The sequence below is a fragment of the Lactuca virosa genome, chromosome 6, assembly GCF_052849685.1.
Source record: "Lactuca virosa cultivar CGN04683 chromosome 6, Lactuca_virosa_CGN04683_v6, whole genome shotgun sequence".
In the NCBI taxonomy this organism is placed as follows: domain Eukaryota; kingdom Viridiplantae; phylum Streptophyta; class Magnoliopsida; order Asterales; family Asteraceae; genus Lactuca; species Lactuca virosa.
The window spans coordinates 182,642,133-182,714,221 of record NC_136431.1 but is presented as its reverse complement, the minus strand read 5'-3'; the positions used below and the strand labels follow the sequence as shown (position 1 = coordinate 182,714,221).

Here is a 72,089-nt window from a genome sequence, read left to right as displayed (position 1 = left end):
GCACACGACTTGAGGTTTATAACCTATCGTGTTGAAATTTTTGTGCCTATTCAAGTTGGCTTTGCATAGGAGTTCTGAGAGTTCTCAATTGGTTGCACAACTACTTGGAAGCAATGGCAGGCACCTGAGCTGCCAAATGGCAAGAATTTAAGATTGCACAAGTTTAATCAATATGAGTTTGGATTTGTCACTAACCTTGTCTTGTGATTATGGTTTTGACAAAATCACATGGATAAGAACACATACACTATTAAATCTAAGTGTCATAAGGTTTCTCTCTGATTCATGAAAATGATGGTGAGGAAACACTTTCACTAAGTAGATTTTAGCTAGATAGAAATTGTGATATTTTCATTCTCAAAGTCGTTAGTGGAGTGTGTGTGGTTTACCGGCACACTAACATGGACTTGTGAGAAGTGGCAAAGGTCTAAACAATTGAGACTATGATTACGGCATCCCTTTTCATAGTTCTAAAATTGTTTAGACACACATGTGAGCTATCTAAGAGAGGTGTATGATTTTGATAAAGTTTTATCAAAACAATCTAGTATCAGAAATCTGAACTTTGGTAAGAAAGTCAGCTGATTTCTGAGTACATGTCAAAGCTAGTGGGAGCATAAGTGTTATGCTAATAATCATCATGTTAGTGGGAGCATGATAATTATGACAAAGGTTGCAAGTTAGCAATGTTAATTATAGAAAACAAAAGTTTCAATTCGTGAGGTTGCAGGGGTTGAAAAAGTTGTTTTGCTATAATTAAGGGAGAGGAAATTATACTTCATTTCAATTCTAAAAGCTTAGATTGAGATTTTAATCGTATTTAATCAAGGATATATATATGAATTTCATGTTGGAATGGCTCAACATAAGGAAATTCTATATATGGGTCCATTATTTGCGTTCTAAAATTCGATTATGATTACGGCATCCCTTTTCATAATCTGAATTTTGAGAACTTGGCAAATTGAAATGGAAATATTATAGCAAAAGACTGGTTTAGTCTTTATGTGAGACATCATGAATCGTGTCCCATATGCTTCGGATATAGGATCGATTACATGTGCTATATTCATCCTTTCTAAAATTTTCCAAATGCCTGGGGCATTATGAAGGGAAAAGGTCTAGAATTGGATATGACTAAAATGATTAAGCAATTATCGAGGACAATCTAAGGTTTACCAAAGATTGGTTGCTCAAGGACAGTTGGAAGTATAATGTTAATTCTGGAAGGACCATATTGACATAATCTGTAAGGAGGCAACTCTTGTTCAGAAGTGATAGTCAAAATGGAATATGGAAATGTTTCAAAGTTAGAAATTATTCAATCTGTGTAAGATTAGGAAACTTAATGAAAGAAGGATGTTTCCAAGGAGCTGATCTCCTTTGGAATGCTCTGTAATGATTGTTGTCAAGTCTTTCTGACTTCGTGCATAATCATTAAGAGGATCAATGCATATAAGTTTAGAATCTAACAGATTTCAGTAAATGGCATGAATTTGGAATTCTTGCATTTGCAGTAAGGATTTGGGACTGTGAAAAGAGGATCACTGGAGTGATGTTCAATTAATCTATTTTACAAAGTAAAGATCATAGACAAACATAGTATGCATACTTGGTGTATGGCATGACTAGTGTTTAGAAAACATAGTGTACACGCTTGGAGCATGGGACAACTATTGTTTTAAATTCAAGTATAAAGTTGATAAAACCGAAACAATGAATAATGAGTAATCAGTATGGTGATAAATAAAAGTGTTTATTTATATTCATAGGGTTTGATACCATATTTGATTCATTTATTCTTGTATTTCACTTTGCATGTTTTGACTTCCAGAATAACTAAGTCGCTCTTCCTGAATGATTAAGTTATTCAAACCATCCATAGTCGGTCATATGTTGGAAGTAGATATGAATCAAGACTGTCATGGGTTGGTTTGTAGAGGTCCAAGTTGGTGGACAAAGTGGTGCTACAACACTCATGAGTGCTCATAAGTTATGAGTATTGGATTCAACCCGCGCTCATTTGAATCACTTCATGGATATTATCACGAGTGATCATGAGACGATAATATCTTATATTCTTCAAACCTAGAGATATGAGTTGTTATTATGAGTTGGTTATACATTGATTGCACGAAAACGCATTGGTAACTCGATGTTATAAAACGTGCCTTTGTGTATGATTCAACAAGTAGTAGAACAAGCCATATGAGTCGAAGTTTATCCATTCCTTTTACCTTCGGGATAAAAGCGATATCTGTGGGCCCCTCGATGATTTAAAGATGATACATGTGAGTGCTTGGCCAAGCCAGGACTGATTTGATTTGTTCAATCAGTCAGTCATCATGAATCGGAAATCGGGAAACAACAAATGGACAGAGAGAATGATTGATAATCCATGTCTCAGTCCATATGATATCTAGAATGGAGGAATATATGATCCCTTATCTAATGGACAAGTCATTGATAAAGGTCAGAGTTCATCGACAAGGTCAGAGTTCGACAGAAGCTTTTGAGAGCTACGATTGCTGATCGGTTCCTGAAGTCATACGCAATAATAGTTTTAGACTTATCCAAGTGGGAGATTGTTGGATTAATGTCTAAGTCCATAACTATAATTGGTAAGACTTGACCCGACCCGGCATGGTCCATTTGGGTTGCATGGCATCATGCATTTGGATAGACTATAATGAGAGAAATAACACTTAAGGTTGGTTAATATATTATAAGTTCTAATATATTAATAAGGTTATTTAATTAAGATTGATCAAGAATTAATTTGGAATTAATTAAGTGATCAAAAGGAGACTAATTAAATATATGGGTTGATTGTGTAAATCATTCATTCTTATATATGTGGGCTTGTGATCCAAGCTTCCTTATGTTGGACTAAGTCCATGGGGTGACCCATGGATACTCCATGGAGGTTAAAATCCATGGAGCATAAGGAATGGGTAAAGTTATGAGTTACATGGTGTAACCCTAATAGCCACCATATAAAAGAATCCCATGGCTCAAGAAATCGTGCACTAATGTGTGAGTGTGAGGGCTAGACGATTTCAAGGAGTGTTCAAGTTTCTCTCAAGTTATTCCAAGTGTATTTGGTGTTGTGTGAACCATTTGAGGTGTCACACTTGGGGCACTAGGCACTCAAGCTTCATGAAGACATTCTACATCAAAGAGGTATGTATTCTATCTTGTTATATTTATTATTTTGTATGCTAGATTAGGATAATACCTTGGATGTTCATAATTGTATGTATAATAGAGAAAACATAGATCCAAGGTATTTAGGGTTGCATGCACACTTAGGAGTGTTAGAATGCTCATAACCCAACAGAAACAACTCGTGTTTATAATTGTTGATGGAGCATATATGGTTAACCGTCACATCAATGGGAGATTACAAATTGATTGAGGGCGTTTGAGTGGGTTTGCATGGTTATTCACATCTTAATTGTGATCATCGGCATCCCAGTCACAATTAGTAAGAGCATAATCTGAGATTAAACATGTCATTTATGTTTCAATGAAAATTTCAAGAGATCTAGGAGTTTCATGTGATTGAAACTGATGAAATACTTCACCTACCTAAAATAGTTTCATTATGACTACGACATCCCTCTTCGTGTTACGAAATGAAATTATGGACCCTAGCCTTAATTTAAATTTTGGGTTAATAATTAAGGATTAAAATCAACTAACTTGAATTCTCTATTTTCCCACATTTTAGATTTCTTATGAAGATAGAAATGGTATTCCTCGTTCGTTTGGAAATGTTTTTCCTTATTCTTCTGGAGATGGTCTCCCACATTCAAGTCAAGGTGAAAATGTCTAGCCTACTTTTGGTAATTGTGGAATTGGACATCGTCCTTCTTCAAAATTTTGACCTCCTCCTCCTATGACTCTCCCAATACGTTTTCCTCAAGTTGAAAGATATGAGACTACTCAAGCCCTATTGGCATGTAAACACCAAGATGGAGACTCTGTGTGTGCGCATGTTTTGAAAATGAAATCGTACATTGACAAACTAGGAAGAATGGGTGTCATATTCCTGAAGGTGCAAGCCTATGATTTTCTTCTTCTGTCACTTTCAAAGTTATATGGTCAGTCGTTGAGAACTTTTATATGAGGAATCTTATTGTGACCCTAATTAACTGACCCACATGTTGATAGCTGTTGAAGCATAAATGCTTAAAAGTGCAACAGAAGCATTAATTCTTGATAGATCTAATCCTAAGAGTTCCATGGACATTAACAATGGTAATATTGGCGATCCTGGAAAAGGTTTCTCTTCCCGATGGAAAGGGATCAACCAACATGAAACCATTTGATCGTATGGTAAAGGGAAAGGCTCATTCTAGGATCGTTCCATATGTTAACCCCAATGAGTTCATCTGTTTCTACTGTCAAATGAAGGGACATTGGAAGCGAAGTTGCCCCAAATACCTGAAGGATCTTAAAGATGGTAAAGTTAAGTCATGTGACTCTACTTCAGGTACATCCATTATCTAACTTCGTTTCCTTAATTAGTTCCTTTTCATACACTCTTAATACATAATGTGATGATCATATTTTGATGGTATTGCAGAATCTAAAAGAAAGAAGGAAGCTTAAGTAAAGTGAGCTGAATCTGATCGTGAGAAATGGACTTTAGTCGAATAGTTTGATGGTCATGATTTGGAGCTACTAAGGAGTTAGGATAATTTTAATAGATTTCTATTACTTTTAGAAGATGTCTAGAAACATTGTTTTCATTTTATGAATTGTAAGGACAAGTTCCAATTTTCGTTTTATTTCAATAAAAGTGAAGTTTTGGTTTATAAAGTTGCCTTATTTTATCTTTCCTTGCAATCACATTAACGAGTGTTTCTAACAATAACAATATTAATTGTGGATTTGATTCTTATGAGATCACGTTTGTAGTAGTCTTATATTTGACCAAGTGAAAAGAAATCTCATCACCAAGTTTCAATTAGACAAAAATTGGAGTCATACAATTCGAATTGCAGGATTTATGAGACTCTTGTTCATTGCAAAATTATAACTAAATCATTGTTCACATGTTTATATGAGGCAAGTGAAGGATTGATGGATCTAGTACATGTTGATATAGATTCTATAGATCCACCACAAGGGACGATAGCTTTATTCGTCATGATTTATTGATGCTTCAGTGAATATGACTGTTTTTATAAGATTAAACAGAATTCAGATATTTTTAAAAGGTTCAAATGTAACAACCCGAAAACCAAATAAAATATTTCATATTTAAAATAGGAATTACAATCATAATTTATTTCCAAAAATCCATTACATCAAGTCATGTCAAAAGATCAAAGTATCGATATCAATAAATGCGGAAAATGCTGGAGAGTGAATGTTGCGCCATCAAGCCGGGCCCTTCCCCTTAGTACCAGAAGTACCTGAAACCACCCAAATAAACTTTAAGCAAAAGCTTAGTGAGTTTCCCAAAATATCACATAACAAACAACCAAAGAATATCATGCAACATACATATAATTGACATGGGCTACCCCCATGGTCTTTACCTGGAATGCCATGGGCTACCCCCATGGTTTGATATCCAAGTGCCATGGGCTTACCTGGAATGCCATGGGCTACCCCCATGGTCTTTACCTAGAGTCCGCGTTGTGGACAGAAACCCTAATTCTTTGGGCATGTGCCCTATTTAAGGGTCCTTATGTGACATGTGTTTCAGGTACCAGCGAGGATCGCGGGAAGGCGCCGGTATGATTTGTACACACTGGCAGAGGACTATGTTTTGAGATTCTGTTAGGTGCAATTTGTGCACCTTTTTGCACACCTTTTAGTCCCATTTCATGCATTTATTTAGCATAATTGTTCTTCCTTTTTCTTGCATTTCATCATATTCATGTTAGTCTCTAGAACAACCTTATTTGCACACTTTCATGTCTTTTTCAGGTAAACCAGAGCTTGGAATGTGCTTTGGGAGGTGCCGGGAAGCATTGGTGAAGATTTCGGGATGATCGGGCGAAGAACGAAAAAGTTGGAAAAATCAAGGTTGGATTCGGAGTCAGAGGGGTACACATGCCGTGTTGGATTTACACTGCAAAATCAACACGGTCCGTGTTGACCAAAATGGGAGCTGTTGACCATGCTGAACACGGGCCGTGTCAGTTTAGTGCAAATCAACACGGGCCGTGTTCGACCCAAAAACCAACTTTTGGCAGTTTTCCTATCTTTCATATTATCGGTTGAGGGCCATTTTGAGATAAACACAACATATCAGAGCATATTTTGAGTAGGGAATTCGAAGGTTATTGCAAGGGACTGATCAATAATCATTTGGAAACATTATTTCTAGCATTTTCTAAGTTGTAATCACACATTTATCCATCTTTTGTTCTTGTGATTTGTTCTTAGTCATGTGTGGCTGAGAAACCCTAGTTTCTAGTTCTTGTTAAAAACATGTTGATTGCTTGACTTGAAGCATATGATTTGATGTTTGATTTGTGATTCTATTCTAGTGATTATGTTCTTGTTTAAACTAGAATCCTTAAATTTGATTTGTGTTTGATTGGCCACCTTCATGAATTGAATTTTTGTGTAGTTAATTAACTTTTAGGGCACCTAATCATTCTATAAAGTTAATGGTTGGTAACAAACAATAAGTTTTCTTATTGTAGAACATTTATCACATGTTTTCACACTTCCGAGCGTATGAGAAGAAATGAACATTGTTGGGAAGCTTGTACAAAACTTAATGTAGTTTTTCAATACAATCTAAGAGCGTGTTTAGGTTGAATTAGTAAAGTTAGGTCTAGTCAAAGAGCGTGTTTTGGTTAGATAATTTGGCAAGCGAGAGGTATTAGAGCGTGTTAATATCTTTCAGTACCAACTTAAAATAGTAATCACAAATTACATCAAGTCATAATCAGGTTAAATGACAACATTGAGAACTAGAACTGGAAGCACTTTTACAACTTGTTTACAAATCTATTTCATTTTCTGCATGTTTCAAAGTTGATTGTTATTTTCATTATTTGACTTTTGCAAACAAATCCCCCTTTGTAACCAAAGTACCTTGCGCAAAGAGGTATAAACTTTTATCCCGTGTCTTTGTGGTTCGACCCTGCTTGACTTGTACTACCCTTTTAGTGCATTAAAGCAGTGTATTGGGAGTCTGTTGTACCCCTTTATTTGTTGGGTTTGACACGCCTAACAAATTGGCGCCGTTGCCGGGGACACGGTGTTACTTATTGTTTATGCCTAGATCTTTCCGTACAGGTACGCCATTGCCAATTGACTCGGAGATAGAGAAGACTGCAAAGAGGTTAAGGAAGGAAGCCAAGCTTCGTAAGAAGCAATCGGGCTCCGGGACTTCTTCATCATCTAACCCTCCAGTCATCAACATTTGGGAGGACATACCCCTCTCAAGTGTATCTGCATCCGAAACAGAAAGTCTCTCACTCTCACCACAACCATCCTCACCCAAAGTTACCACTCCACCATCTTCACCCACTTATAACATCCCAAACACTACACCCACAGAAACTTTAACAACTACTCGCACAATGGGAGATAACCATGGAGGAAATCCACCTCCAAACCCACCACCCGAACAAACCCTTCGTCAATGGTCGAGACAAGAGGTTACACAACAACCTCTTTGCATCACCTATCCGGCAGCCACAAACCTTGAACTAAAATCCAGACTTATCAACCTCCTCCCAACCTTTAGAGGCTTAGAAAACGAGGATCCCCACAAGTTTCTCACAGAGTTCCACGTTATGTGTGTTGGCATGAAACCACACAATGTCACAGAGGACCAAATCAAGCATAGGCATTCACATTTGCAGTGCAAGATGCAGCAAAAGATTGGCTCTATGACCTCCCACCGGGGACGGTTACTACTTGGGTAGATCTTGCACGACTCTTTTTGGACAAATACTTCCCGGAGATGAAAGTTTCAGCCCTACGGAGGGAAATCATTGGAATCAAGCAACACAAAAGAGAAACTTTTCACACATATTGGGAGAGATTCAAGAAACTATGTGCCCGTTCTCCTAAACATGGAATTACCGAGTATCAACTTCTCCAATATTTCATTGAAGGCATGACTCCAATGGAGAGAAGGCTTCTTAATGCCTCCAGTGGTGGGTATTTACCCGACAAGACTCCAACCGAAATCCGCAACTTAATCAAGAACATGGCTGAAGATTCTAAGCATTCAATTCATGATGAAGAATGGTACACGGATGCACCCTGAGGTGTAAAGGAAGTCCAAACTCCTCAAATTGAAGCTCAATTGTCCGAGCTTACAAAAGTGGTCATGATGCTAGCTAAATACAAGGGTGTGCAGCCCACACCCCGCCCTTGTGGTATTTGCACTCAAGTGGGGCACCCAACCGACATGTGCCCTCAACTTCAAGATGAGGATTATAAAGAAGGAAAAGCCATGGGAGGCTTTTCTGGGTCAAATCAAAAGGGATATGAGCAGCCACGGGGTGATCAAAGATGGAACAACAATCAAGGTTGGGGAGGATATCAACATGGAAGTTATCAACCAAGTCAACCACATCAATACCAACAAAGACCACCTTTTTCACCACAGAACTTCCAGCCAAGGCAGCCACAACACCCTCCTCAACAAGTGGATTCATCAAATATGTTCTTAGAGGACATAGTGAAAAGTTTGGCAACTAGTACACAAACTTTCCAACAAGAGACAAAAGCAAGTATAAAGAACTTAGAGCAACAAGTTTCACAGCTTGCTATTTCTGTAAGCAAACTAGAATCTCAAGGAAAGTTGCCCGCCCAAACTGAAACGAACCCAAGGCACAACGTGTGTGCCATCACTTTGAGAGGCGGAAAGAGCTACGATGGACCAAAAGTGTCGGTTGATCAAGAAGAAAAAGAAATAGTGGTCGAAAAGACAACAAAAGAAGAAAAGAAGGAAGATAAAACAACCGCAAAGAAGCCCTTCGTCACTGAGCCTAAAGCCACACCTGCTCCGTTCCCCGAACGATTAAAGAGCACGAAGAAAGAACGGGAGGAGAGTGAGATTATGCAAATGTTCCAGAAAGTTCACATTAACATCCCCCTTTTAGATGCTATTACACAGATTCCTAGATATGCTAAGTTTCTTAAGGAACTTTGCACATCTAAAAAAAAGCTTAAAGGAAATCAAACTGTAAAAGTAGGGGAAAACATTTTAGCCGTGTTACAAAAACGGCTACCAAAAAAATGCAAGGACCCAGGTGTTTTCACGGTTCCATGTAAAATGGGTAACCTTTTTGTACCACGCGCCATGCTAGACCTTGGAGCATCAATTAATGTCTTACCCTATTCAAGCTATAAGGCAATGGGAATTGGACCTTTATCAAAAACCGGAGTTATTATTCAACTTGCCGACCGGTCTTTGGTACACCCAAAAGTTGTATTGGAGGACGTGTTAGTGCAAGTTGATGAACTTGTATTTCCTGCTGACTTTTATGTTTTGGATATGGGTGATGACAACACCCTACAATCGAGCTCCATGCTTTTGGGTAGACCTTTTCTTAAAACTTCTAAAACAAAAATTGATGTCTACAACGGAACTTTAAGTATGGAATTTGATGGTGAAGTTATCAACTTCAATGTTCATGAAGCAAAAAAGGTTCCTTCTGATGTTCAATCTGTTAATTTTGTGAATATGATCCAGCCATTGGCTGAAAAGAGCTTAAACTCGACTAACCATGATTTTATGGAGTTAGTCTTTTCACAAAAATTAGATAGGGACAAAGCCAAAGAACTTGCAAAGGAGTGCGGTATAAATTCAAATAAACTATTGAAGAAGGAAAAGAAGGAGTTGATAACCCTACTACCAAAGCCAAATTTCTTCCACCGGTGGAACAAGCACAAGATTCGGGAGCAAAAACTCCACCGGACCCTTTAAAGAATATACATGTCAAAAAGGAGAGCACTCAACCAGTCATCAACTCAAATAAACTGTTAAAGAAGGAAAAGAAGGAGTTGATAACCCTGCTGAATAAATACCAAAAAAGGACTGAGTGGACAATCTCCGATATTAAGGGTTTAAGGCCTTTTTGGTTTGAGCGTAAAAAGAAAGCCAAAGGAAGGTTGAATGTTCCATTGAAGGAGGTGGCGAGAAGGTTGATGTGTTGGAGAGGTCCACATACTTAGAACGAAGCATATCAAGGGGCCAAGTCGAGCCAACGACTTAAAACAAGGGCGGCTAACCGGGAGGCAACCCGGGGGTATTTTTGTCTTTTTCTTCAAAACATTTTCGTTTCTTTGAAGTTTTTAGTTTTTAATGTTCCAAATGTGTTGCAACATGTTTTTATACCTAGAAAATGAATCTCGGGCTCCAAAAATATTTCACGGATAGCTTGGGGAAGATGAAGAGGAGGTTCTCACCACAATTGCAAGCCTCCAAGAACGATTTGGTAAATTCTTTCCATATCTTTAATCGTTCATATTTTGCTAAAAAATTCAATTGGTGTGCATTTGTGACTATTTTGTACTCTTATCCGACCCGACTACCATCCCCCACCACCTTCCAATGATTGGATAGGTTGTTCCGCCCTCTCCAAGTGATGGCACACACGTTGTGCTTTGGAGTTCGATGGTGAGGTGATCAACTTTAATATCTTTGAAGCTATGTGTTATCCTAGCGATATTCATTCTTTAAACTTCATAGATGTTATTGATTCATGTACTAATGATTGTTTTGAGTTGTCAAGCCAAGATGTGCTAACCACCATCTTGAGCAAGCATTTTGATGAAGCAGGGATCAATAATCTGGCTGATAAGTATATGTTGGAGGATGAGTTGATTGAAGCAATCAACTCCTTGGAAAAAGGACAACCTTTGAGAGTTGAACCACCCCGCATGAAGCTCAAAAATCTCGATCCGAAACTCCTTCCATCCATACACCCACCGAGGCTTGATTTGAAGACTCTTCCTGACCATCTCAAGTATGTCTATCTTGGAGAGGAAGAGACATTACCGGTGATAATTTCAACCAAGCTAGCAAAGGAAGAAGAAAAAGAGTTGGTTGGAATTTTGAAAAAGTACAAGGAGGCTATTGGTTGGACCATTGCGGACATAAAGGGGTTGAGTCGATCATTATGCATGCATAAAATATTGATGGAAGAAGACTTTAAGCCAACCCGTGAAGCCCAAAGGAGATTGAATCCACCTATGATGGAGGTGGTTAAAAAAGAGATCATGAAGCTCTTGGATGCAGGTGTAATCCACCCCATTTCTGATAGTAAGTGGGTAAGTCCCGTGCAAGTTGTCCCGAAAAAAGCCGGAGTCACCGTTGTCAAAAACTCTGAGGGAGAATTGGTACCCACCCGTGTGCAAAACGGGTGGAGAGTTTGTATCGATTATAGGAAGTTGAATGCTTCCACCCGCAAAGACCACTTCCCTTTGCCATTCATCGATCAGATGTTAGAACGATTGGCCGGGAAATCCCACTATTGCTGCGTTGATGGTTTTTCTGATTTTCACCAAATTCCGGTTGCCCCGGAAGACCAAGAGAAAACCACATTCACATGTCCCTTCGGCACCTTTACGTATAGACGCATGCCCTTCGGCTTGTGCAATGCACCCGCGACCTTCCAAAGATGTATGGTGAGTATATTTTCAGAATATGTCGAAAATATCTTAGAGGTTTTCATGGACGATTTTACTGTTTATGGAAATTCTTTTAATGAATGTTTGCAAAATCTCACCAAAATCTTACAAAGGTGCATTGACACGAACTTAGTCCTTAGTTATGAAAAATGTCATTTTATGGTTGACAAGGGCTTGATACTTAGACATGTGGTGTCACAAAAAGGTTTAGAAGTTGACAAGGCCAAAATAGATGTTATTAAGAGCTTACCATACCTGAAAAATGTTCGGGAAGTGCGTTCTTTTCTTGGCCATGCAGGTTTTTATCGGCGGTTTATAAAGGATTTTTCCAAGATCACGGTGCCGATGTGTCAACTTCTACAAGAGGAGGCCGATTTTAAGTTTGGTGATGCATTGAAGGAGGTGGCGAGAAGGTTGAATGTGTTGGAGAGGTCCACATACTTAGAACGAAGCATATTAAGGGGCCAAGTTGAGCCAACGACTTAAAACAAGGGCGGCTAACCGGGAGGCAACCCGGGGGTATTTTTTTCTTTTCCTTCAAAACATTTTCGTTTCTTTGAAGTTTTTAGTTTTTAATGTTCCAAATGTGTTGCAACATGTTTTTATTCCTAGAAAAGGAATCTCGGGCTCCAAAAATATTTCACGGATAGCTTGGGGAAGATGAAGAGGAGGTTCTCACCACAATTGCAAGGCTCCAAGAACGATTTGGTAAATTCTTTCCATATCTTTAATCGTTCATATTTTGCTTAAAAATTCAATTGGTGTGCATTTGTGACTATTTTGGACTCTTACCCGACCCGACTACCATCCCCCACCCCCTTCCAATGATTAGATAGGTTGTTCCGCCCTCTCCAAGCATCAGGGACGATGCTTATATTCAAGCTTGGGGAGGGGTAGAGTTGTACATTAGGATCACCTCCATGCATTAAATTTTCAAAAAAAAATCAAAAATTAAAAAAAAAAAGATTTTTTCGTTTATGTTCTTAGTTTCCATTTTTTTCTTCCTAGTTTCTTTAAAAAAAACAAAAATAAAACATCTCCATGCATTTTCATTTTCATGCATTTCATTAAAAAAAGATTTAATACGAGATGAGAGAATCTTTACATACGATAGCTCCATGAAGTGGGAAAACGAGAAATCAAATGAAAAACAAAATACCCAAAGCGACCGGATAGTTACCGGAAGTGTAGAATCAGCTGTCATAACTAGGGGACCCAAACACCGTAATTCGAGACCCTAGCCTTAGATAATAAAAAAATGGCATACCGAAACGTTTTTGTGGGCGGTAATAACAGCTTTAGGATGATTTGCTTCTGAATGTTTAAAAAGAATCTTTATCGGCAACTCTGGACCCACAGAACACGGACCTATTTGTTGACACGCGTTACCCTCGCGGTAACAAAGAGCTTAAGTATCAGATCCACACAGTCAAGAAGGAAGAAAGGGTACAACTGTCATATTCAGTACCCAAATTAGAATTTCAAGTACTTAATCGAAGAAACTTTCAGAAATTCAAAAGTTGATTGAAGAATTCAAAGCTCAAAATGAAGATACAAATCCAAGTTCAATCAAAATCAAAAGCCATCTCAAAGTCAAATCTGGCGAATGAAGAACTGTGTGATATGATACTTGTGGCTCTCGAAAAAGTGAAAGTATAGGAACTGGGCCCCTTCGGGTGGGCTCACTGTTTCAGCGAAAGTTGATTCGCCGTGACGGGTTCTTAAGGATGCGTCGATTCTGATTCTTGACCATCTAGTCTTAAGGACATGAGATCCCGAACTGTGTTATTTTCGCTCGCAAAAGCTAACTAAGGTATGAAGTTTAAATAAAACTATAGTTGGATTATTGGATTACACCGTTTCGTGGTCTTCCTCACTTTGGGAGTCTGTGATATGTGGAAGGTAGAAGGATGGTCGCCTAGGTATTAATGATTGGAGCCCCATTGATGTAAAGTCTGATCATATATGTCCATATTTATATAAATAAATAAAAAGATTACTTGTGTTCTTAAATTTTTCTTTGGTTCATTTTTGTTCCTTAAGTATCTTTTGTACATATGTTTCTTTTTCATGGTTTTCATTGCATGCATTCATTCTTAGCTTTTAGGATCTTTTTGTCCCCATTCGTTCTATGTTTCTTTTTGCCATCTAGAAATCGTCCTGTTTGTCTGGTTCTTGCTCTTTCTTGAGGACAAGAAAGGTCTAAGCTTGGGGAGATTTGTTAGGTGTAATTTGTGCACCTTTTTGCACACCTTTTAGTCCCATTTCATGCATCTATTTAGCATAATTGTTCTTCATTTTTCTTGCATTTCATCATATTCATGTTAGTCTCTAGAACAACCTTATTTGCACACTTTCATGTCTTTTTCAGGTAAACCGGAGCTTGGAATGCGCTTTGGGAGGTGCCGGGAAGCATTGGTGAAGATTTCGGGATGATCGGGCGAAGAACGAAAAAGATGGAAAAATCAAGTTTGGATTCGGAGTCAGAGGGGTACACGGGCCGTGTTGGATTTACACTGCAAAATCAACACGGGCCGTGTTGACCAAAATGGGAGTTGTTGACCATGCTGAACACGGGCTGTGTCAGTTCAGTGTAAATCAACACAGGCCGTGTTGGCTGCTGAACACGGGCCGTGTCAGTTTAGCCTATTTTAACACGGGCCGTGTTCAACCCAAAAACCAACTTTTGGCAGTTTTTCCTATCTTTCATATTACGGGTTGAGGGCCATTTTGAGATAGACACAACATATCAGAGCATATTTTGAGAAGGGAATTCGAAGGTTATTGCAAGGGACTGATCAATAATCATTTAGAAACACTATTTCTAGCATTTTGTAAGTTGTAATCACACATTTTTCCATCTTTTGTTCTTGTGATTTGTTCTTAGTCATGTGTGGCTAAGAAACCCTAGTTTCTAGTTCTTGTTCAAAACATGTTGATTGCTTGACTTGAAGCATATGATTTGATGTTTTATTTGTGATTCTATTCTAGTGATTATGTTCTTGTTTAAACTAGAATCCTTAAATTTGATTTGTGTTTGATTGGCCACTTTCATGAATTGAATTTTTGTGTAGTTAATTAACTTTTAGGGCACTTAATCGTTCTATCAAGTTAATGGTTGGTAACAAACAATAAGCTTTATTATTGTAGAACATTTATCACATGTTTTCACACTTCCGAGCGTATGAGAAGAAATGAACATTGTTGGGAAGCTTGTACAAAACTTAATGCAGTTTTTCAATACAATCTAAGAGCGTGTTTAGGTTGAATTAGTAAAGCTAGGTCTAGTCAAAGAGCGTGTTTTGGTTAGATAATTTGGCAAGCGAGAGGTATTAGAGCGTGTTAATATCTTTCAGTACCAACTTAGAATAGTAATCACAAATTACATCAAGTCATAATCAGGTTAAATGACAACATTGAGAACTAGAACTGGAAGCACTTTTACAACTTGTTTACAAATCTATTTCATTTTCTGCATGTTTCAAAGTTGATTGTTATTTTCATTATTTGACTTTTGCAAACAAATCCCCCTTTGTAACCAAAGTACCTTGCGCAAAGAGGTATAGACTTTTATTCCGTGTCTCTGTGGTTCGACCCTGCTTGCCTTGTACTACCCTTTTAGTGCATTAAAGCAGTGTATTGGGAGTCTGTTGTACCCCTTTATTTGTTGAGTTTGACACGCCTAACAGATTCTGGGATATGTTTTATTGTAATGACATTTGATACACATGAGAGTTTGAGAATATTATATGAGTTTTATTATGTTTGAAAAATGAAAAATTGTTTTAAAATTTACGTCTTTACAAGTTGGGATCAGAGCCTTGGTTTGAGGGATTCGCATGCATCTTCGGGCGTATCTGAACTCAAACTGAGGATTTGAGAAAATTTTTCATAAAGGAAACAATTTTTCTAAAGGAGTAAAAGAGTTTTGAGAAAAGCAGAACGGAGCAATGTGTACGATCAGCCAGCGCCCGAACGGTGATTTCCCAAAATACCCTTACATTATGTGTTATGAGATATTATGTGATATGCTATGCATGCTAGAGTAGGCTAGGTATTCATATCTAGGACTAGAGTGGTCTGATTTGTGATGCCTTAGCCTAGGAAATTACTGCTACTATGAGTTACTTCGAGAGTGAGTAGGTAGCAGCGAGGAGCTTGTGGGTGGTCTACTAGAGGGTAGCCTGTGTTCAGCGAGATATAGTGTACTTGTGATCTGGGATCCTAGGAGGAGGACTTAGGGTGAATACCGATGCGTTGTGGAAGGTAGTATAGGGCCCGTACTACTGGAAACACCGGATCAGTGAGCAGTCCAAGTAAGAATCCTTAGGGTACTAAAGAACGAGTAGGGTTGAGTTATCGAGTGCGAGTATACTCGAGCGAGTCTCTGATTTCTCTTGTGTTGTGTTTCAGAGACATTATGGTGGGTACACGCCACACTCCAGAGAGCAGCGGTGTTAGAGATGATGAGATTCGCAGGATGATTCATGATGAGGTGGCGGCAGCCATTCGAGCTGAGATACTAGAGATGTTCGGGTCTATCAAGACCACGCTGATTGAGACATTTGACGAGCGGTATGCTGCTCTTACTGATGCTGCTGTTGCTGCGGCCACCGCAGCCGTTGCCGCCGCTAGGCCACAGGTGGGTGACTCGTTGCTGTACCGGGATTTGAGCAACACGAAGCCACCAGAGTTTGATGGGACTCAGGATCCGATAGCCGCGATGAGATGGATCTCTGACGTTGAGGGATGCTTCTACACATGTTCTTGTCCGGAGCATCTGAGAGTACGGTTCGTGTTGAACCAGCCTCGCTTGGGAGAGAAGGACTGGTTGATGTTTGTGACGGCAGAATTCAGTAATGCAGAGATTACAATGGTGACCTGGGAGAGGTTCACCACCATGTTCCAAGATGAGTATGTTCCCCCGGTGGAGAGGGAACGGTTGGCGCAGAAGTTCTTGTCCCTCAAGTAGGGGACAAAGTCCGTGACTGTGATTACACGGATGTTTCATGAGAGGGCGTTGTTTTGCCCTGAGCACGTGTCTACCGAGCAGGCACGTATGAGCCGATATCTGAGCATACTGAGGAGGGACATTCGTGAGTTCGTGGCGAACTCGACATACCGGACATTTGCCGAGCTCCAGGCGAATGCCCGGAAGAGGGAGATTGAGCTGTAGACTCAGGCCAGGGAGGAGGCCGAGTCTCAGAGGAGGGATAGGCTGCCGGTACAGTCTCAGCTGGTAGCCAAGCAGGCAAAGCCCGCTGATTCGAGATCTGGAGTTCCGAAGGGCCACACTTGCGGGAAATGCGGCAAGAGCCATGAGGGGGTGTGCAGAGTGGGTGTGTGCTACAAGTGTGGCAAGGAGGGACATTTCGCGAGGGATTGACCCAAGGGGTTTGCAGTTTGCTTTCACTGCAACCAGACTGGTCATCGGAAGGCCGAGTGCCCACAGCTACTTCAGGGATCAGCACATGGATCTACACCTGCTGCTAGAGCTACCGAGGTCCGGCCAGCGAAGGCCGAGGCACTGAAGGCTCGCGGGAGAGCCTTTCAGTTGACAGCAGAAGAGATATTGTGCTTATACTGTGGTATGCATAGGTACTTTTCTTGTGAGTTCTGTACCTGCTTTGGTGTTATTTGACTCGGGTGCGAGTCGATCTTTCGTGTCATTAGCGTTTAGCCAGCACATCAGTATCCGACGAGAGGCGTTGATTCGACCTCTACGAGTTTCTATAGCTGACGAGCGAGCGGTTTATGCTACTGATGTGATTCGAGGATGTGTACTCAAGATTTTCGGTGTTGAGTTCCCGATAGAACTGGTACCGATTGCGATGGGGGATGTCTGTGTCATTGTGGGCATGGACTGGTTGAGCCGATTTGGAGCTGTTATAGACTGTAAGCGACAGTTGGTGACCATACGAGACCCTAGTGGGGGAGTACTTACGGTGTATGTCGAGGGTACCAGATCTGGGTCAACATTTTGTTCGGCTGCCAGAGCGAGACAGAGTCTACAGCAGGGCTGTAGAGGGATTGTAGCATACACGAGTTGCCGCAGAGAGGCCGAGTTCTGTCTGCGAGGTACCGATAGTGCGAGAGTTTCCGGATGTTTTCCCCGAGGAGTTGCTGGGTGTGCCTCGCGAGAGGCAGGTGGAGTTCCGCATCGATTTGGTTCCGGGGGCAGCGCCTATTGCCAAGGCACCCTATCGCCTTGCACCACCGGAGATGCAGGAGTTATCCTTGCAGCTTCAGGAGCTGTTGGGGAAGGGATTCATCCGACCGAGTAGCTCGCCGTGGGGAGCTCTGATCCTTTTTGTAAAGAAAAAGGATGGTTCATACCGGATGTGCATTGATTACCGGGAGTTGAACAGATTAACGGTCAATAACCGTTATCCATTACCGAGGATCGACGATCTGTTTGACCAGTTGCAGGGTGCGTCTTAGTTTTCCAAGATAAACTTGAGGTCTGGATACCAACAGGTGAGGGTGCGTAATGAGGATATCCAGAAGACGACGTTTAGGACTCGTTATGGGCATTACGAGTTCATGGTGATGCCTTTTGGGCTCACCAATGCACCAGCGGCGTTCATGGACCTCATGAACCGAGTATGCCGGCCGATGTTGGATCGATAGGTGATTGTGTTCATCAATGATATTCTAGTGTATTCGAGATCCAGAGAGCAGCATGAGGAGCACCTGAGGGAGATCCTTAGAGTATTGAGATCGAAGAGGCTTTATGCCAAATTCTCCAAGTGTGATTTCTGGTTACGAGAGGTCCAGTTCTTGGGACATCTCGTTAATTAGAATGGGATATTGGTCGATCCGGCCAAGATTGAGGCTATGATGAGTTGGGAGGTGCCGAGATCCCCCACCGAGATCAGGAGTTTTCTGGGGTTGGCCGGCTACTATCGGAGATTTATCCGAGATTTCTCCAAGATTGTCGTTCCCCTCACTAGATTGACCCGGAAGGGTGTTGCTTTTATTTGGGATCCCGAGCAGCAGACCTCGTTTGAGACTCTTTGCCTTTTTGGCTATTTTATTGCAATTATTGAGCAAAAGATACTTAATTATGTTTAAATTATATTTTCAGCCTAAAAGACATGCTCGGAAGCAAAAGGAAGCGGGAAATGCAACCGGAAGCTCGGGAATTGAAGAAAGAAGAAAAAGAGTAAAAAACATGAAGAACTCTACGAGTTGGACACCTATTCGACGAGTAGGCACCAACCTTCGCGAAGCAATAAAAGTCCTTGCAGTACACGGGTTCTTAATGAAGGACTCGACGAGTCGGTTACTAGACTCGACGAGTCGCCCCTCTTTTCAGAAATCTATAAATAGGACATTATAGCCCGAAACTAAAAGCTTCTCTGGAACCCTTGGGGATTAAGTTACGATTGAAAGTATTGCTGGAGCTCTGGAACTCGTGAATCGACTTTAGCATCCAATTTTGAGGAGATCAAAAGGCACAATCTTATTCTCTTTTCTTAATCTAGTGTTTTTACCATGTTTAGATCATTAGGTTCAATTTATGAGACGTTTTCTGCTATGAATATGAGCTAAAAACTTGTTTCTTCTGTTTAGGGTAGACAACTTTATGACTATGGTTTGATTTTGTGGTCAGATTAATTTAGATTGGTGAATTTTGTTTAATTAAGCTTGTTAAAGATCCTCATGTGTTGCCAATAACTATTTTCTGTTAATTATCAAGTGAATTAAGTTGCATGAACATCTCTTGATTGCTTGTCTCATATAATTTATGTGTAAACAATGTTATATGCCTAGGAATAGTGAACATGAAACTAGGGATTAATTAGAAAATTGGTAAATCAATGTGTGAGCTTGTGTGACGAAGCATCATACAAGAAGTTAATTGAATTAGCAATTTAATTAGCTAACTACAAGTCTTACTAAACCCAAATCAATAAACTAGGAAATTCATTAGTTTAACCAACTGGCCACTGTTTGAATTGATTTGTTTTCTAAGGATTAGTAATAGTGAACATGAACCTAATCACATTAATCCGTAGCCAAAGATGAATTAATCCATTGCATGTGTCATAAAATCAACCATAGGAATAAGTTAGTTGAAGCTGAACAGCAGTCTCCTTTAATATTGAATTTAGTTGATTTTTACTTGTTTTACCTGTTAATTGCTTTGTTTAAGTGTTAGATAAGTGTTTAAGTTTCTAGTCTTTCAAAACTAGATAAAACCCCTTTTCTTTTAATTAATTGTTTTTTAGATAATTTAGTAGTTAGTTTATTTACCGTTCCCTGTTTTCGATACCCTGCTTGCTTAATTATACCACAAGTTGACAAGTACATTGCCTTTTGTGTGTCTAAATTATATTTAAAAAGTAGGACTAAAACTAGTGAAATAAACACACATCAAGTTTTTGGCGCTGTTGCCGGGGAACGGTTCTAAAATAAATTTTAATTGCTAGTATTATCGATCCTTTGTGTGAGATATATCTTGCACAAAGTTACTATTTTAGTAAATTAGTTATTAGGATTGAGTTTTGGTTTTTCTGATTTTAGGATTTTAATTCTAATTTTTTTTCTGTTGGCCTTTGACTCGTCGAGTACAGTCGTAGCTACTCGACGAGTCCATCGCAGTTTTCCATTTCCGTTTTTAGTTTTGTTTTGTTCTTTTTACGCGTATTTGTTCTGTTTCTTGCAGTGTTTTTATGACCCGAGGATCAGGCACACCCTTGATCCCGCCACTCGAAAACCCAGAATCAACTTTGAGGAAAGACAAGGAGTAGACCGTTGAAGAGACTAAGCCGCCAAAGAAATCACCTTTCAAGGACCTTAAATCAGTCTTTGGAAAGAAGAAAAGCAAGAAAGTGGGCTTGTCTAGCAGCCAAAAGAGCGAAGAAAGCCAGATAGAAGGCTTTGGATATAACCCCAATCCAAACGAAACCGAATACGGATCAGAAGCAGAAACCGAAGCAGGAAGCGACATAGAAGGCGAAATCAGAAACACCATGGCTAACATCGATGAAATCCCCATGGGAGAATGGAAGAAAAGGATGTGTGACGATACCGGCCCATGACTCGTGCAACCCGTGATTCCAGCAACTGCTAACTTTGAGCTGAAGGGTCACATACTCATCCAACTCAGGGACATCCCATTATGTGGGAAGGAACACGAAGACGCATACAAGCATCTTGATGAGGTCAACGACATAGCCGACTACTTTAACACCCCTAATGTGCCTTGGGAGACTGTTCTGCTGCGTATGCTACCAGTCACATTTAAGGGAGCTACGAAAGATTGTCTGAAATCACTCCCTCCAGGATCCATCACCACTTGGGTTAAGATGCGAGAAGAATTTATTGATCAATTTTGCCCTCCCTCAAAAATAGCAAAGTTAAAGAAAGCCATTGCAAATTTTGAGCAACAACCAGGAAAGTCACTCTATGAGGCGTGGGAAAGATACAAAAGCTTATTGAGGAACTGCCTACCCAATGATCTAACTAGGCATCAAGAAGTCTCCATTTTCTATTATGGAGTGAATGTGACAACTAGGCAGCTCCTTGACTCGCAAGGACGACTCACGAAGAAAGCACCCGCGACTATAAAAGAAACTAATTGAAGAATTCTCTAATCACTCTAGAGAATATCATAACCCAAGGAATGACCCAAGTCGAGGGGTGGTGAACTCTATTTCCGATGACATGGCGGCAATGATGGCAAAATTAGAGAACATGGATCGAAGAATGACTAAGATGGACCAATCCATCCATGCCATTAGAGTGGGATGTGATAACTATAGAGGGCCTCACCTTACTAAAGACTGTGATCTTAATGAGAACGGAAACCGGAAAGCCCAAGTGTGCTATTTAAGTGGTGATAGATATGATGATGATTGGCGAAAACCCAAGAAAGAATGGCAACCTTATGATGAGTACAAGAAGGCGAAGGAGGAAAATTATAAGAAAAAAGCAAGAGGTTTTTATCAAAAGGAGGAGTTGGTGCAAGAAAAGAAATCAGATTTGGAAGATATGCTTACAAGGTTCGTAGCCGCATCCGAGAAAAGGCATAACGATACTGATGCTGCAATAAAAGATCAAAAAAATATGTTGAGAGAGCACCAAATTATGATGAAAGATCAACAAGCTCTTCTTAGGAATCAGCAAGCCTCCATTCTCAACATTGAGAAGCAGCTAGGCCAACTTGCACAACAAGTGAACGAAAGACAACCGGGTGGACTTCCTAGTATTACTGAAAAATCCGAAAGGCGTACATATTAAAATCGTGACAACTAGGAGTGGGAAGATAATTACTCCTCTGGCACCTATTCAGAAAGAAGATCCTAAATCGGTGCAAGAGGAAAAGTTAGAAAACCAGAAATCGAAAGAACCCGACTCAAATCGCCGAGTTGCAGACATGGACTCGACGAGTTACCTCAACTATATGAAGACCTCTCCGGCCTTCAGAAATCCAATCCTAGACACTTGCAAGGTTGGGAATTCGATTATTGTAATCCCTCTTATCTCTCCTTAATTTTATAGGGTTTAGACTTTTGGGTGTGATTCTTTAGAGGCACTCTACTTCGGGTGCTAGATCTTCCAAGAGCAACAAGCAGTTCGAGATCTAAAAGTGGTCAAGAGCAAATTCGGTTTTTCTTAAGGGCCAGTAATCCTATCCCTCTTGTAGCATTAATCTTGTAGTTTTGAAAGTAGGTTTCTATAACAGTAAAACCTGAATCTAGGGTGCATGTACATTTAGGGTTATTATTAATCATTTCTGTTGCTAGAAATTTGTATATAGATGCATAGAAAACCCCTCAAATAGTTGAGACACACATTTATTTGGGGTATGACTACCCTATTATGCAAATCATATTTTTTTGGATTAAGGTATCTAAGCACATAACTAAATTGGTATATACTTCTAATTAAAAGCAAAGTCCTTTTTGGATTGCCCTCATAACTAGAAATAGTTAGAAATGCTATTAGGAGAGAGAGAAAATAATTTGTTAATATATTATGTGGATAATATATTAATTATAAATAGGTAATTGATTTGTTAATTTATTATGTGATTGATGAATTAATATGAGATCAATAAAAAATTGATTTTTTAATTTATATGGTTAATAAATTAATGAGAAATAAATAAGAATTAATTAATTATTAATCAGAATTAATCTAGAATTAATTCAAGATTAATTTGAATTAATTAAAGGTGCAATGGGTGAATTATAATTGTTCAATAGTTGAACAAAATAAGTAATTCTAGAACCATCTATGGTATGGAAGGTTTTGGAGGAGGTTCTAGGGTTTATGGAAGCCTCTTGGTTGCAGATGAGGAAATGATTTGAATTGAGATTAAATCTATTATTTAATTAATTTAAATTTGGATTCATCTGTGAGTTACCAAAACTATAAATAAGACTCATTGGATTGCATTTTTCGTTCATAACATTCCCAATAAGCATGTGAACGAAATTTCCTTCTCATTCCTTTATCTCCTCTTCACGCTAGGGTTTCTAGGGTTTCGGTGGAGCCATTAGAGGCATCATACTTTTGGTGCTTGCTTTCTGATAACAAAAGGAAAGGATTCAAGGATATTATTTGCTATAATAATATCAAGGTATGTAACCTTAACTTATGAATTTGATTATAACTTAGGGTTTTTATAGTTCATAGTATGTTGCTAATAATTGTAAAGACATATATCTTTGGGCTGCATGTACCCTTAAGTGTTAAGAGAATTTCCGCAAGTATATAGTTTTGTAACCTTAAAATTCCATCAGTGGTATGAGAGCCAATGGTCTAACAATTGATTGTGCATGAGATAAATCAAATCAAACAAAAAAAATTGAAAAGGGCGCACCATTTTTTTGCTCGTTTTTCCTGCCTTATCTGATTAGTAGGCTATTTTTAGTCATTATTTGGTCCTGGTTCTATTAAAATTCGATTTTTACTTGCCTTATATGATTAAAAACCCTAATTTAATAGTTAAGGAGATAAACATGGAAACATAATTTTTGGTTATAAGATAATTGAATGAATTATCCTCATAGATTTTAATATTTAATTTAATTAATTTAATTAATAGTTTAACTAAAAGATAAAGATAAATCATTAATTGGTTTAAAAGATTAATTAATTAATAGTTAATTTAAAATTAATTTTAAACCTTGAAGTTTTTAAAATGTTTAAAATACACCTTATACATATGTATAAGAACTTTAATATTATATGTATAACGAAAGCCAATCGAATCAATAGTAGGCCTCATTCACGAAGCTACATTATAAGAGAGGTATAAGGAAATGACGTATAAAATGAACGTTGAATGTGTATCCTTTCCACCCACCGCTTCTTTGTGTGGTGGAGGGTCATTAGCCGAATGGGTTCGACAGGACATAATCACATTAAAAGTATACTGTTATAAAGTACTAGAACATTCTTTTAAAATCTCACTCTAGTTACTTAAGGAAAATATGAAATTGTACGCTAATCCATGAAAACACACATCGTTTCTTTATGAGTCGTTAGTGAAGCACGCATGGTTAATCGACACACTAATGTAGGACTATAAAGATGGAATGATGAAACAACTCGTGTTTATAATTGTTGATGGAGCATATATGATTAATCGTCACATCAATGGGAGATTATAAATTGATTGAGGGCGTTTGAGTGGGTTTCCATGGTTATTCACATCTTAATTGTGATCATCGGCATCCCAGTCACAATTAGTAAGAGCATAATCTGAGATTAAACATGTCATTTATGTTTCAATGAAAATTTCAAGAGATCTAGAAGTTTCATGTGATTGAAACTGATGAAATGCTTCACCTACCTAAAATAGTTTTGTTATGACTACGACATCCTACCACAAGGGACGATAGCTTTATTCGTCATGATTTACTGATGCTTCAGTGAATATGACTGTTTTTATAAGATTAAACAGAATTCAGATATTTTTAAAAGGTTCAAATGTAACAACCCGAAAACCAAATAAAATATTTCATATTTAAAATAGGAATTACAATCATAATTTATTTCCAAAAATCCATTACATCAAGTCATGTCAAAAGATCAGAGTATCGATATCAATAAATGCGGAAAATGCTGGAGAGTGAATGTTGCGCCATCAAGCCGGGCCCTTCCCCTTAGTACCAGAAGTACCTGAAACCACCCAAATAAACTTTAAGCAAAAGCTTAGTGAGTTTCCCAAAATATCACATAACAAACAACCAAAGAATATCATGCAACATACATATAATTGACATGGGCTACCCCCATGGTCTTTACCTGGAATGCCATGGGCTACCTCCATGGTTTGATATTCAAGTGCCATGGGCTTACCTGGAATGCCATGGGCTACCCCCATGGTCTTTACCTAGAAGGCCATCGGCTACCCCCATGGTCTGATATCCAAGTGCCATGGGCTACCCTTATGGTCTTCATACAAGCAAGCACATAACAACTGTCAATCCACATGTTAGATGATGGGCCGACATTGGTTCATTCGACCCATCGATATAGTGAGAAGACTCACCTCAGACTGCTGATAAATAATAACTGCTCGGCTACCGGTCTGGAAATCTCAGACTGAATAAATATAAATTACCCTAATTAGAAATATGACATAACCCCACTCATGGGCCCAAAACCTTTATGTCCAAACCCCTCAAACAAGGCCCAAAGCCTTTCTCTTAATCGGCTCAAAATTTTTAGTCCAAAACAATAATGGGCCATAAGGCCCAAAAAAGGCCCAACAATGCCACTTAAGGTCCATAATAGAAAATTGAGCTCACCAATCCTAATAGGCCAATGCCCAACACTAGATAAGACCCACGAGTCACAAAGCCCAAAACACACCCCCATCAGCCCAGAGAACGTACGTGCAGCGTACCACATCGGTACACTTAGCGTACCTGGACTTAAGGCAGTACGCGCAACATACGACCTAGGATGTAACATACGGATTTCCAGGTATCAAAATTTAAGTATTTATTTTGAGTTAAGAAGAAGGGACTCGACGAGTTGACGCCTAAACTCGTCGAGTAGGATCGCGACTGATGGCTCGGATTAATGAATGGACTCGACGAGTCGGCGAGTCGACTCGACGAGTCCGCGTTGTGGACATAAACCCTAATTCTTTGGGCATGTGCCCTATTTAAGGGTCCTTATGGCCCTCATTGTGGCCACACACCCACTTGAGAAACCGTAACGAACCAGAGAGCATAAAGAGTGAGGGAAGGAGCTAATTACATCACCTTTAGTGCATTCTTGCAAGAAGGAAGGAGGGAATTCAAGCTAGGCTGATTGAGGAGCTCAGACCTTCTATTACTTCATCAAAGGTTGTTCTTTGAGGTATGAATCCATGCCTATTTTCGTGTATTTAGTAGATCTCATGAATCTAGGGTTTCTTTGCCCCTTCTTTAGTTGGAATATGGGGCATGTGGAGTCCCATTGAGGAATAGACTTTAGATATGGACCTTGAGAGGTCCAGAGAGCCCCAATCATCCAGCTTTATGCAGTCCCATAAGAGTTTTGAGTCTAGGTGTCCATTTTAAGAGCTATTTCATAAAATAGAGCCATATGTGCGATACATGAACATAAAGTTCAGAGCTTTACGTGATTTTTGGGTGTTAGAAGGTCAGATCTATAAGATAGAGAAACAGATCTGACCTCAGAAGGTCATTTGACCATTTCCATGGAGGAAACTCGCCGAGTCCATGAGAGGACTCGACGAGTCGGATTGTGTTGCACCACGATTCGTGATCGGTGGTAACCCGTCGAGAGAAAGGCTAACTCGACGAGTCGAGTGAGGACTTAGGAGGATTCAGAGGACACGCATGGACTCACCGAGTCACCCTAGTGCACTCGACGAGTCTGGTCAAAGTTGGACCGTTGACTGGAAGTTGACTTTCGTTGACTTTTAGGGTTTGGTCAACATTTGGACGTTTGGATCATTAGAGGGGTAAAATGGTCTTTTCCCCTTCTGAGAGATTATAGGAAGGGATTAGTCTAGCCTATGAGAATCCTTGTTAATTAGAAGTAAATTACTTTATGTGATTAGGCGGAGGCTAGATCAGTACTTCGAGTTCGAGACTTTCCGAGATTACCTGAGGCGAGTCTTCTCACTATACATTGCCTAGAGTGGTACTTATGTGCACACCGGAGGGTCTTATGTGTTATGTGTATGATTGAGATTATGTGCATTGTGTTATATGTATGCTATGTGTTATATAGACTGGACCGGAGGGTCCAATGACTTACGAGGCCAGAGGGTCCTCGATTAGACCGGACCGGAGGGTCCAACGATTTAGACCGGGCCGGAGGGTCCAACGAACTAGACGGGACCGGAGGGTCCAACGAGCTACGGGACTGGAGGGTCCCGCTGAGACACACCGACCGGAGGGTCGTACCGAGTTATAACCTCGAGTGGCGTATGTGCTGTATGTGGTATTTTAGGGATCTCACTCAGCATTTATGCTTACCGTGTTATGTGACATGTGTTTCAGGTACCAGCGAGGATCGCGAGAAGGCGCCGACATTATTTGTACACACTGGCAGAGGACTATGTTTTGAGATTCTATTATGTTTTGAGGATCCCCACAAGTTTCTCACAGAGTTCCACGTTGTGTGTGTGTTGGCATGAAACCAAACAATGTCACGGAGGACCAAATCAAGCTTAGGGCATTCCCATTTGCGGTGCAAGATGCAGCAAAAGATTGGCTCTATGACCTCCCACCGGGGACGGTTACTACTTTGGTAGATCTTGCACGACTCTTTTTGGACAAATACATCTCGGAGATGAAAGCTTCAGCCCTACGGAGGGAAATCATTGGAATCAAGCAACACAAAAGAGAAGCTTTTCACACATATTGGGAGAGATTCAAGAAACTGTGTGCCCGTTGTCCTAAACATGGAATTACCGAGTATCAACTTCTCCAATCTTTCATTGAAGGCATGACTCCAATGGAGAGAATGCTTCTTAATGCCTCCAGTGGTGGGTATTTACCCGACAAGACTCCAACCGAAATCCGCAACTTAATCAAGAACATGGCTGAAGATTCTAAGCATTCAAGTCATGATGAAGAATGGTACACGGATGCACCCCGAGGTGTAAAGGAAGTCCAAACTCCTCAAATTGAAGCTCAATTGTCCGAGCTTACAAAAGTGGTCATGATGCTAGCTAAAGACAAGGGTGTGCAGCCCACATCCCGCCCTTGTGGTATTTGCACTCAAGTGGGGCACCCAACCGACATGTGCCCTCAACTTCAAGATGAGGATTATGAAGAAGCAAAAGCCATGGTAGGCTTTTCTGGGTCAAATCAAAAGGGATATGAGCAGCCACGGGGTGATCAAAGATGGAACAACAATCAAGGTTGGGGAGGATATCAACATGGAAGTTATCAACCAAGTCAACCACATCAATACCAACAAAGACCACCTTTTCCACCACAGAACTTCCAGCCAAGGCAACCACAACACCCTCCTCAACAAGTGGGTTCATCAAATATTTTCTTAAAGGACATAGTGAAAAGTTTGGCAACTAGTACACAAACTTTCCAACAAGAGACAAAAGCAAGTATAAAGAACTTAGAGCAAAAAGTTTCACAGCTTGCTATTTCTGTAAGCAAACTAGAATCTCAAGGAAAGTTGCCCGCCCAAACTGAAACGAACCCAAGGCACAACGTGTGTGCCATCACTTTGAGAGGCGGAAAGAGCTATGATGGTCCAAAAGTGTCGGTTGATCAAGAAGAAGAAGAAATAGTGGTCGAAAAAGGCAACAAAAGAAGAAAAGAAGGAAGATAAAACAACCGCAAAGAAGCCCTTCGTCAATGAGCCTAAAGCCACACCTACTCCATTCCCCGAACGATTAAAGAGCATGAAGAAAGAACGGGAGGAGAGTGAGATTATGCAAATGTTCCAGAAAGTTCACATTAACATCCCCCTTTTAGATGCTATTACACAGATTCCTAGATATGCTAAGTTTCTTAAGGAACTTTGCACATCTAAAAAAAAGCTTAAAGGAAATCAAACTGTAAAAGTAGGGGAAAACATTTCAGCCGTGTTACAAAAACGGCTACCAAAAAAATGCAAGGACTCGGGTATTTTCACGGTTCCTTGTAAAATGGGTAACCTTTTTGTACCACGCGTCATGCTAGACCTTGGAGCATCAATTAATGTCTTACCCTATTCAAGCTATAAGACAATGGGAATTGGACCTTTATCAAAAACCGGAGTTATTATTCAACTTGCCGACCGGTCTTTGGTACACCCAAAAGGTGTATTGGAGGACGTGTTAGTGCAAGTTGATGAACTTGTATTTCCTGCTGACTTTTAGTGCAAGTTGATAACCCTGCTGAATAAATACCAAAAAAGGACTGAGTGGACAATCTCCGATATTAAGGGTTTAAGTCTTTTTTGGTTTGTGCGTAAAAAGAAAGCCAAAGGAAGGTTGAATGTTCCATTGAAGGAGGTGGCGAGAAGGTTGATGTGTTGGAGAGGTCCACATACTTAGAACGAAGCATATTAAGGGGCCAAGTCGAGCCAACGACTTAAAACAAGGGCGGCTAACCGGGAGGCAACCCGGGGGTATTTTTGTCTTTTTCTTCAAAACATTTTCGTTTCTTTGAAGTTTTTAGTTTTTAATGTTTCAAATGTGTTGCAACATGTTTTTATACCTAGAAAACGAATCTCGGGCTCCAAAAATATTTCACGGATAGCTTGGGGAAGATGAAGAGGAGGTTCTCACCACAATTGCAAGCCTCCAAGAACGATTTGGTAAATTCTTTCCATATCTTTAATCGTTCATATTTTGCTTAAAAATTCAATTGGTGTGCATTTGTGACTATTTTGGACTCTTACCCGACCCGACTACCATCCCCCACCACCTTCCAATGATTAGATAGGTTGTTCCGCCCTCTCCAATTGATGGCACACACATTGTGCGTTGGAGTTCGATGGACAGGTGATCAACTTTAATATCTTTGAAGCTATGCGTTATCCTAGCGATATTCATTCTTTAAACTTCATAGATGTTATTGATTCATGTACTAATGATTGTTTTGAGTTGTCAAGCCAAGATGTGCTAACCACCATCTTGAGCAAGCATTTTGATGAAGCAGGGATCAAGAATCTGGCTGATAAGTATATGTTGGAGGATGAGTTGATTGAAGCAATCAACTCCTTGGAAAAAGCACAACCTTTGAGAGTTGAACCACCCCGCATGAAGCTCAAAAATCTCGATCCGAAACTCCTTCCATCCATAGTACACCCACTGAGGCTTGATTTGAAGACTCTTCCTGACCATCTCAAGTATGTCTATCTTGGAGAGGAAGAGACATTACCGGTGATAATTTCAACCAAGCTAGCAAAGGAAGAATAAAAAGAGTTGGTTGGAATTTTGAAAAAGTACAAGGAGGCTATTGGTTGGACCATTGCGGACATAAAGGGTTTGAGTCCATCATTATACATGCATAAAATATTGATGGAAGAAGACTTTAAGCCAACCCATGAAGCCCAAAGGAGATTGAATCCACCTATGATGGAGGTGGTTAAAAAAGAGATCATGAAGCTCTTGGATGCAGGTGTAATCTACCCCACTTCTGATAGTAAGTGGGTAAGTCCCGTGCAAGTTGTCCTGAAAAAAGCCGGAGTCACCGGTGTCAAAAACTCCGAGGGAGAATTGGTACCCACCCGTGTGCAAAACGGGTGGAGAGTTTGTATCGATTATAGGAAGTTGAATGCATCCACCCGCAAAGACCACTTCCTTTTGCCATTCATCGATCATATGTTAGAACGATTGGCCGGGAAATCCCACTATTGCTGCCTTGATGGTTTTTCTGGTTTTCACCAAATTTCGGTTGCCCCGGAAGACCAAGAGAAAACCACATTCACATGTCCCTTCGGCACCTTTGCGTATAGACGCATGACCTTCGGCTTGTGCAATGCACCCGCGACCTTCCAAAGATGTATGGTGAGCATATTTTCAGAATATGTCGAAAATATCATAGAGGTTTTCATGGACGATTTTACTGTTTACGGAAATTCTTTTAATGAATGTTTGCAAAATCTCATCAAAATCTTACAAAGGTGCATTGACACGAACTTAGTTCTTAATTATGAAAAATGTCATTTTATGGTTGACAAGGGCTTGATACTTGGACATGTGGTGTCACAAAAAGGTTTAGAAGTTGACAAGGCCAAAACAGATGTTATTAAGAGCTTACCATACCCGACAAATGTTCGGGAAGTACGTTCTTTTCTTGGCCATGCAGGTTTTTATCGGCGGTTTATAAAAGGATTTTTCCAAGATCACGGTGCCGATGTGTCAACTTCTACAAAAGGAGGCCGATTTTGAGTTTGGTGATGCATGTAAAAGTGCATTTGATCACTTGAAGGATTTGTTGACATCCGCCCCCATCATCCAACCGCTAAATTGGGATCTTTCATTCGAGATCATGTGCGATGCTAGCAACACCGCGGTCGGGGCAGTTTTGGGACAAAAGGTGGACCGAGCCCACCATGTCATCTAATATGCATCCAAGACTTTGGATAGTGCACAAAGCAACTACACCACAACAGAAAAAGAGTTGCTTGCTATTGTGTTTGCACTAGAGAAATTCCGGCAATACCTCCATGGAACTAAAGTGATCATATATTCATACCATGCAGCCATAAAGCACTTACTTACAAAGAAAGATTCGAAGCCGAGGTTAATACGGTGGATGCTGCTTTTGCAAGAGTTCGATATTGAGATCAAAGATAAAAGCGGGAAAGAGAACCTAGTCGCCGATCATTTGAGCCGAATAGTCCAACCCGAAGATGCGACTCCCATTCATGACGTATTCCCAGACGAGTACTTGTTTGCTATCCAAACACCACCTTGGTATGCGGATATATGCAACTTCATGGTCACGGGAAAATTCCCACCCGATCTCACGAGGTCACAGAGAGATAAGATCAAGAAAGATGCAAGAAGGTACATTTAGGATGAGTCGTACCTTTGGAAACAGTGTGCAGATCAGGTAATAAGAAGATGTGTTGAAGAACATGAGGTATAATCTATCCTCAACTTTTGTCATAGTTATGCTTGCGGAGGGCATTTTGGTCCTAAAAGAACTGCCCGAAAAATTTTAGACTGTGGATTTTATTGGCCTCGACTCTTTCATGACTCTTACATTTTTTGTAAAAATTGTGAGAGATGTCAAATGACAGGTTCTTTGAGTTCCCGAAACCAAATGCCCTTGACCCCTATCTTGGTTTGTGAAATATTTGATATATGGGGTATTGATTTTATGGGTCCTTTTCCTTCATCCTTTGGGAATTTATACATCCTTTTGGCTGTTGACTATGTTTCCAAATGGGTAGAGGCAAAGGCAACAAGAACTGATGATGATAAAGTTGTTGTAGATTTTGTCAAGGCTAACATTTTATGTAGGTTTGGAACTCCAAAAGCCTTGATGAGTGTCAGAGGCATACACTTCTGCAACAAAACTCTTGGATCGGTTCTCAAGAAGTATGGAGTCCAACATCGGGTGTCCACGGCTTATCACCCGCAAACAAATGGACAAGCTGAAGTGTCAAACATAGAAATCAAGTCCATACTTGAGAAAACAGTGAACACAAACCGCAAAGATTGGAGTTTTAGATTAGATGATGCTCTTTGGGCATACCGCACTGCATATAAAACTCCAATTGGGATGTCACCTTACAGAATCGTGTTTGGCAAAGCTTGTCACCTCCCTGTTGAACTGGAACACAAAGCTTTCTGGGCTATCAAAAAGCTAAACATGAAGATTGATGAAGCGGGTGTTCACCGAAAGCTAGAGATTCAAGAGCTGGAGGAAATAAGAAATGAAGCATTCGAGAGTTCACGCATCTACAAAGATAAGACCAAAGCATTCCATGATAAGGACCTCTCCCGTAAGACCTTTGAGATTGGTCAAAAGGTATTACTCTATGACTCTCGACTTAAATGGTTTTCCGGTAAGTTACGGTCCCGGTGGGTGGGTCCGTTAATTGTTACTAATGTATTTGATCATGGTGCAGTTGAGATTAAGAGTAACAAAATTGGAAAAGTGTTCAAAGTTAATGGTCACAGGTTAAATGTTTTCTATGAAGGTTTCCAAGAGAAAGACATGGAGGTTGATAGCTTGGAACGCCCGGACTACATTGAGTGAATCTAAAGGGCAAAGTCGAACCATAATCACACATTTTTCCATCTTTTGTTCTTGTGATTTGTTCTTAGTCATGTGTGGCTGAGAAACCCTAGTTTATAGTTCTTGTTCAAAACATGTTGATTGTTTGACTTGAAGCATATGATTTGATGTTTGATTTGTGATTCTATTCTAGTGATTATGTTCTTGTTTAAACTAGAATCCTTAAATTTGATTTGTGTTTGATTGGCCACTTTCATGAATTGAATTTTTGTGTAGTTAATTAACTTTTAGGGCACCTAATCGTTCTATAAAGTTAATGGTTGGTAACAAACAATAAGTTTTCTTATTGTAGAACATTTATCACATGTTTTCACACTTCCGAGCGTATGAGAAGAAATGAACATTGTTGGCAAGCTTGTACAAAACTTAATGCAGTTTTTCAATACAATCTAAGAGCGTGTTTAGGTTGAATTAGTAAAGTTAGGTCTAGTCAAAGAGCGTGTTTTGGTTAGATAATTTGGCAAGCGAGAGGTATTAGAGCGTGTTAATATCTTTCAGTACCAACTTAGAATAGTAATCACAAATTACATCAAGTCATAATCAGGTTAAACGACAACATTGAGAACTAGAACTGGAAGCACTTTTACAACTTGTTTACAAATCTATTTCATTTTCTGCATGTTTCAAAATTGATTGTTATTTTTATTATTTGACTTTTGCAAACAAATCCCCCTTTGTAACCAAAGTACCTTGCGCAAAGAGGTATAGACTTTTATCCCGTGTCTCTATGGTTCGACCCTGCTTGCCTTGTACTACCCTTTTAGTGCATTAAAGCAGTGTATTGGGAGTCTGTTGTACCCCTTTATTTGTTGGGTTTGACACGCCTAACAAATTGGCGCCGTGGCCGGGGACACGGTATTACTAATTGTTTATGCCTAGATCTTTCCGTACAGGTACGCCATTGCCAATTGACTCAAAGATAGAGAAGACTGCAAAGAGGTTAAGGAAGCAAGCCAAGCTTCGTAAGAAGCAATCGGGCTCCGGGACTTCTTCATCATCTAACCCTCCAGTCATCAACATTTGGGAGGACATACCCCTCTCAAGTGTATCTGCATCCGAAACAGAAAGTCTCTCACTCTCACCACAACCATCCTCACCCAAAGTTACCACTCCACCATCTTCACCCACTTATAACATCCCAAACACTACACCCACAGAAACTTCAACAACTACTCGCACAATGGGAGATAACCATGGAGGAAATCCACCTCCAAACCCACCACCCGAACAAACCCTTCGTCAATGGTCGAGACAAGAGGTTACACAACAACCTCTTTGCATCACCTATCCGGCAGCCACAAACCTTGAACTAAAACCCGGGCTTTTCCACCTCCTCCCAACCTTTAGAGGCTTAGAAAACGAGGATCCCCACAAGTTTCTCACAGAGTTCCACGTTGTGTGTGTTGGCATGAAAGCAAACAATGTCACGGAGGACCAAATCAAGCTTAGGGCATTCCCATTTACGGTGCAAGATGCAGCAAAAGATTAGCTCTATGACCTCCCACCGGGGACGGTTACTACTTGGGTAGATCTTGCACGACTCTTTTTGGACAAATACTTCCCGGAGATGAAAGCTTTAGCCCAACGGAGGGAAATCATTGGAATCAAGCAACACAAAAGAGAAGCTTTTCACACATATTGGAAGAAATTCAAGAAACTGTGTGCCCGTTGTCCTAAACATGGAATTATCGAGTATCAAGTTCTTTAATATTTCATTGAAGGCATGACTCCAATGGAGAGAAGGCTTCTTAATGCCTCCAGTGGTGGGTATTTACCCGACAAGACTCCAACCGAAATCCGCCACTTAATCAAGAACATGGCTGAAGATTCTAAGCATTCAAGTCATGATGAAGAATGGTACACAGATGCACCCCGAGGTGTAAAGGAAGTCCAAACTCCTCAAATTGAAGCTCAATTGTCCGAGCTTACAAAAATGGTCATGATGCTAGCTAAAGACAAGGGTGTGCAGCCCACACCCCGCCCTTGTGGTATTTGCACTCAAGTAGGGCACCCAACCGACATGTGCCCTCAACTTCAAGATGAGGATTATGAAGAAGCAAAAGCCATGGGAGGCTTTTCTGGGTCAAATCAAAAGGGATATGAGCAGCCACGGGGTGATCAAAGATGGAACAACAATCAATGTTGGGGAGGATATCAATATGGAAGTTATCAACCAAGTCAACCACATCAATACCAACAAAGACCACCGTTTCCATCACAGAACTTCCAGCGAAGGCAGCCACAACACCCTCCTCAACAAGTGGGTTCATCAAATATGTTCTTAGAGGACATAGAGAAATGTTTGGCAACTAGTACACAAACTTTCCAACAAGAGACAAAAGCAAGTATAAAGAACTTAGAGCAACAAGTTTCACAGCTTGCTATTTCTGTAAGCAAACTAGAATCTCAAGGAAAGTTGCCCGCCCAAACTGAAACGAACCCAAGGCACAACGTGTGTGCCATCACTTTGAGAGGCGGAAAGAGCTATGATGGTCCAAAAGTGTCGGTTGATCAAGAAGAAGAAGAAATAGTGGTCGAAAAGGCAACAAAAGAAGAAAAGAAGGAAGATAAAACAACCGCAAAGAAGCCCTTCGTCACTGAGCCTAAAGTCACACCTGCTCCATTCCCTCAACGATTAAAGAGCACGAAGAAAGAACGGGAGGAGAGTGAGATTATGCAAATGTTCCAGAAAGTTCACATTAACATCCCCCTTTTAGATGCTATTACACAGATTCCTAGATATGCTAAGTTTCTTAAGGAACTTTGCACATCTAAAAAAAAGCTTAAAGGAAATCAAACTGTAAAAGTAGGGGAAAACATTTCAACCGTGTTACAAAAACGGCTACCAAAAAAATGCAAGGACCCGGGTGTTTTCACGGTTCCTTGTAAAATGGGTAACCTTTTTGTACCACGCGCCATGCTAGACCTTGGAGCATCAATTAATGTCTTACCCTATTCAAGCTATAAGACAATGGGAATTGGACCTTTATCAAAAACCGGAGTTATTATTCAACTTGTCGACCGGTCTTTGGTACACCCAAAAGGTGTATTGGAGGACGTGTTAGTGCAAGTTAATGAACTTGTATTTCCTGCTGACTTTTATGTTTTGGATATGGGTGATGACAACACCCTACAATCGAGCTCCATCCTTTTGGGTAGACCTTTTCTTAAAACTTCTAAAACAAAAATTGATGTCTACAACGGAACTTTAAGTATGGAATTTGATGGTGAAGTTATCAACTTCAATGTTCATGAAGGGAAAAAGGTTCCTTCTGATGTTCAATCTGTTAATTTTGTGAATATGATCCAGCCATTGGCTGAAAAGAGCTTAAACTCGACTAACCATGATTTTATGGAGTTAGTCTTTTCACAAAAATTAGATAGGGAGAAAGCCAAAGAACTTGCAAAGGAGTGCGGTATAAATGAGGAGGTGCTGGAGATTTAGAAGTTCAAGGATGATAAGCACATGCGGATTGATGGAAGAGAAGTAGAATTACCTACTACCAAAGCCAAATTTCTTCCCCCGGTGGAACAAGCACAAGATTCGGGAGCAAAAACTCCACCGGACCCTTTAAAGAATATACATGTCAAAAAGGAGAGCACTCAACCAGTCATCAACTCAAATAAACTGTTAAAGAAGGAAAAGAAGGAGTTGATAACCCTGCTGAATAAATACCAAAAAAGGACTGAGTGGACAATCTCCGATATTAAGGGTTTAAGGCCTTTTTGGTTTGAGCGTAAAAAGAAAGCCAAAGGAAGGTTGAATGTTCCATTGAAGGAGGTGGCGAGAAGGTTGATGTGTTGGAGAGGTCCACATACTTAGAACGAAGCATATCAAGGGGCCAAGTCGAGCCAACGACTTAAAACAAGGGCGGCTAACCGGGAGGCAACCCGGGGGTATTTTTGTCTTTTTCTTCAAAACATTTTCGTTTCTTTGAAGTTTTTAGTTTTTAATGTTCCAAATGTGTTGCAACATGTTTTTATACCTAGAAAAGGAATCTCGGGCTCCAAAAATATTTCACGGATAGCTTGGGGAAGATGAAGAGGAGGTTCTCACCATAATTGCAAGGCTCCAAGAACGATTTGGTAAATTCTTTCCATATCTTTAATCGTTCATATTTTGCTTAAAAATTCAATTGGTGTGCATTTGTGACTATTTTGGACTCTTACCCGACCCGACTATCATCCCCCACCACCTTCCAATGATTAGATAGGTTGTTCCGCCCTCTCCAAGCATCGGGGACGATGCTTATATTCAAGCTTGGGGAGGGGTAGAGTTGTACATTAGGATCACCTCCATGCATTAAATTTCCAAAAAAAAAAATTAAAAAAAAAAGATTTTTTCGTTTATGTTCTTAGTTTCCATTTTTTTCTTCCTAGTTTCTTTAAAAAAAACAAAAATAAAACATCTCCATGCATTTCATTAAAAAAAAGATTTAATACGAGATGAGACAATCTTTACATACGATAGCTCCATGAAGTGGGAAAACGGGAAATCAAATGAAAAACAAAATACCCAAAGCGACCGGATAGTTACCGGAAGTGTAGAATCAGCTGTCATAACTAGGGGACCCAAACACCGTAATTCGAGACCCCAGCCTTAGATAATAAAAAAATGGCATACCGAAACGTTTTTGTGGGCGGTAATAACAGCTTTAGGATGATTTGCTTCTGAATGTTTAAAAAGAATATTTATCGGCAACTCTGGACCCACAGAACACGTACCTATTTGTTGACACGCGTTACCCTCGCGGTAACAGAGAGCTTAAGTATCAGATCCACACAGTCAAGAAGGAAGAAAGGGTACAACTGTCATATTTAGTACCCAAATTAGAATTTCAAGTACTTAATCGAAGAAACTTTCAGAAATTCAAAAGTTGATTGAAGAATTCAAAGCTCAAAATGAAGATACAAATCCAAGTTCAATCAAAATCAAAAGCCATCTCAAAGTCAAATCTGGCGAATGAAGAACTGTGTGATATGATACTTGTGGCTCTCGAAAAAGTGAAAGTATAGGAACTGGGCCCCTTCGGGTGGGCTCACTGTTTCAGCGAAAGTTGATTCGCCGTGACGGGTTCTTAAGGATGCGTCGATTCTGATTCTTGACCATCTAGTCTTAAGGACATGAGATCCCGAACTGTGTTATTTTCGCTCGCAAAAGCTAACTAAGGTATGAAGTTTAAATAAAACTATAGTTGGATTATTGGATTACACCGTTTCGTGGTCTTCCTCACTTTGGGAGTCTGTGATATGTGGAAGGTAGAAGGATGGTCGCCTAGGTATTAATGATTGGAGCCCCATTGATGTAAAGTCTGATCATATATATCCATATTTATATAAATAAATAAAAAGATTACTTGTGTTCTTAAATTTTTCTTTGGTTCATTTTTGTTCCTTAAGTATCTTTTGTACATATGTTTCTTTTTCATGGTTTTCATTGCATGCATTCATTCTTAGCTTTTAGGATCTTTTTGTCCCCATTCGTTCTATGTTTCTTTTTGCCATCTAGAAATCGTCCTGTTTGTCTGGTTCTTGCTCTTTCTTGAGGACAAGAAAGGTCTAAGCTTGGGGAGATTTGTTAGGTGCAATTTGTGCACCTTTTTGCACACCTTTTAGTCCCATTTCATGCATCTATTTAGCATAATTGTTCTTCCTTTTTCTTGCATTTCATCATATTCATGTTAGTCTCTAGAACAACCTTATTTGCACACTTTCATGTCTTTTTCAGGTAAACCGGAGCTTGGAATGCGCTTTGGGAGGTGCGGGGAAGCATTGGTGAAGATTTCGGGATGATCGGGCGAAGAACGAAAAAGATGGAAAAATCAAGTTTGGATTCGGAGTCAGAGGGGTACACGGGACGTGTTGGATTTACACTGCAAAATCAACACGGGCCGTGTTGACCAAAATGGGAGCTGTTGACCATGCTGAACATGGGCTGTGTCAGTTTAGTGTAAATCAACACGGGCCGTGTCGGATGCTGAACACGAGCCGTGTCAGTTTAGCCTATTTTAACACGGGCCGTGTTCAACCCAAAAACCAACTTTTGGCAGTTTTTCCTATCTTTCATATTACGGGTTGAGGGCCATTTTGAGATAGACACAACATATCAGAGCATATTTTGAGAAGGGAATTCGAAGGTTATTGCAAGGGACCGATCAATAATCATTTGGAAACACTATTTCTAGCATTTTGTAAGTTGTAATCACACATTTTTCCATCTTTTGTTCTTGTGATTTGTTCTTAGTCATGTGTGGCTAAGAAACCCTAGTTTCTAGTTCTTGTTCAAAACATGTTGATTGCTTGACTTGAAGCATATGATTTGATGTTTTATTTGTGATTCTATTATAGTGATTATGTTCTTGTTTAAACTAGAATCCTTAAATTTGATTTGTGTTTGATTGGCCACTTTCATGAATTGAATTTTTGTGTAGTTAATTAACTTTTAGGGCACTTAATCGTTCTATAAAGTTAATGGTTGGTAACAAACAATAAGTTTTATTATTGTAGAACATTTATCACATGTTTTCACACTTCCGAGCGTATGAGAAGAAATGAACATTGTTGGGAAGCTTGTACAAAACTTAATGCAGTTTTTCAATACAATCTAAGAGCGTGTTTAGGTTGAATTAGTAAAGTTAGGTGTAGTCAAAGAGCGTGTTTTGGTTAGATAATTTGGCAAGCGAGAGGTATTAGAGCGTGTTAATATCTTTCAGTACCAACTTAGAATAGTAATCACATATTACATCAAGTCATAATCAGGTTAAATGACAACATTGAGAACTAGAACTGGAAGCACTTTTACAACTTGTTTACAAATCTATTTCATTTTCTGCATGTTTCAAAGTTGATTTTTATTTTCATTATTTGACTTTTGCAAACAAATCCCCCTTTGTAACCAAAGTACCTTGCGCAAAGAGGTATAGACTTTTATCCCGTGTCTCTGTGGTTCGACCTTGCTTGCCTTGTTCTACCCTTTTAGTGCATTAAAGCAGTGTATTGGGAGTCTGTTGTACCCCTTTATTTGTTGGGTTTGACACGCCTAACAGATTCTGGGATATGTTTTATTGTGATGACATTTGATACACATGAGAGTTTGAGAATATTATATGAGTTTTATTATGTTTGAAAAATGAAAAATTGTTTTAAAATTTACGTCGTTACAAGTTGGTATCAGAGCCTTGGTTTGAGGGATTCGGATGCACCTTCGGGCGTATCTGAACTCAAACTGAGGATTTGAGAAAGAAAAATTTTCATAAAGGAAACAATTTTTCTAAAGTAGTAAAAGATTTTTGAGAAAAGCAGAACGGAGCAGTGTGTTCGATCAGCCAGCGCCCGAACAGTGATTTCCCAAAATACCCTTACATTATGTGTTATGAGATATTATGTGATATGCTATGCATGCTAGAGTAGGCTAGGTATTCATATCTAGGACTAGAGTGGTCAGATTTGTGATGCCTTAGTCTAGGAAGTTACTGCTACTATGAGTTACTTCGAGAGTGAGTAGGTAGCAGCGAGGAGCTTGTGGGTGGTCTACTGGAGGGTAGCCTTTGTTCAGCGAGATATAGTGTACTTGTGATCTGGGATCCTAGGAGGAGGACTTGGGGTGAATACCGATGCATTGTGGAAGGTAGTATAGGGCCCGTACTACTGGAAACACCGGATCAGTGAGCAGTCCAAGTAAGAATCCTTAGGGTACTAAAGAAGGAGTAGGGTTGAGTTATCGAGTGCGAGTATACTCGAGCGAGTCTCTGATTTCTTTTGTGTTGTGTTTCAGAGACATTATGATGGGTACGCGCTACACTCCAGAGAGCAGCGGTGTTAGCGATGATGAGATTCGCAGGATGACTCATGATGAGGTGGCGGCAGCCATTCGAGCTGAGATACCAGAGATGTTCGGGTCTATCAAGACCACGCTGATTGAGACATTTGACGAGCGGTATGCTGCTCTTACCGATGCTGCTGTTGTTGCGGCCACCGCAGCCGTTGCCGCCGCTAGGCCACAGGGGGATGACTCGTTGCTGTACCGGGATTTGAGCAACACGAAGCCACCAGAGTTTGATGGGACTCAGGATCCGATAGCTGCGATGAGATGGATCTCTGACATTGAGGGATGCTTCTACACATTTTCTTGTCCGGAGCATCTGAGAGTACGGTTTGCGTTGAACCAGCCTCGCTTGGGAGAGAATGACTGGTTGAAGTTTGTGACGGTAGACTTTAGTCCTGCAGAGATTATAGCGGTGACCTGGGAGAGGTTCACCACCATGTTCCGAGATGAGTATGTTCCCCCGGTGGAGAGGGAACGGTTGGCGCAGGAGTTCTTATCCCTCAAGCAGGGGACGGAGTCCGTGACTGTGATTACACGGATGTTTCATGAAAAGGCGTTGTTTTGCCCTGAGCACGTGTCTACCGAGCAGGCACGTATGAGCCGATATCTGAGCATACTGAGGAGGGACATTCGTGAGTTCGTGGCGAACTCGACATACCGGACATTTGCCGAGCTCCAGGCGAATGCCCGGAAGAGGGAGATTGAGCTAGAGACTCAGGCCAGGGAGGAGGCCGAGTCTCAGAGGAGGGATAGGCTACCGGTACAGTCTCAGCCGACAGCCTTGCGGGCAAAGCCCGCTGATTCGAGATCTGGAGGTCCGAAGGGCCGCACTTGCGGGAAATGCGGCAAGAGCCATGAGGGGGTGCGCATAGTGGGTGTGTGCTACAAGTGTGGCAAGGAGGGCCATTTCGCGAGGGATTGCCCCAAGGGGTTTGCAGTTTGCTTTCACTGCAACCAGACTGGTAATCGGAAGGCCGAATGCCCACAGCTACTTCAGGGATCAGCACAGGGATCTGCACCTGCTGCTAGAGCTACCGAGGTCCGGCCAGCGAAGGCCGAGGCACCGAAGGCTCGCGGGAGAGCCTTTCAGTTGACAGCGGAAGAGGTCCGCGCAGCGCCCGATGTCATGGCTAGTATGTATTCTTTTATTTACTTATACTGAGTTTGAGATATTGTGCTTATACTGTGGTATGCATAGGTACTTTTCTTGTGAGTTATGTACCTGCTTTGGTGTTATTTGACTCGTGTGCGAGTCGATCTTTCGTGTCATTAGCGTTTAGCCAGCACATCAGTATCCGATGAGAGGTGTTGAGTCGACCTCTACGAGTTTCTATAGCTGACGAGTGAGCGATTTATGCTACTGATGTGATTTGAGGATGTGTACTCAAGATTTTCGGTGTTGAGTTCCCGATAGAACTGGTACCAATTGCGATGGGGCATGTCTGTGTCATCGTGGGCATGGACTGGTTGAGCCGATTTGGAGCTGTTATAGACTGTAAGCGACAGTTGGTGACCATACGAGACCCTAGTGGGGGAGTACTTACGGTTTATGGCGAGGGTACCAGATCTGGGTCAGCATTTTGTTCGGCTACCAGAGCGAGACAGAGTCTACAGCAGGGCTGTAGAGGGATTGTAGCCTATGTGATGGATACACAAGTTGCCGCAGAGAGGCCGAGTTCTGTCAGTGAGGTACCGATAGTGCGAGAGTTTCCGGATGTTTTCCCCGAGGAGTTGCCGGGTGTGCCTCCTGAGAGGCAGGTGGAGTTCCGCATCGATTTGGTTCCGGGGGCAGCGCCTATTGCCAAGGCACCCTATCGCCTTGCACCACCGGAGATGCAGGAGTTATCCTTGCAGCTTCAGGAGCTGTTGGGGAAGGGATTCATCCGACCGAGTAGCTCGCTGTGGGGAGCTCTGATCCTTTTTGTAAAGAAAAAGGATGGTTCATACCGGATGTGCATTGATTACCGGGAGTTGAACAGATTAACGGCCAAGAACCGTTATCCATTACCGAGGATCGACGATCTGTTCGATCAGTTGTAGGGTGCATCTTAGTTTTCCAAGATAGACTTGAGGTCTGGATACCACCAGGTGAGGGTGCGTGATGAGGATATCCAGAAGACGGCGTTTAGGACTCGTTATGGGGATTACGAGTTTGTGGTGATGCCTTTTGGGCTCACCAATGCACCAGCGGCGTTCATGGACCTCATGAGGAGCAGCATGAGGAGCACCTGAGGAGCAGTCTTGGATCGATCGGTGATTGTGTTCATCGATGATATTCTAGTGTATTCGAGATCCAGAGAGCAGCATGAGGAGCACCTGAGGGAGATCCTTAGAGTATTGAGATCGGAGAGGCTTTATGCCAAATTCTCCAAGTGTGATTTCTGGTTACGAGAGGTCCAGTTCTTGGGACATCTCGTTAATCAGAATGGGATATTGGTCGATCCGGCCAAGATTGACGCTGTGATGAGTTGGGAGGTGCCGAGATCCCCCACCGAGATCAGGAGTTTTGTGGAGTTGGCCGGCTACTATCGGAGATTTATCCGAGATTTCTCCAAGATTGCCGTTCCCCTCACCAGATTGACCCGGAAGGGTGTTGCTTTTATTTGGGGTCCCGAGCAGCAGACTTCGTTTGAGACTCTTCGCCAGAGATTATGCGAAGCCCCGGTGTTAGCCCTTCTGGTGGGAATGGAGGATTTCGTGGTGTATTGTGATGCGTCTATATCGGGGTTGGGTACGGTGCTTATGCAGAGAGGGCACGTGATAGCATATGCATCAAGACAGTTGAAGCCTCATGAGGCGAGGTATCCCACCCACGATTTGGAGTTGGGGGCAGTGGTCTTCGCCCTCAAGATATGGCGCCATTATTTGTATGGGGTTCGGTGTACCATATGCACGGACCACAAGAGTTTGAAGTATCTGATGGATCAGCCCAACCTGAATATGCGTCAGAGGAGATGGTTGGATGTGGTAAAGGATTACGAGTGTGAGATCCTGTACCACCCGGGCAAGGCTAACGTGGTAGCCGATGCTCTGAGCTGTAGGGCGGAGAGTGCCCCGATTCGAGATATATGTATGAGGATGACGGTGATGACTCCGGTGTTGGATACTATTCGAGAGGCCCAGGCAGAGGCTGTGAGACCGGAGAACCGCAAGAGGGAGCCGGTGATTGGACAGGTGTCCGAGTTTATGACAGATAGACGAGGGCTTATGACCTTTCGTGGTCGGATTTGGGTGTCGTATACGGGCGGGGCACATAGCACTCTGTTGGAGGAGGCGCATAGATCGAGATTTTCGATCCATCCCGGGGCCACTAAGATGTATTTGGACCTGAAGAGAGACTACTGGTATCCCTGTATGAAGAGGGATGTTGCATGGGTAGTAGAGAGCTGCTTGACCTGTCGTCGGGTTAAGGCCGAGCACCAACGTCCGCTTGGCAAGTTGCAGCCATTAGAGGTTCCCCAGTAGAAGTGGGAACAGATTTCTAAGGATTTTATCACCAAATTGCCGAGGACCGCGAGGGGTGTTGATGCAATTTGGGTGATTGTGGACCGGCTGACGAAGAGCGCTCACTTCCTTGCTATCAGTGAGAGCTCTTCTGCGGAAAGGCTGGCAGAGACATATGTAAGAGAGGCGGTGTCGCGGCATGGAGTGTCGATCTCGATTGTGTCAGACCGAGATGTACGTTTCACTTCCAGGTTCTGGAAGAAGTTCCATGAGGAGTTAGGTACGAGATTGCACTTCAGTACTGCTTACCACCCACAGAAGGATGGCCAGAGTGAGCGAACGATATAGACACTCGAGGACATGCTTCGGGCATGTGTTATGGACTTCGGCGGAAGTTGGGACACATACCTACCTTTGGCTGAGTTTTCTTACAACAACAGCAACCATTCAAGTATTGGTATGCCTCCCTTTGAGCTTTTATATGGGAGGAGGTGTCGGACCCCCATCTGTTGGGGAGAGGTTGGGCAGCGAGTGATGGGTAGCACTGAGATAGTGCTTAAGACGACTGAGCAGATACATCAGGTCAGACAGAGGTTACTGACAGCCTAGAGCCGCCAGAAGAGTTATGCGGATAGGCGGCGATCTGAGCTCGAGTTCCAGGTTGGAGATTTCGTACTCCTGAATGTATCTCCTTGGAAAGGAGTGATCCGATTCAGGAAGAGGGGAAAGCTGGGGCCCCGATACATTGGTCCGTTCAGGGTAACCGCGAGAGTGGGTAAGGTAGCATACCGTCTGGAGCTACCCGAGGAGTTGAGTCAGATCCATGATACCTTCCACGTATACCAGTTGAGGAAGTGTATAGCCGATGATACGGCGGTAGTGCCGCTAGAGGATATTCAGGTGGATACGAGTTTGAATTACATTGAGAGGCCGATCGCGATCTTGGATCGGAAGATCAAGGTTCTGAGGAACAAAGAGGTGCCCCTGGTTCAGGTCCAGTGGCAACATCGGAGAGGGTCCGAGCTGACTTGGGAGCCGGAGACGGAGATGCGGGAGCAGCATCCAGAGTTGTTTGCAGAGTGAGACTTCGAGGGCGAAGTCTGATTCTAGTGGGGGAGAATTGTAACATCCGGATTTCCAGGTATCATAATTTAAGTATTTATTTTGAGTTAAGAAGAAGGGACTCGACGAGTTGACGCCTAAACTCGTCGAGTAGAATCGCGACTGATGACTCGGATTAATGAATGGACTCGACGAGTCGGCGAGTCGACTCGACGAGTCCGCGCTGTGGACAGAAACCCTAATTCTTTGGGCATGTGCCCTATTTAAGGGTCCTTATGGCCCTCATTGCGGCCACACACCCACTTGAGAAACCCTAACGAACCAGAGATCATAGAGAGTGAGGGAATGAGCTAATTACATCACCTTTAGTGCATTCTTGCAAGAAGGAAGGAGGGGATTCAAGCTAGGCTGATTGAGCAGCTCAGACCTTCTATTACTTCATCAAAGGTTGTTGTTTGAGGTACGAATCCATGCCTATTTTCGTGTATTTAGTAGATCTCATGAATCTAGGGTTTCTTTGCCCCTTCTTTAGTTGGAATATGGGGCATGTGGAGTCCCATTGAGGAATAGACTTTAGATCTGGACCTTGAGAGGTCCAGAGAGCCCCAATCATCTAGCTTTATGCAGTCCCATAAGAGTTTTGAGTCTAGGTGTCCATTTTAAGAGCTATTTCATCAAATAGAGCCATATGTGCGATGCATGAACATAAAGTTCAGACCTTTACGTGATTTTTGGGTGTTAGAAGGTCAGATCTATAAGATAGAGAAACAGATCTGACCTCAGAAGGTCATTTGAGCATTTCCATGGAGGAAACTCGCCGAGTCCATGAGAGGACTCGACGAGTCGGATTATGTTGCACCACGATTCGTGATCGGTGGTAACCCGTCGAGAGAAAGGCTAACTCGACGAGTTGAGTGAGGACTTAGGAGGATTCAGAGGACACGCATGGACTCACCGAGTCACCCTAGTGCACTCGACGAGTCTGGTCAAAGTTGGACCGTTGACTGGAAGTTGACTTTCGTTGACTTTTAGGGTTTGGTCAACATTTGGACGTTTGGATCATTGGAAGGGTAAAATGGTCTTTTCCCCTTCTGAGAGATTATAGGAAGGGATTAGTCTAGCCTATGAGAATCCTTGTTAATTAGAAGTAAATTACTTTATGTGATTAGGCGGAGGCTAGATCAGTACTTCGAGTTCGAGACTTTCCGAGATTACCTGAGGTGAGTCTTCTCACTATACATTGCCTAGAGTGGTACTTATGTGCAGACCGGAGGGTCTTATGTGTTATGTGTATGATTGAGATTATGTGCATTGTGTTATATGTATGCTATATGTTATATAGACCGGACCGGAGGGTCCAATGACTTACGAGGCCAGAGGGTCCTCGATTAGACCGGACCAGAGGGTCCAACGATTTAGACCGGGCTGGAGGGTCCAACGAACTAGACCGGACCGAAGGGTCCAACAAGCTACGGGACTGGAGGGTCCCGCTGAGACACACCGACCGGAGGGTCGTACCGAGTTATAGCCTTGAGTGGCATATGTGTTGTATGTGGTATTCTGGGGATCTCACTAAGCATTTATGCTTACCGTATTATGTGACATATGTTTCAGGTACCAATGAGGATCGCGGGAAGGCGCCAACATGATTTGTACACGCTGGCAGAGGACTATGTTTTGAGATTCTGGGATATGTTTTATTGTGATGACATTTGATACATATGAGAGTTTGAGAATATTGTTGGATATAGTGTCTAAGTCCATAACTTTATTTGGTATGTACTTGACCCGACCCGGCATGGTCCATTTGGGTTGCATGGCATTGCAATACTTGGATAGACTAAATGAGAGAATAAGGCACTTATGATTATTAATATATTATAAGTTCTAATATATTAATAATAGTATTATTTAATTAGTATTGATCAAGTATTAATCTAGGATTAATTTGGTGATCAAAGTGAGACTAATTAAATATATAGGGTTGATTATGAAAATAATCAATTCTTTTATGGTGGATTAATGATCCATAGTTTATGGGTTATGGATGTAACCAAATGGAGCTCCATGGATGGTCCATGGGAGTTACAAATCCATGGGTCATGGGAAATCAAGAGTCATGACAATTAAGGGCATTCATGTGTAAACCCTAATTGTGACAACACTATAAAAGGAACCCTATAGCTAGCAAAAAGTGGAGCTAGTGGACATAGTGTTACTAGAGAGGGCATAACCAATTTTGAGTGCTAGAAGTATTCTCTCAAGTTATTCCAAGTCTTGTGGTGTTGTGTGAAGCATTTGAGGCACAACATTTGGGGTGCTAGGCTCACAAAGTCTTGAAGGAATCCAAGCAACAACAAGGTATGTATTTCTACTAGTTTTATGTTTTATGTAATCCCCATGCCATGCTAGTTAGGAAATAACCTTGAAAAAGTAATTTGCATGTATATAGAGAAAACATAGATTCAAGGTTATTAGGGTTGCATGTACACTTAGGAAGTGTTAGAATGCTCAAAACCCATCAGTGGTATCAGAGCCTAGGACTGTTTTCTGTATACTTGATGCAAAACTGCTTAAAAATCGAAAATTCTGCATTCTGACGACTAGACTCGCCGAGTCCATGAACAAATTCATCCTACTCGGCGAGTAGAATAATGCACTCGGCGAGTAGGAGCGTGCTGGGCAGTTTTTTTCGAGTTTTGTTGCTGGAAATGGATTAAGATCATTATCCCAATCTGTTTTGGACTTGTAAAATCTGTTTTTCAAAATGATAATGATTATGTTAACCCATTTTACATGGCTTTTATCAATTTTCAAGTATTGTATATAGTTATATGATTTCTTGAAATTGCTTAATATGAATTTGTGTTCTTATGAGTTTTTAGAAGATCATAGGAATTATGTGTAACCACCATGTGTGTTTAATTCATGATCTTAATGGCTATGATGGTGTCCATAACTTGTCCTCAAGTTATGGATAACCAAAAGTCACTTCTTTTAATTATGATTAAAGAACTAAAGAGGTTTCATAAAATGAAGAGTCTTCATTTTTATGAACCATTAAAACTCATAAGTTACAAATTGAAGAGACTTGGAATAGTTTCAAATCTTGCCCTCAAGTTTTGGAATTTGAAAAGTCTTATACTTTAATACTTTAATTCCAAATTAAACCTTAGATTTTTAAAAAGGTTTAAAAATCAACACTTATACTATTATTATAATTTTATTATATAGATATGTATAAGAATATGTCATTCTTACCGTTAGTAGGCCTCATTCACGAAGCCGGTCTATAAGGGGGGTATAAGGTTGTTGCCTATAAAATGGTGACTTAATGGGTGTCCACTCTCACCCACCGCTTCCTTGATCGGTGGAGGGTCGTTAGCCGAACGGGTAGGATACGACTTTAAATACTCGTTAAAAGTATAATGAATTATAAAGTAACTATACATTATAAATTCCCAATCTTAGTTACTTTAGGAAAATGTGAAATTGGTGCTAGCCCATAAAATTACACTTTGTACCTTACCAAGTCGTTAGTGGAGCGTGTGTGGTTAACCGGCACACTAACATGGACTAGTAAGAGTGGCAAAGGGTAACTTGACTTTATTATAGATCGGTGGAGCATGTGTGGTTAACCGGCACATCGATTAGGTAATATTGTTGAGGGTACCAAGTCAATTTGTATGGTTATTCACACCTTGTTTGTGATCCTCGGCATCCCAGTCACAAACTTGAGAGGGCACAATCGAGATTCAAACATGCCATTGAAAAGTTCAATGTATCTCAAAAGATCTAGGAGTTTCAAAACCAATAAAACCTAATAATAAAATATTTCGTTCTTATGGTGGAAATTGGTAAATCGTCATTTACCTACCTTCAAATATTTTATAGTATGGATTACGGCATCCCTCTTCCAACTATAAATAGTTTGTTGGATCCTAGCCTTAATATTTCATTTGGGTGAATTATTAAGGATTCCTAATCTAATGAAACTTGTCTTTCTTTCCTTTCAGATGTCTTCCAACAATGCTTCTGGCTCAAACCCAACAGGCTCCTTTTCCCTTATGAACTTGTGTGGTAAGGTCATCTTTGATGGATCCAATTTCAATGAATGGATCAGAAACATCAGAATGATTACCCGCTACGAGGACAAAGAATATGTCCTCGATAGGGAGCTTAAGGTTGTGAATGAAGCCACTGCTACTCCTGAAGAGTTTGCGGAGTTTGTTGCACATGAAAAGGATGCTACTAAAGTAGCATGCATCATGATGGCCACCATGACTCCTGAACTTCAAAAATCCTATGAAGATTTCTACCCCTATGAGATGCACCTGGATCTGATGGAAAGGTACCATCAGAGCGCGCGTCAGGAGAGGTATGAAATCATCTCCTCCATGATAACCGCAAGGATGAAGGATGGTGAACCCATCACCGGTCACTTGCAGAAGATGCAAAGGTTCGTTGACCGGTTGCTGAAGCTAAATGTTGACTTTCCTGAGGAAATGGCGATTGACATCATTCTCCATTCCTTACCTCCAAGTTATGATCAGTTTCGTATGACTTATCATATGAACAAGGAGGAAGTCACACTTAGCAAACTTCAAGGACTCTTAAGGACAGCTGAAAATGGCCTTAAGGGTAAAGCGGTTGCTACTTCTACTCCTTCAACAGCCCCTGTTCTGGCTATTGGGCAGGGAAAGGGTAAGAAAAGGAAAAACCCTTCGAAGGGTACCAAGGGTAAGACTCTTGATGGTTCCTCTTCAAGTGGGACAAAGAAAGGTCCCATTACTCCTTCTTCAAACCCAAAGGAAGCACAATGCTTCTATTGCCAGGATAAGGGACACTTCAAGCGAAGCTGCCCCAAATATCTGCAAGATCTAAAGGATGGGAAGGTTAAACCCACCCATGCAGGTATTTACACAATATTGTCTAACAACTCATCTAATGCTAATTCTTGGGTGCTTGATACAGGGTGTGGTATTCACATTTGTACTGATTTGCAGGCACTAAGAAGAAGTGAGCAAATGGAGCACAGGAAGATAAACTTAGTCATGGGCAACAGGAAAGCATCACCTGTTACCAAGATAGGAGTTTATTCTTTATTGCTTAATAATGGGTTAATGTTAGATTTGAATAAGTGTTGTTACTCGCCCGAAATGGCGAGAAATATTATTTCCTTTCATGGCTTGTACAAACAAGGTTTTACATTTTCATTTGATAATAAAAATGGTGCTATTAATGTTTATTACAATGATGTATTTTACTTTAAAGCATTACCTTGTGATGGTGTATATGAAGCCGTGAATGTTGTAGACAATCTAGGAAATAATGTGTTGTATATTGATTCTTCAGATAGCTTGGATAAAGCATCCTTGTGGCATTGTCGTCTTGGACATGTTAACAAGAAGCGCATAGGCCAACTCCAAAAGGTTGGAGTCTTGGAATCATTTGACCTCAAGTCAGATGATAGTTGCGAGTCTTGTTTACTTGGAAAAATGACAAAGTCACCCTTCACAGGTACTTGTGATAGGGGTGAAGGTTTGTTGGACCTTGTACACACGGATGTGTGTGGGCCCTTCAGAGTTGCTACAAGGGATGCTAATCGCTATTATGTGACTTTTACTGATGATTACAGTAGATATGGATATATTTACTTAATCAAGCATAAGTCAGAAACCTTTGAAAAGTTCAAAGAGTTTAAGCAGGAAGTTGAGAATCAATTGGGCAGGAACATCACGATGCTCCGATCCGATCGAGGAGGAGAGTATCTTAGCATTGAGTTCCTTGACTATCTTAAGGAATGTGGGATTGTCTCACAATTGACACCTCCCAGAACACCACAGTTGAATGGTGTAGCTGAGAGGCGCAATCGAACCTTGTTGGATATGGTTCGTTCCATGATGAGTCGAGCTTCATTACCAATCTCTTTCTGGGGGTATGCCTTAGAGACTGCCGCCCATATCCTTAATCTAGTCCCTACTAAAAAGGTTGCCAAAACACCTCACGAGATGTGGACTGGGAAAGTTCCCAATTTGGACCACATCAAGATTTGGGGTTGTGAAGCTTTCGTGAGGCGTGAGACTCATGATAAGCTTGAACCTCGAAGTGAGAGGTGTTTTTTCATCGGCTACCCACAGAGATCCTTTGGTTACCTCTTCTACAGACCTAGTGATAATGTGGTTTTTGTAGCAAGAAGAGGAGTCTTTCGTGAGAGAGAATTCATAAGCCAAGGGGACAGTGGGAGGCAAATTGACCTTGAAGAGCTTCAAGAGTCAAGTGGTGAAGGAACCTCTAATGCTATCGACCAACCTGAGGAGGAAACTCCTGTTGATCCGATAGATGAGTCTGTACCTCCAAGACGTTCCACTAGGGTGAGGAACACACCTGATTTTTATTATGGTTATCACATCACCACTGAAGGTGATACATTTATTAGTGATAGTACACTAATAGATTTGGATGAACCTAATAATTACAGGGAAGCCATGGCAGGCCCTGAGTCTGCTAAATGGAAGGAGGCTATGGACAGCGAGATTCAGTCCATGTATGACAATCAAGTTTGGAACTTGGTTAACAATGTACCAGGTCGTAAGACAGTTGGGTGCAAATGGATCTTCAAGAAGAAGACCGACATGGATGGGAAGGTACACACTTATAAAGCGCGACTGGTTGCGAAGGGCTTTACTCAAACTCCGGGAGTTGACTATGATGAGACCTTCTCACCAGTAGCTAAAATTAAGTCTATTAGAGTATTGTTAGCCATAGCTGCATTTCATGATTATGAAATATGGCAAATGGATGTCAAAACCGCTTTCCTTAATGGAAAGTTGGCTGAGGATGTTTACATGGCTCAACCAGAGGGTTTTGTCGATACAAGATACCCTAATAGAGTGTGTAAGCTTGATAAATCCATTTATGGATTGAAACAAGCATCTCGCAGATGGAATCTTTGCTTTGATGAGAAAGTCAAAGAGTTTGGCTTTTCTAGGAGTGAGGATGAGTCTTGTGTGTATGTCAGGGCTAGTGGGAGCATAGTTAGCTTCTTGGTGTTGTATGTGGATGACATACTTCTCATAGGAAACGACGTCCCAACCTTGCAGGAGGTTAAGTCCTGGCTTGGGAAGTGTTTCGCTATGAAGGACCTTGGGGAAGCTGCCTATATCCTAGGGATAAGGATATTGAGAGATAGGAGTAAGAGACTAATTGGACTTAGTCAAAGTACTTATGTGGATAAGGTACTGAAGAGGTTCAGTATGCAAGATTCCAAGAAAGGAGAATTACCAATCCAGAGTAATGCCAAGCTGAGTAAGACTCAGAGTCCGAGTACAGAGGCTGAGATAGCTGAAATGAGTCATATACCATATGCTTCCGCTGTGGGCTCGATCATGTATGCTATGACTTGTACTCGCCCTGATGTGGCCTTTGCTTTGAGCATGGTCAGTAGATATCAAGGGAACCCTGGCAAGGCACACTGGACAGCGGTAAAGAACATTCTCAAGTATCTGTGGAGGACTAAGGATTGGGTCCTTACCCTCGGGGGCAGTGATGACTTGAGAGTGGAAGGATATAGCGATGCTAGCTTTCAGACTGATAGGGATAATTTCCGCTCTCAGTCAGGCTGGGTCTTTATCCTAAATGGAGGGGCAATTACTTGGAAAAGTTCCAAGCAGGAGACAGTAGCTGATTCTACTTGTGAATCAGAGTACATAGCAGCAAGTGAAGCAGCTAAGGAGGCGATATGGCTAAAGAACTTCATCGGAGACCTTGGAGTTGTACCAGCTATAAAAGAGCCAATGGAAATTTTCTGTGACAGCGAAAGTGCGGTTGCTTTGGCTAAGGAACCAAGAGATCACGGGAGATCTAGGCACATTGACAGAAAATACCATTTCATAAGACATCGAATAGAAGAAGGACTCCTCGTGGCTAAGAGGGTATCATCAGATGAGAACCCGGCAGATCCCCTCACGAAGGGACTGAGCAGGGTTAAGCATTTACAGCATGCGAGGCGCATTGGGCTGAAGGATGATATTAGTTTCAATAATTAGATTCCTGAAACTTGTAAAATGTAATTGACATTTGATGATAAATAAAAGTTGTTATTTATTTATGAGTAAGGTGTTACTATCTTATGTTGATTGTTTACTATGTTTCAATTTTGCATGTTTTTACTTCCAGAATAATTATGTTATTATTCAAACCATCCACAGTCAGTCAAACTTTGGAAGTAAGTATTGATTTAAGACTGTCATGAATTTGGCTTGTATGATTTGTCTAAAAGTGCTTTGGACAATGCAATGGTTGCTACAACATTCATGAGTACTCATAAGGGCTGAGTATTGGATCCAACCCACGCTCACTTGCATCACTTCATGGAATTTATCTCGAGTGATCGTGAGACGGTAATATCATATAAATCTTCAAACCTAGAGATATGAGTTGTTGACTATGAGTTGGTTATTCATTGATTGCACGAAAACGCATTGGTAACTCGATGTCATAAAACGTGCCTTTGTGAGTAATTCAACAAGTAGTTAGTACAAGCATATCAGTCGAAGTTTATCTGTTCCTTCTAGAAATAGAAGCGATATCTGGGCCCCTCGATGATTTGGTTTTGACCTATGTACCGGGCCCGGTCAGAACCTAATTGATGTGTTCAATTTAGTTCTATGTCGAAACAAATCAGAGATCGAGAAACAAATGCTGGACAATAAGTAAGACCATGTTCCATGTGTTTGTCCGGCTGATATCATGAGAACAGAGGATTATATGATCACTTATCTTAAATGGCGTATCATCATCATCTCAGTTCCGAGAGACTTTGAAAGAGCTACGATTGCTAGTCGGATTTTGAAGTCATATTCGCAAATATAGTTATTAGACTTATCCAAGTGGGAGACTGTTGGATATAGTGTCTAAGTCCATAACTTTATTTGGTATGTACTTGACCCGACCCGGCATGGTCCATTTGGGTTGCATGGCATTGCAATACTTGGATAGACTAAATGAGAGAATAAGGCACTTATGATTATTAATATATTATAAGTTCTAATATATTAATAATAGTATTATTTAATTAGTATTGATCAAGTATTAATCTAGGATTAATTTGGTGATCAAAGTGAGACTAATTAAATATATAGGGTTGATTATGACAATCATCAATTCTTTTATGGTGGATTAATGATCCATAGTTTATGGGTTATGGATGTAACCAAATGGAGCTCCATGGATGGTCCATGGGAGTTACAAATCCATGGGTCATGGGAAATCAAGAGTCATGACAATTAAGGGCATTCATGTGTAAACCCTAATTGTGACAACACTATAAAAGGAACCCTATAGCTAGCAAAAAGTGGAGCTAGTGGACATAGTGTTACTAGAGAGGGCATAACCAATTTTGAGTGCTAGAAGTATTCTCTCAAGTTATTCCAAGTCTTGTGGTGTTGTGTGAAGCATTTGAGGCACAACATTTGGGGTGCTAGGCTCACAAAGTCTTGAAGGAATCCAAGCAACAACAAGGTATGTATTTCTACTAGTTTTATGTTTTATGTAATCCCCATGCCATGCTAGTTAGGAAATAACCTTGAAAAAGTAATTTGCATGTATATAGAGAAAACATAGATTCAAGGTTATTAGGGTTGCATGTACACTTAGGAAGTGTTAGAATGCTCAAAACCCATCAAATATTATATGAGTTTTATTAGGTTTGAAAAATGAAAAATTGTTTTAAAATTTACGTCGTTACATAGGACGCCCATCGTACAAGGTTGTTAAGCGAATTCAGCTATTAAGAGCTTAATCTATGCAGCCACTTCATCCAATTCTAGATCTTGGTCATTTTAAAGGTCCTGGGGAATAAAGTTGGCAAATTTATACCTTTACATGCTTCATGGGAGCCCAATATCCCCTTTTGTCCATTAAGACTCATTCCAAGGTTGTTAAGCAAATTTATACCTTTGCATTAAGACTCAAATCCATGCATGGTGCCATTACAACCATCAAGTTAACACCTTTATGCTTCTAACATGCCAAAGGGACTCAAATCTAGTATGTCCCACTTCTGGAGTTGCTCAAACTCACAAAGGAGGATCCATGGACCAAAAATGAACTCATTACTATACCCTAACCCAAACTAGCAAAAGGATTAGCAAGGTATGAGCTTTTTACCTCCAAAAGCTTCTCAAGGAGATGTAGATGCAGGATCTAGAAGCTCAACCACAACCAAGACTTGTTTACCACCTTCTTCTCCTTGAAAACACACCAAAAGGGTTACTTTTCACACTTCAAGCTCAAGGATAACTTCTAATGGAAACTTAGGGTTTTTAGGGACATTTGGAGGCAGTGGGGGCTGATAAGAGTGAGGTCTAAAATCCAAAAGAGAGCTTAAATAGGGCTCATGCCCTAAGATTAGGGTTTTGTCATAGGCCACATACGCCCCACGTACGCCTTAGTACGCCCATCATACGTGGTGCATGGACGCGTCCAAACCACCCCAGTATGTTAAGCGTATGCATATGTACGCCCAACGTACGTAGGGACCCCCTCTGTAAATAAATTTCATTCCAAGGGTTAAAAGGTAAAATACATGCATTCCGAATGTTAATCAAAGAATAGAAGAACGAAGAGAAGAATCTATTAGATAGAAAGATAAAAGATTCCTCAATTTGAAAGGAAAGGAGAGTAATTTAGCATCATAGTTTATGATTATCTTTGTAATTGTGAAATTGTATCACAACTGATCCTCAAAGAACATCTTAGTGAAATTGTATGACTAAGAAGAGGAATCGAACATTGTTGGAAATTGTTCATTCATTGATGAGACATACTTTCTTCCAATCAAGTTTTAGAGCTATGCTCTAGTAACTCTAAATCATTTCTTGAAACTAATTTCAAACTAAGAAGGTTGATAACACCTCGTATTATGTGGAGTAATAATGCTTTCATTGTTCTAGCACATTTAGAATTGGAGTTGTGATGTTTTCGTTGATTGAGAAACAAAAGATAAACTGAGTCCAATTCTATGAAGTGTTTTCTTGTCGGAATTCTGCACGAACTTTTGAATATTTTTTTTATCTCATCAAGGAATGGTCCTTAAGAGAAAAATCATATGTCAAGAAGTTAGTGGGAGTCGTATTGATCTTGAGAGTTGCAAGAGTCAACCGATAATGATTTTTTTAGTTATCCCAAGCATGCAACCTAAGGTTTAAAACATGTTGTGTTTTAATTGACACATTGTTATTTCTGTGAACCTCTAGTTAAGTTGGAAATGCTTTTGAGTTCTATGTTTTTTTATCTAACTGCAGAAGCATAGTGCGTTGTTTAGTGCAAGTAAACTGAAGTTGCTAACGGCACGAAAGCACCAGTAGGCCTTGAGCTGCCAAAGAGGTAAGAGATCAATAATAGCGAAGTTCAGTCCATGAAAGGAAACTAAGTTTGAATTTGGTTTGTCCTAAACATAGTCTTATGACTGTAGGTTGAAAATGAAAGATTCACATGGATAGGAACGTATACAACTTCAAATTTAAGTGGCAAAAGGTTTCTCTCTAATTCATAAAAATGATTATGAGGAAATAATTTCCCTGATAGATTTTAAAGATATGATAAAGATCAATATGGATATTGATATGTGCATATTTAGATATATAATTTGTGTAGAATTTTAATACTTTTTGGCTATTTTATTGCAATTATTGAGCAAAAGATACTTAATTATGTTTAAATTATATTTTCAGCCTAAAAGACCTGCTCGGAAGCAAAAGGAAGCGGGAAATGCAATCGGAAGCTCGGGAATTGAAGAAAGAAGAAAAAGAGTCAAAAACATGAAGAACTCTGCGAGTTGGACACCTACTCGACGAGTAGGCACGAACCTTCGCGAAGCAATAAAAGTCCTTGCAGTACACGGGTTCTTAATGAAGGACTCGACGAGTCGGTTACTAGACTCGGCGAGTCGCCCCTCTTTTCAGAAATCTATAAATAGGACATTATAGCCCGAAACTAAAAGCTTCTCTGGAACCCTTGGGGATTAAGTTACGATTGAAAGTATTGCTGGAGCTCTGGAACTCGTGAATCGACTTTAGCATCCAATTTTGAGGAGATCAAAAGGCACAATCTTATTCTCTTTTCTTAATCTAGTGTTTTTACCATGTTTAGATCATTAGGTTCAATTTATGAGACATTTTCTGCTATGAATATGAGCTAAAAACTTGTTTCTTCTGTTTAGGGTAGACAACTTTATGACTATGGTTTGATTTTGTGGTCGGATTAATTTAGATTGGTGAATTTTGTTTAATTAAGCTTGTTAAAGATCCTCATGTGTTGCCAATATCTATTTTCTGTTAATTATCAAGTGAATTAAGTTGCATGAACATCTCTTGATTGCTTGTCTCATATAATTTATGTGTAAACAATGTTATATTCCTAGGAATAGTGAACATGAAACTAGGGATTAATTAGAAAATAGGTAAATCAATGTGTGAGCTTGTGTGACGAAGCATCATACAAGAAGTTAATTGAATTAGCAATTTAATTAGATAACTACAAGTCTTACAAAACCCAAATCAATAAACTAGGAAATTCATTAGTTTAACCAACTGGCCACTGTTTGAATTGATTTGTTTTCTAAGGATTAGTAATAGTGAACATGAACCTAATCACATTAATCGGTAGCCAAAGATGAATTAATCCATTGCATGTGTCATAAAATCAACCATAGGAATAAGTTAGTTGAACCTGAACAGAAGTCTCCTTTAATATTGAATTTAGTTGATTTTTACTTTTTTTAGCTGTTAATTGCTTTGTTTAAGTGTCAGATAAGTGTTTAAGTTTCTAGTCTTGCAAAACTAGATAAAACCCCTTTTCTTTTAATTAATTGTTTTTTAGATAATTTAGTAGTTAGTTTATTTATCGTTCCCTGTTTTCGATACCCTGCTTGCTTAATTATACCACCAATTGACAAGTACACTGCCTTTTGTGTGTCTAAATTATATTTAGAAAGTAGGACTAAAACTAGTGAAATAAACACACATCAAGTTTTTGGCGCTGTTGTCGGGGAACGGTTCTAAAATAAATTTTAATTGCTAGTATTATCGATCCTTTGTGTGAGATATATCTTGCACAAAGTTACTATTTTAGTAAATTAGTTATTAGGATTGAGTTTTAGTTTTTCTGATTTTAGGATTTTAATTCTAATTTTTTTTTCTGTTGGCCTTTGACTCATCGAGTACAGTGATAGCTACTCGACGAGTCCATCACAGTTTTCCATTTCCGTTTTTAGTTTTGTTTTGTTCTTTTTATGCGTATTTGTTCTGTTTCTTGTAGTGTTTTTATGACCCGAGGATCAGGCACACCATTGATCCCGCCACTCGAAAACCCAGAATCAGCTTTGAGGAAAGACAAGGAGAAGACCGTTGAAGAGACTAACCCGCCAAAGAAATCACATTTCAAGGACCTTAAATAAGTCTTTGGAAAGAAGAAAAGCAAGAAAGTGGGCTTGTCTAGCAGCCAAAAGAGCGAAGAAAGCAAGATAGAAGGCTTTGGATATAACCCCAATCCAAACGAAACCAAATACAGATAGATCAGAAGCAGAAACCGAAGAAGGAAGCGACATAGAAGGAGAAATCAGAAACACCATGGCTAACATCGATGAAATGCCCATGAGAGAATGGAAGAAAAGGATGTGTGACGATACCGGCCCAGGACTCGTGCAACCCGTGATTCCAGCAACTGCTAACTTTGAGCTGAAGGGTCACATACTCACCCAACTCAGGGACATCCCATTCTGTGGGAAGGAACACGAAGACGCCTACAAGCATCTTGACGAGGTCAACGACATAGCCGACTACTTTAACACCCCTAATGTGCCTCAGGAGACTGTTCTGCTTCGTATGCTACCAGTCACATTTAAGGGAGCTGCGAAAGATTGTCTGAAATCACTCCCTCCAGGATCCATCACCACTTGGGCTAAGATGCGAGAAGAATTTATTGATCAATTTTGCCCTCCCTCAAAAATAGCAAAGTTAAAGAAAGCCATTGCAAATTTTGAGCAAAAACCAGGAGAGTCACTCTATGAGGCGTGGGAAAGATACAAAAGCTTATTGAGGAACTGTCCACACAATGATCTAACTAGGTAGCAAGAAGTCTCCATTTTCTATTATGGAGTGAATGTGACAACTAGGCAGCTCCTTGACTCGCAAGGACAACTCATGAAGAAAGCACCCGCGACTATAAAAGAAGTAATTGAAGAATTCTCTAATCACTCTAGAGAATATCATAACCCAAGGAATGACCCAAGTCGAGGGGTGGTGAACTCTATTTCCGATGACATGGCGGCAATGATGGCAAAATTAGAGAACATGGATCGAAGAATGACTAAGATGGACCAATACATCCATGCCATTAGAGTGGGATGTGATAACTATAAAGGGCCTCACCTTACTAAAGATTGTGATCTTAATGAGAACGGAAACCGGAAAGCCCAAGTGTGCTATTCAAGTGGTGATAGATATGATGATGATTGGCGAAAACCCAAGAAAGAATGGCAACCTTATGATGAGTACAAGAAGGCGAAGGAGGAAAAGTATAAGAAAAAAAGCAAGAGGTTTTATCAAAAGGAGGAGTTGGTGCAAGAAAAGAAATCAGATTTGGAAGATATGCTTACAAGGTTCGTAGCCGCATCCGAGAAAAGGCATAACGATACCGATGCTGCAATAAAAGATCAAAAAAATATGTTGAGAGAGCACCAAATTATGATGAAAGATCAACAAGCTCTGCTTAGGAATCAGCAAGCCTCCATTCTCAACATTGAAAAGCAGCTAGGCCAACTTGCACAACAAGTGACGAAAGACAACCGGGTGGACTTCCTAGTAATACTGAAAAAATCCGAAAGGCGCATATATTAAAATCGTGACAACTAGGAGTGGGAAGATAATTACTCCTCTGGCACCTATTCAGAAAGAAGATCCTAAATTGGTGCAAGAGGAAAAGTCAGAAAACCAGAAATCGAAAGAACCCGACTCGACTCGCCGAGTTGCAGACATGGACTCGACGAGTCCACCACCTGAACCGAAAAATAAGCCTCCTATTAAACCATATCAGCCTCCATTGCGATTTCCAGGCTGAGCTAGACAAGATAAGCAAGATATTGAAAATCAAAAATTCTTGAAACACATAAAAGCCCTTCAAATCAATATACCCTTCATCGAGGCGGTTGCACAAATGCCAAAATATGCCAAATAATTAAAGGAGCTTCTTACAAATAGAAAGAAGATGGAAGAAGTGAAGAAGGTGGTTCTAAATGAAAATTGTTCAACCGCCATGTTGAACAAACTACCTAAGAAGATGGGTGACCCGGGTAGTTTGACCTTGCCTTCCCAATTCGGAAATTTATCAACTATTCATGCATTGGCTGATTCAGGGGCACGTGTTAACCTTATGCCATATTCATTCTTCAAGAAATTGGACCTTCCGGAGCCAAGGCCAATTCGAATGGCAATTCACTTAGCAAATAAATCGGTGACATTTCCAAGGGGGGTATGCGAGGACCTGTTGGTGAAAGTTGATAAGTTTGTGTTCCCCGCGGACTTCATAGTACTAAACATGGAAGCGGATCCTCAAGTCCCAATCATACTTGGAAGACCTATCCTTAACACCGCGAGTGCTATAGTAGACATGCAAAATTCTAGACTTACCCTTCGGGTGGGAGACGAATCAATTACATTTGGAGTTGATCAGGCCATGAAGCATGCAAGATATAGTGATGACACGACATTTTCGGTTGATATGTTGGAAGAATTAATGGACGAATAGGAAGAATTTTGGATTAGTGTCTAAGTCCATAACTATATTTGGTATGTACTTGACCCGATTGGCATGGTCCATTTGGGTTGCATGGCATCATGCATTTGGATCGACTAAAATGAGAGAAATAACACTTAAGGTTTATTAATATATTATAAGTTCTAATATATTAATAAGATTATTTAATTAGTATTGATCAAGAATTAATTTGGAATTAATTAAGTGATCAAAAGGAGACTAATTAAATATATAGGTTGATTGTGTAAATCATCCATACTTGTATAGTGGGCTAATGCTCCATGGATTATCAAGTTGGGCTAAAACCCATAGGATGCTCTGTCACACCTCAAAACCGGAACGGCGGAAACGTTCGGGGGTGGAGGACGTCATGTACAGTATCACAACAAAGCATAGTAGTAAACAAGCAAAAACATCATCCATTGCATTAATAATATAATTTAATACAAGTGTGTTCCGTGAAGTTTATAAGACACCAAAAATGTAAATAAAAAATAAGAGATGAGTCTTGAACGAGCTCCATCTTCTCAAAACCTGGAATCGGTACCTGTCTACTGATGACCTGAGAATACAAGTTATTTTGAAAGAGTTTATCAGCTTTAAGGCTGGTGAGTTCATAAGCATTTTAGTGTCATTGTTTGTATGAAAATGTTTGTAAGTGCTGGATGTATAAGTTTGTAAATGTTTGATGTAAATGTTTGTATATGTTTGATGTAAATGTTTGTATCTCCTAGAAAATCCTATATTTTCTACTAAACGTAGCCTTCTACCAAGGCATCAAATGTTCTGTATGTTTGTTTCTTGTAAGAGTGTGTATTTTCCCAAGTGTGACTATCATTAACCAAAAATATAGTTTTACATTACCTTTTATGTGAAAAGATCACAATGTGAATGCAATGGGGAAATAATAAAGTACTGTAGTGTTGTATTATAGTAACTACTTCTGTACCAACTACCTTAAACCAATTGTTATTTAAAGTATGATATGACATCCCTGTACCCTGCTACCGACTAAAACACGATGATGAAAGACGTCGGAAGAAATGACATTTGGCACCCGTAGACTTGCAAGTCCCACTGTAGCGAACAACAAGGTGTAGGATAGTCAATCCAGTATAGATCTATACATAAATTCAACGCTCTCCCTCAAGGAGATTCTGGATACAAATCGAGCCATGACAGGTGATGCCATGCCCCGAAACAGTGGCTCACGTTTATGTTATAGTGTTGTTGTATATGTATTGCATGTACTAGTGTAATGTATGTTCTCTCTGTCTAGTATGAAGTATGTTCTCTTTGTTTCTCATCATAGTATGTTCTCTTGTATAGTGTATAGTATGTATTGTTTCTCATAATAGTATGTTCTCTTAGTTTCTCATAATAGTATGTATTGGCTCATGTATGAACTGACCCTTTGTATGTTTCATTGTTCTAGTAATAGTATTAGTAACTTCCTAAACTATACCTATTATAGTTTACTAGCAATGTTGTTTGTATGAATTAACATGTTTGTATATCTTTGCTACCCAAAGATATTGAACTGAACGAAGGAACTTTTATATCTATACACATATACATAATATATAATTAAGATTCAAACGACCTTCGGACAAACAACCGATACCCTAAGTCCACAACCAAACAAGGAACAGGAAGTAAGGAGAGCTATCAGTCCTAAGTCCTTTCAATCCTACTTATATAACTATATCTATATAGATATGTATTTGACAAAATATAAGTTTAAAAGAGTTTAATAGAAAGTATTTAATCATGTAAAAGAGTTTATAAAACGATTCGAAGTAGTTTGTTTGATAACACAGTTTGAAAAGTAAGAAAATCCATATGTTTGATAGTTATTAATCACATGTGATTGATATAATAACTATAATAGTTCAACTTGTATTCCCCCCATAAAAGCATTTAAAATCATTTAAAAGGTAAGTTAAGGGGTATGAACTCACCTGTAGTGAGTGGTTTGGATGAAAGTGTGGTATAGGATGCTAGGTGTCAAGTGAAGACTTGAGCACACACACGGATCCTATTTATCATATAATGACACATATATGATTACAATTAGTGTTTAAACAACTAATTATGCAAGTAAAGGCACCCTAGGACATGGAAAACACTTTGATTCAAGTGTTAGAAGTACAAAGGGTTGCATCTAAGGGGTGTAGGGCCTCACATAGGAGTTTACGGCCCATATGGTAATTCCCACATGAGTTTATTGTAACATCCGGATTCCCAGGTATCTTATTTTAAGTATTTATCTTGAATTTTGGAGAGGGACTCGGCGAGTAGGCGCTCAGACTCGCCGAGTAGGACCGCGTATTTCTTGCCTGATTTAATGAAGGACTCGATGAGTCGATGCGTGGACTCGGCGAGTCCGAGCTGTATTTGGAAACCCAAATTCTCAGGGTCTGTGCCCTATTTAAAGGCCTTTATAGCCTCCATATGCGGCCAATGCACCCCTGAGGAACCCTAGAGAGCAGAGAGAAAGCTTGTAGTGCAAGAGGAAGGCTAATTCACCATTTCTTGAGTGCTTTACCAAAGGAGAAGTGGTTTCCAACAAGAGGAGGTCAAGGGAGCTGTGGATCCAGGGTTTTCAAGTTCAGATCTACACTATTGAGGTATCAAATCGAACTTCCTTTCTGTTTTGGGTTAAGATCTATGATTTAGGGTTTTCTTTAACCTTTTAAGGCTTGAAAAGTTGCGCTTATGGTTCCTTGCTGGGTTAGACCTCAGATCTGGACCCATAGAGGTCCAGAGAACCTTCCCTTTTCTGCTTTATGCTTGTTCATGGAGGATTGGAGACTAGGTTGCCATTCTTAGAGTTATTTCTCCATTTATGACTTGATGTGGGTTGCATGCACGTAAAGGTTGCACCTTTACGTGACATTTGAGCACTTGAAGGGTAGATCTGATAGTTAGGGAAGCAGATCTGACCTTAGAAGGTCATTTGAGTAAGAGCATGGAAGCAACTCGCCGAGTCCATAAGTGGACTCGACGAGTCGAGTCGGGGTTGCCCCGCGATTCGTGACAGGTGGAACCCGTCGAGTGGGCCGATGACTCGACAAGCCAAGAGAGGCTAGAAGGATTCAGAGAACCCGCATAGACTCGCCGAGTCGCCCATGTGCACTCGACGAGTCGGTCAAGGTTTGACCATTGACTTTCGTTGACCTTAGGGTTCTGGTCAAGACTGATTCCAAGAGAGTTCAGGGAAGGGTAGAATGGCCTTCTACCCAATCCGTAGCGATGAGGCTATGAGAGAATATTGATCGGGAATGTTATTTGAATAATAGGAGGAGGCTAGGTCGGGACGTTGAGCACGAGAGTTTATCCGACTTCATTGAGGTGAGTCTTCTCACTATACTGTACCTGGAAGGGTACCTATGTGTGACCGGAAGGTCTTGTATGCTATGAGATGTATGTGCTATATGCGGTTATGTGATATGTATGTGCTATGTGAGTTATGTATGTTATGTATGATAAGGACCGGAAGGTCATGATGATAAGGACCGGAAGGTCAAGAGGTTACGGACCGGAAGGTCGATACGGGTAGGACCGGAAGGTCTACCGGAATTCGGGACGGAAGACCCCTGAGACACATGGATCGGAAGATCCTACAGGGTTATGGCCTGGAAAGGCGTATGTGTTGTATGTGGTATTTGGGGAACTCACTAAGCATTCATGCTTACAGTTGTAGTGTTATGTGTTTCAGGTACTAGCGAGGACCGTGGGAAGGCGCCGGCATGATCCGTACACACTTATAGAGGCTATGTTTTGAGATTCCGGGATTTGTTTGTTATGATGACATTGGATACAGTTTATTGTTATTGTTTTTGATGATTGAAAATATGATTTAAAATGAGAAAAATTGTTTTGAAAATTTACCTTGCTACATTTACGGCCCATGGGTTTATGGCCCAATGACTTTACGGTCGTAAACTCATGGTAACTTGTACCATTTTGATGTTTAAGGTCCTTTACTCAACTTGGGGGGTGTTCTAGACATAGTTCCAAGACTAAGAAAAGAGTTGTGGCAACTTTGCACCAATCATTAGGGTTTACGGCCAAGGGAGATTGCCTTGGCCGTAAACACCATTTGTTCTTTATTTCTTTGTGTTTTAAGGTCTTACAAGTCAATAGGAAGTGTTCTAAGTTCAAGTCTAAGCCTTAGGAAGGAGTGGTGGCACAAATGCACCACTTATGAGTGTTTACGGCCCAAGGAGATTGCCTTGGCCGTAAACACCATATGTTCTTGAGTTCTTGATGATTTCAAGGTGTAAACTAAGTGATTCAAGCATTAAAACAAGCAAAGGCAAGTGTACTTACAAGATAGAAGCTTGATAGGGTGTTTAAGGTCCAAGAACACTAGTTTGTGTTCTTGGTGAAATGAAGAACACTTGAAGATCTAACCAAAATAAGAGATTTCATGGATGAAATCATGTATATTCACTAGATATGGAAGGATATCAAGTTGAAAATGGAAATATTACTTACTAGATTGAAGATTGGAATGAAAGTTCTTGATGATACTTAAGAGCAAAACCGAGTTCTAGGCTTAAAAGTGGTAAAAGTGACTAAAAATGACTAAGTGTCATATATATACCATAGAGTTTACGGCCGTAAACTCCATTTTATGGTCGTAAACTACAATTCTTGGAGTTTTGAGACTTGAATGTTGCACATTGAACTCTAGAGTATACTTCCTATAATTACCTCTTGAAGGTACTAGGATTTAGAACACTCAAACAGACTCTAATCAGTGCTAAAATTTAGCAGAAACAAGTCTGACTTCGATTGAAGTGAATGGTTGTACAAGATAGAAATTTCGAGTTGTCACATCATCCCCCCGTTAGAGGGAATTTTGTCCCGAAATTAGAATTTAAGAAAATAAGTAGTTACAAATAACTAAGTAAAAAGATGAGGATATTTCAATTTCATTTGATTCTCGTGCTCCCAAGTGAATTCATGTCCTCGCTTGGCGTTCCAGTGAACCTTCACTATCGGGATACGACTTTGCTTTGTTTGCTTGACCTCCCGGTCCATGATCTCTACAGGTTCTTCCATGAAGTTGAGGCTCTCGTTGATCTCGATCTCGTCCAGTGGGATTACAAGAGTCTCATCGGACAAACACTTTTTCAAGTTCGAGATGTGGAAAGTAGAATGTAAGTTACTAAGCTCGCGGGGTAAGTTGAGTTTGTAAGCTACAGGGCCGATTCTAGCGAGAATCTCGAAAGGCCCTACGTATCTTGGATTTAGCTTTCCACGCTTTCCGAAGCGTATCAAGCCTTTCCAGGGTGAGACCTTCAATAGAACACGGTCGCCCACCTGGAATTCCAACGGTTTCCTTCGTTTATCTGCGTAGCTTTTCTGTCGGTCTCTAGAGGCTTTCAATCGTTCACGAATCTGAACGATCTTCTCTGTCGTTTCCCGAATGATCTCCGGACCGGTGAGAGTGCTATCAGGAACTCGTCCTTTAGCTAACTGGGTGTCACCCACCTCAGCCCAGCACAGAGGGGATCTGCACTTTCGGCCATAGAGGGCTTCAAATGGAGCAGCCTTTATGCTCGTGTGATAACTATTGTTGTAGGAAAACTCGACAAGGGGTAAATGAGTATCCCATGCCTTCCCAAAGTCGATCACACAGGCTCGGAACATATCTTCCAAGGTTTGGATAGTCCTCTCACTTTGTCCGTCGGTCTGTGGATGGTAGGATGTACTCATGTCCAGCCTAGTTCCTAGGGAACTTTGTAACGACTGCCAGAACCTCGAAGTGAATCTACTATCTCTATCAGAGATAATAGATATAGGAACACCATGCAGTCGTACAATCTCCGTAATAGGTTCTTGTTAGCTTCTCCATTTTGTCCGTCTCTTTGATAGGCAGGAAGTGTGTGGACTTTGTTAGCCTGTCTACGATCACCCAAATGGTATCGAGACCACCCGTTGTCTTGGGAAACTTGGTTATGAAGTCCATCGTGATCCGCTCCCACTTCCATTCCGGTATCTCCAGCTGCTGTAGTAAACCTGAGGGTTTCTAGTATTCGACCTTAACCTTGGCGCAAGTAAGGCATTTACTTACGAAGGTAGCAATCTCTGCTTTCATGTTAGGCCACCAGTATAACTTTTTAAGATCCATATACATCTTATCTAAACCTGGGTGGACAGAATATCAAGTGTTGTGAGCTTCGGTCATGATCAATTCTCTGAAACCACCGTGTTTCGGTGTCCAGATCCGATCCATGAGATATAAGGCTCCGCCACCCTTGACTTCCAAATTCTTATACATCCCTCTCAGGGATTCACCCGCCACATTTTCAGGTTTCAAAGATTCGAGCTGAGCTTCCTTGATTTGTGTGGACAAGTGTGAATGGATAGTCATAGTCAATGATTTGACTCTACGACCAGAGTATTCTTTCCGACTTAGGGCGTCAGCTACTACGTTGGCCTTGCCGGGATGATAACGAATTTCGCATTCGTAATCAGTGAGTAGCTCGACCCACCGTCGTTGTCTCATGTTGAGCTCCTTCTGGTCAAATATATGTTGTAGGCTTTTGTGGTCTGTAAAGATAGTGCTTTTTGTACCATACAGGTAGTGTCTCCAGATCTTCAGAGCAAACACTACTGCTCCCAACTCAAGATCGTGCGTGGTGTAGTTGACCTCGTGGGTCTTCAGCTGTCTTGAGGCATAGGCGATGACCTTACCTCGCTGCATCAGAACACAGCCGAGCCCTTGATTTGACGCATCGCAATAGACCACGAAGTCTTCTATCCCTTCGGGGAGGGATAGTATCGGTGCGGTGCATAAGGCTTGCTTTAGCGTTTGGAACGCTTTCTCTTGCTTCTCTTCCCAGTCAAAGGCCACGCCCTTCTGGGTCAAAGTCGTAAGAGGTTTCGCAATCCGTGAGAAGTTCTGAATGAACCTGCGATAGTAGCCAGCGAGGCCTAGAAATTGACGAATTTCTGTAGGCGTCTTCGGTGCTGACCAGTTCTCAATGGATTTGATTTTAGAAGGGTCCAAGTGTATTCCTTCTTCGCTAACCACGTGCCCTAAGAATTCGACTCTTCGGATCCAAAATTCGCATTTCGAGAACTTCGCATAGAGCTTCTCCGATTGGTAGTGTTTCCAAGACCTGTCGAAGATGTTGACTATGCTCCTCCTCACTACGAGAGTAGATAAGTATGTCATCGATGAAGACGATGACGAACTGATCCAAGTAAGGACGACACACCCTATTCATTAAATCCATGAATACCGCGGGCGCGTTGGTTAATCCGAACGACATCACTACGAATTCGTAGTGTCCATAACAAGTTCGGAAGGCTGTCTTTGTAACATCCTCCCCTAACACTCGTAACTGGTGATACCCGGATCTTAGGTCTATTTTTGAAAAGAAGTTCGCCCCTTGAAGTTGGTCAAACAAATCGTCTATGCGAGGCAGAGGGTAACGATTTTTAATGGTAAGCTTGTTGAGCTCCCTGTAGTCGATGCACATACGAAACGATCCGTCTTTCTTCTTGACGAACAAGACCGGAGCTCCCCAGGATGAGAAGCTTGGTCTTATAAAGCCCTTGCTGAGCAGTTCGTTAAGTTGACCGGACAATTCTTGCATCTCTGCGGGTGCTAGACGATAGGGCGATTTGGCTACTGGGGTAGCCCTTGGAACTAAGTCGATTCTGAACTCGACTTGACGTTCTGGAGGTAATCCTGAGAGTTCTTCTGGAAAGATGTCGGGAAAATCGCGTACTACTAGAATGTTCTTAATGTATTTCGTTTATTGGCTCACATCGACAACATGAGCAAGGAATGAGTGACATTCCTTTCGCAAGAATTTCTGGGCTTGAATGCTCGAGATGAGGCGAAGGTTAGTGTCGGGTTTGTCGCCGTAGATTACTAGAGTTTCGCTAGATGGCAAATTAAGGCGAACAGCCTTTTCGTAACACAAAATGTCGGCACGATGAACACTCAACCAATCCATGCCGATTATGACGTCGAAACTTTTAATTGAGACCGGCATGAGGTCGATTGAAAATGAATGACTATCTAGAGTTAGAGTACAACCTATGTATATGCAGCTAGTACTCTCTGTCTTTCCATTAGCCATTTCTACTGTAAACGGTTCTTTTAGTGCATGCGATTTATTTTTAAGAAAGTGAGCAAATTTCTGGTTCACAAAACTCCTCTCTGCTCCACTATCAAACAGAATGCATGCATATGAGTTATCGAGGAGAAACGTACCAGTGACCACTGTGGGGTCGGCAACTGCTTCCTCGTGGCCTATAGCCAAAACTCTTCCTACTCCACCGACGTTCCCTGCCTTCGGGCAATTCCTTTTGTAATGGCCCACTTCGCCACAACCGTAGCAAGATTGGCCCACACCAGCACTGGGGACTTGGTTGATTGGCCTCGCCGGAGCTTTGCAGAAACGGGCAGTGTGCCCCTTCCTGCTGCAGTTTGAACACTGCATTTCCCGGCAGGCACCTGTGTGGTGGAAGTTGCATTTGTTGCACTTCAGCAAATTCCCCGCGTACTGCTTTACCGGAGCAGCAGCGGCAGGTGCTACCGCAGCATGAACCGCCACGACCTGCTGCTTTTTGGCAGCTTTCTGCTTCTTCTTGTCATCCCAGAAATTCCGCTTGTTGGCAGCGGCTTTGGAGGGTTCTGAGATGGCTAGGGTTGTTGTTGACGACGGGGTAAGGACCCCATGGTCAATGAGCCGTTGTGCCAATCGCTTGGCACTATCGAATGTATTGGGGTTTGAAGCTAAAACATCCCCCTGAAATGGAGGCACCATCCCCCAGATGTACCTCTCTATTTTCTTTCCCTCCGTGTGAACCATGTTGGGACATAGGGCCACTAGCTCGCTGAATCTGACAGTATAGGAAACTATGTCGGAGCCCTTCATGGATAGGCTCCATAGTTCCTGTTCCAATTTCTGGATTTCGCCCCTCGGGCAGTATTCTTCAATCGTGAGCTCTCTAAGAGCTTCCCAGCCTATAGCATTTTCCACCACTAGAGTGAGTGACTTGACATGACTATTCCACCATGTTAGGGCTTTTTCCTCGAAGGTGCAAGCAGCGAACTTGACCTTGCTCCCTTCTGGACAGGAGTAGATTTCGAAGACCCATTCGGTCTTCTCGAACCATTGCGAGAGGGCAATGACTCCGCCAGTCCCTTTAAAGGACTTTGGCTTGCAATTGGTGAAGTTCTTGTAGGAGCACTCTCTTGAGCGCACGGGGGCCTCACCGTGGGTAGAATGAACAGGTGTTCCACTTCCGGTGGCACTGGAAGAATGATATTGAGCCATGGCTGTTGCCACAGCCGTAGCTACTGCAGCATTTAGAGCTGCCGTATCGATTTGTAGCGGAGGTGGTGGTATTGGAGTTACTCGAGGCTCGCGTCTCGTTGATCAGCGCGGAGGCATCTTTTAACTAAAAGTTTACAAAGATGACGATACTGGTAAGAATTAAATAGAGAGAAATGATGAGAGTGACTCATGGACTAAATCTCCATAGCCCAACAACACAATTTAATAGTATGATTGAATGTAGATCTAGCACTAAGAGACGATATCATTTGGATAATAATTTCCATGAGATTAGATATCTATCAAATATACTGGTATTACAGATGTAACAAGTTCGGGAAAAATGACCTAGAAGTAGGTCTTACATCAAACAAAGATGGGAAAATTTTGACAAAACTACGACCAAAACAAGACTTAACAGATCCAAGGTCTTCACAAAGATAGGAAATTAAACTAGAGTTTTTACATAAACTACGTTATATCCAAAAGAGAAAGTTAAGTAGGCTCTATCTACGATGAGAACCACTAGGATGAGTCCTTGATTCTGACAGACGACGCTCCATGTCTCTCATGCGCCTTTCAGACATTGCCTGTCGAGCTCGAAGTTCTCTGAATTCAGCTTAGGAAGCAGCTAGTTGTTGCTGCAGAGTCTCATTGGTTCTCCTAGTCCTTTCCATAGCTTCTTCAAGATGGCGAATGCGGACCGTTTTAACGCCTGAATTGGCGTCAATTTCCATGACTTGATCGATGGCTGCTCGACCTTGCTCGGTATTTCGAGCAATCCTACGGACCATGATGGGCAGGACTCGATCAGCTGAACCTCCCTCGCTTTGATTGTAAAAGCTTCGGTCTCCATGGAAGGGTAAGGGCTGACCCTGCTCATCACTCCAACGGTTCAACGTTGTCGCCCACAAGGGTGTGGGACCTTGAAATGCTGGTCGGGGGTTTGGAGCTACTGGGGGTAGGTTGTTGACTTCTGGTTCGGAGTCAGAACCATCAGAAAAGCCTTCAGCATGGTGATCATCCAAAGGGATTGGATGATCATCTTCTGGCTCTTCTCCAAGCCATCCAACATTGCCATTGTTTGGGAAGTATGGATCTCCGGGGAGATGGAATCCAGCCATGATATCTACACGAGAAAAGGGGTATAAGAAATAACTAAATAGACGTACTAATTAGATAATTATAAGATGATCTTTATCAGTTACTTCAATACTTGCATAGTGCATACTAGTTACATGTAATCAAAACAGGATAGACCTTCGAATAAGTGACCCTAACTCCAAATCCACAACCAAACAAGGAACAAGAAGAAAAGCAAAGATCACAGATTCTAAGTCTATGTCATCCTAGTCACATATAACCTTAGCGTATCCACTGAGCAATTATTAACCTACTAATAAAGACCTTTAGTTCTCAGATAAGTAATTATAGTAACACAAAATACTCCTATAGTATTTTAGGTTTATGTTCTGTTCTAATGTTTTCATTGTAGTATTGTTGGTAAGTTTTTAGACCTGTTGCCACATCACAACCATTCTCGGGCATATGTTAATCACTTCTCGGATCAACATAGTTGATCAGGCTATGTCACTCCCAGAACTGATCATACATCCCCGAGTCTACTTGTGATGTTCAACAATCGTAATACTTTTTTTTTGTCCTAGTGACACTGATTTTAGTATGTATACTTAGTTAAATATTTTATTATTTAAAAGTATAAACTCTTGGTCAGAGTATTTTAATCCCGTTGTGTTTATAGTTTGTATATCTTTTATGGGTTGATATACTCGATTCACTATAAAC

General features: G+C 40.9%; 4 protein-coding genes and 1 non-coding gene across 5 annotated transcripts; 4 read left to right on the top strand and 1 right to left on the bottom strand.

The window, feature by feature from the left end:
* Positions 1 to 27,246: 27,246 nt before the first annotated feature.
* Positions 27,247 to 28,410, top strand: LOC145122139 (uncharacterized). The gene is made up of 2 exons (XM_079057795.1): positions 27,247 to 27,679; positions 27,788 to 28,410. Exons 1-2 carry the CDS (start codon positions 27,247 to 27,249, stop codon positions 28,408 to 28,410), a joined length of 1,056 nt encoding a protein of 351 aa, XP_078913921.1.
* A 73-nt stretch (positions 28,411 to 28,483) lies between these two features.
* On the top strand, positions 28,484 to 29,986 carry LOC145122137 (uncharacterized). Its single transcript, XM_079057793.1, has 3 exons — positions 28,484 to 28,921; positions 29,042 to 29,105; positions 29,637 to 29,986. The coding sequence occupies exons 1-3, from the start codon at positions 28,484 to 28,486 to the stop codon at positions 29,984 to 29,986; spliced, it is 852 nt and encodes a 283-aa protein (XP_078913919.1).
* Positions 29,987 to 34,755: 4,769 nt separating this feature from the next.
* On the top strand, positions 34,756 to 36,267 carry LOC145122136 (uncharacterized). The gene is made up of 3 exons (XM_079057792.1): positions 34,756 to 35,352; positions 35,554 to 35,977; positions 36,080 to 36,267. Exons 1-3 carry the CDS (start codon positions 34,756 to 34,758, stop codon positions 36,265 to 36,267), a joined length of 1,209 nt encoding a protein of 402 aa, XP_078913918.1.
* A 22,901-nt stretch (positions 36,268 to 59,168) lies between these two features.
* LOC145122886 (small nucleolar RNA R71) lies at positions 59,169 to 59,275 on the bottom strand. Its single transcript, XR_013714785.1, has one exon. It is a non-coding gene; the product is annotated as a small nucleolar RNA R71 (small nucleolar RNA).
* Positions 59,276 to 60,420: 1,145 nt separating this feature from the next.
* Positions 60,421 to 60,960, top strand: LOC145122134 (uncharacterized). Its single transcript, XM_079057790.1, has one exon. The coding sequence runs from the start codon at positions 60,421 to 60,423 to the stop codon at positions 60,958 to 60,960; it is 540 nt and encodes a 179-aa protein (XP_078913916.1).
* The last annotated feature ends 11,129 nt before the right edge of the window (positions 60,961 to 72,089 follow it).

Coding starts and splice junctions, on each gene's coding strand:
- LOC145122139 (XM_079057795.1), top strand. CDS start 27,247: ATGAAACCAAACAATGTCACGGAGGACCAAATCAAGCTTAGGGCATTC. Junction 27,680..27,787: donor TGAAGATTCTAAGCATTCAA/GTCATGATGAAG, acceptor TCATGATGCTAG/CTAAAGACAAGGGTGTGCAG.
- LOC145122137 (XM_079057793.1), top strand. CDS start 28,484: ATGAAGAAAGAACGGGAGGAGAGTGAGATTATGCAAATGTTCCAGAAA. Junction 28,922..29,041: donor TAGTGCAAGTTGATGAACTT/GTATTTCCTGCT, acceptor GTGCGTAAAAAG/AAAGCCAAAGGAAGGTTGAA. Junction 29,106..29,636: donor AAGGTTGATGTGTTGGAGAG/GTCCACATACTT, acceptor TAAACTTCATAG/ATGTTATTGATTCATGTACT.
- LOC145122136 (XM_079057792.1), top strand. CDS start 34,756: ATGGTCATGATGCTAGCTAAAGACAAGGGTGTGCAGCCCACACCCCGC. Junction 35,353..35,553: donor ATCAAGAAGAAGAAGAAATA/GTGGTCGAAAAG, acceptor GCTATTACACAG/ATTCCTAGATATGCTAAGTT. Junction 35,978..36,079: donor ATCGAGCTCCATCCTTTTGG/GTAGACCTTTTC, acceptor ATGTTCATGAAG/GGAAAAAGGTTCCTTCTGAT.
- LOC145122134 (XM_079057790.1), top strand. CDS start 60,421: ATGGAAGAAGTGAAGAAGGTGGTTCTAAATGAAAATTGTTCAACCGCC.